Source organism: Mobula birostris, unplaced genomic scaffold, assembly GCF_030028105.1.
Source record: "Mobula birostris isolate sMobBir1 unplaced genomic scaffold, sMobBir1.hap1 scaffold_691, whole genome shotgun sequence".
NCBI lineage: Eukaryota > Metazoa > Chordata > Chondrichthyes > Myliobatiformes > Myliobatidae > Mobula > Mobula birostris.
Window position 1 is genome coordinate 13,034 of NW_027278410.1, and position 72,089 is coordinate 85,122.

The 72,089-nt window shown below is 52.0% G+C and overlaps 2 protein-coding genes across 4 annotated transcripts in view; one reads left to right on the forward strand and one right to left on the reverse strand.

The window, feature by feature from the left end:
• Positions 1–28,290: 28,290 nt before the first annotated feature.
• On the reverse strand, positions 28,291–54,657 carry copz1 (COPI coat complex subunit zeta 1). Its single transcript, XM_072250841.1, has 9 exons — positions 54,549–54,657; positions 48,842–48,910; positions 48,383–48,464; positions 46,451–46,542; positions 44,723–44,778; positions 33,535–33,612; positions 32,037–32,088; positions 29,227–29,265; positions 28,291–28,844 (listed from the first exon to the last, which is right to left on the reverse strand). The coding sequence occupies exons 1-9, from the start codon at positions 54,624–54,626 to the stop codon at positions 28,797–28,799; spliced, it is 594 nt and encodes a 197-aa protein (XP_072106942.1). The 5' UTR covers positions 54,627–54,657; the 3' UTR covers positions 28,291–28,796.
• Positions 54,658–70,936: 16,279 nt separating this feature from the next.
• Positions 70,937–72,089, forward strand: part of LOC140193670 (uncharacterized) — a 16,034-nt gene continuing 14,881 nt past the window's right edge. For 2 of the 3 annotated variants that reach the window (XM_072250835.1, XM_072250834.1), the window contains exon 1: positions 70,939–71,419. The gene's annotated coding sequence lies outside the window, so the exon portion shown is untranslated. Of the gene's footprint in view, positions 71,420–72,089 lie in introns of all 3 variants that reach the window. The other variant, XM_072250832.1, reaches the window with a different exon arrangement.

The following is a 72,089-nucleotide window of genomic DNA, read 5'->3' on the forward strand; positions in this document are numbered from 1 at the left end:
AACGTGCACAGTTCCCATCTCCCTACCCCTGGGTCAGACCCATAGCAGGAGTACTGTGCACAGTTCCCATCTCCCTATACCTGGGTCAGACCTACACCGGGAGAAGCATGCACAGTTCCCATCTCCCTATCCCTGGGTCAGACCCACACTGCGAGCACCGTGCACAGTTCCCATCTCCCTATCCCTGGGTCAGACCCATAGCGGGAGTACTGTGCACAGTTTCCATCTCCCTATCCCTGGGTCAGACCCACACCAGGAACACTGTGCACCGTTGCCGTCTCCCTGTCCCTGGACAGACCCACACTGCAAGCACAGTGCACAGTTCCCAACTCCCTATGCATGGTTCAGACCCACACCGGGAGCACCGGGCACAGTTCCCGTCTCCCTATCCCTGGTTGAGACCCACACTGGGAGCACCGTACACAATTTCCATCTCCTTATCCCTTGGTCAGACCCACAGCGGGAGCACTATGCACAGTTCCCATCTCGCTATTCTGGGTCAGACCCACACCAGGAGCACTGTGCACAGTTCTCGTCTCCTTGTCCCTGGGTCAGACCCACACCGGGACCACCGTGCACAGATCCCATCTCCCTATCCCTGTGTCAGACCCACACCAGGAACACTGTGCACCGTTCCCGTCTCGCTGTCCCTGGGTCAGACCCACACTGGGAGCACTGTGCACAGCTCCCATCTCCCTGAACCTGGTTCAGACCCACACCGGGAGCACCGTGCACAGTTCCCATATCCCTATCCCTGTGTCAGACCCAAACTGGGAGCACAATGCACAGTTTCCATCTCCTTAGCCCTGGTTCAGACTCACACCGGGAGGACCGTGTACAGTTCTGGTCTCCCTGTCCCTGGGTTCAGACCCACACTGGGAGCACCGTGCACAGTTCCCATCTCCCTATCCCTGGGTCAGACCCACACCGGGAGTACTGTGCACATTTCCCGTCTCCATATCCCTGTGTCAGACCCACACTGGGAGCACTGTGCACAGTTCCCATCTCCTTATCCCTTGGTCAGACCCACAACAGGAACACTGTGCACCGTTCCCGTCTCGCTGTCCCTGGGTCAGACCCACAACGGGAGCACCGTGCACAGTTCCCATTTCCCTATCCCTGTGTCAGACCCAAACTGGGAGCACCGTGCACACTTCTCATCTCCCTTTCCCTGGGTCAGACTCAGACCGGGAGCACCGTGTACAGTTCTGATCTTCCTGTCCCTGGGTTCAGACCCACACTGGGAGCACCGTGCACAGTTCCCATCTCCCTATCCCTGGGTCAGACACACACTGGGAACACCGTGCACAGTTCCCATCTCCCTGTCCCTGGGTCAGACCCACACTGGGAGCACTGTGCACAGTTCCGATCTCCCTATCCCTGGGAGAGTCCCACACCGGGAGCACGGTGCACAGTTCCCATCTCCCTATCCCTGGGTCAGACCCATAGCGGGAGTACTGTGCACAGTTCCCATCTCCCTATCCCTGTGTCAGACCCACACCAGGAACACTGTGCACTGTTCCCGTCTCCCTGTGCCTGGGTCAGACCCACACTGGGAGCACCGTTCACAGTTCCCATCTTCCTATCCCTGATTCAGACCCACACTGGGAATACTGTGCACATTTCCCGTCTCCATATCCCTGTGTCAGACCCACACTGGGAGCACTGTGCACAGTTCCCATCTCCCTATTCCTGGTACAGACCCACACTGGGAGCACTGTGCACAGTTCCCATTTCTCTATCCCTGGGTCAGACCCACACCGGGAGCACCGTGCACCGTTCCCATCTCCCTAAACCTGGTTCAGACTCACACTGGGATTACCGTCCCTGGGTCAGACCCATAGCGGGAGTACTCTGCACACTTCCCATCTCCCTATCCCTGGGTCAGACCCACACCGGGAGCACCGTGCACAGTTCCCGTCTCCATATCCCTGTGTCAGACCCACACTGGGAGCACTGTGCACAGTTCCCATCTCCCTATCCCTGGTTCAGACCCACACTGGGAGCACCATACACAATTTCCATCTCCTTATCCCTGGGTCAGACCCACACCGGGAGTAGTGTGCACATTTCCCGTCTCCATATCCCTGGGTCAGACCCATAGCGGGAGTACTGTGCACAGTTCTGGTCTCCCTGTCCCGGGGTCAGACCCACACTGGGAGTACGGTGCACAGTTCCCGTCTCCCTGAACCTGGCTCAGACCCACACTGGGAGCACCGTGCACAGTTCTCGTCTCCTTGTCCCTGGGTCAGACCCACACCGGGACCAGTGTGCACAGATCCCGTCTCCTTATCCCTGGGTCAGACCCACACCGGGAGCACCGTGCACACTTCCCATCTCCCTATCCCTGTGTCAGACCTAAACCGGGAGCACCGTGCACAGTTCCCATCTCGCTATTCTAGGTCAGACCCACCCCGGGAGCACCGTGCACAGTTCCCATCTCCCTATCCCTGTGTCAGACCTAACCCGGGAGCACCGTGTACAGTTCTCATCTCCATTTCCCTGGGTCAGACACACACCAGGAACACTGTGCACCGTTCCCGTCTCCCTGGGTCAGACCCACACTGGGATTACCGTGCACAGTTCCCATTTCCCTATCCCTGGGTCAGACCCACACCGGGAGCACCGTGCACCATTCCCATCTCCCTAAACCTGGTTCAGACTCACACTGGGATTACCGTCCCTGGGTCAGACCCATAGCGGGAGTACTCTGCACACTTCCCATCTCCCTATCCCTGGGTCAGACCCAGACCGGGAGCACCGTGCACAGTTCCCGTCTCCATATCCCTGGGTCAGACCCACACTGGGAACACCGTGCACAGTTTCCATCTCCCTGTCCCTGTGTCAGACCCACACCAGGAACACTGTGCACCGTTCCCGTCTCCCTGTGGCTGGGTCAGTCCCACACTGGGAGCACCGTGCACAGTTCCCATCTCCCTATCCCTGATTCAGACCCACACTGGGAGTACTGTGCACATTTCCCGTCTCCATATCCCTGTGTCAGACCCACACTGGGAGCACTGTGCACAGTTCCCATTTCCCTATCCCTGGGTCAGACCCACACCAGGAGCACCGTGCACCGTTCCCATCTCCCTAAACCTGGTTCAGACTCACACTGGGATTACCGTCCCTGGGTCAGACCCATAGCGGGAGTACTCTGCACACTTCCCATCTCCATATCCCTGGTTCAGACCCACACCGGGAGCACCGTGCACAGTTCCCGTCTCCATATCCCTGGGTCAGACCCACACCGGGAGTAGTGTGCACATTTCCCGTCTCCATATCCCTGGGTCAGACCCATAGCGGGAGTACTGTGCACAGTTCTGGTCTCCCTGTCCGGGGGTCAGACCCACACTGGGAGTACGGTGCACAGTTCCCGTCTCCCTGAACCTGGTTCAGACCCACACTGGGAGCACCGTGCACAGTTCTCGTCTCCTTGTCCCTGGGTCAGACCCACACCGGGAGCACCGTGCACACTTCCCATCTCCCTATCCCTGTGTCAGACCTAAACCGGGAGCACCGTGCACAGTTCCCATCTCGCTATTCTAGGTCAGACCCACCCCGGGAGCACCGTGCACAGTTCCCATCTCCCTATCCCTGTGTCAGACCTAACCCGGGAGCACCGTGTACAGTTCTCATCTCCATTTCCCTGGGTCAGACACACACCGGGAGCACTGTGCAGAGTTCCCATTTCCCTATCCCTGCCTCAGACCCACACCAGGAACACTGTGCACCGTTCCCGTCTCCCTGGGTCAGACCCACGCTGGGAGGAATGTGCACAGTTCCCATCTCCCTGAACCTGGTTCAGACCCACACTGGGATTACCGTGCACAGTTCCCATTTCCCTATCCCTGGGTCAGACCCACACCGGGAGCACCGTGCACCATTCCCATCTCCCTAAACCTGGTTCAGACTCACACTGGGATTACCGTCCCTGGGTCAGACCCATAGCGGGAGTACTCTGCACACTTCCCATCTCCCTATCCCTGGGTCAGACCCACACCGGGGGCACCGTGCACAGTTTCCATCTCCCTATCCCTGTGTCAGACCCAAACCGGGAGCACCGTGCACAGTTCCAATTTCCCTAAACCTGGTTCAGACCCACACTGGGATTACTGTGCACAGTTCCCATCTCCCTTTCCCTGGGTCAGACCCATAGTGGGAGTACTGTGCACAGTTCCCATATCCCTATCCCTGGGTCAGACCCACACTGGGAACTCCATGCACAGTTCCCATCTCCCTATCCCTGGGTCAGACCCACACTGGGAGCACCGTGCACAGTTCCCATCTCCCTATCCCTGGGTCAGACCCATAGCGGGAGTACTGTGCACAGTTTCCATCTCCCTATCCCTGGGTCAGACCCACACCAGGAACACTGTGCACCGTTGCCGTCTCCCTGTCCCTGGGCAGACCCACACTGCGAGCACAGTGCACAGTTCCCAACTCCCTATGCATGGTTCAGACCCACACCGGGAGCACCGGGCACAGTTCCCGTCTCCCTATCCCTGGTTGAGACCCACACTGGGAGCACCGTACACAATTTCCATCTCCTTATCCCTTGGTCAAACCCACAGCGGGAGCACTATGCACAGTTCCCATCTCGCTATTCTGGGTCAGACCCACACCAGGAGCACTGTGCACAGTTCTCGTCTCCTTGTCCCTGGGTCAGACCCACACCGGGACCACCGTGCACAGATCCCATCTCCCTATCCCTGTGTCAGACCCACACCAGGAACACTGTGCACCGTTCCCGTCTCGCTGTCCCTGGGTCAGACCCACACTGGGAGCACTGTGCACAGTTCCCATCTCCCTGAACCTGGTTCAGACCCACACCGGGAGCACCGTGCACAGTTCCCATATCCCTATCCCTGTGTCAGACCCAAACTGGGAGCACCATGCACAGTTTCCATCTCCTTAGCCCTGGTTCAGACTCACACCGGGAGGACCGTGTACAGTTCTGGTCTCCCTGTCCCTGGGTTCAGACCCACACTGGGAGCACCGTGCACAGTTCCCATCTCCCTATCCCTGGGTCAGACCCACACCGGGAGTACTGTGCACATTTCCCGTCTCCATATCCCTGTGTCAGACCCACACTGGGAGCACTGTGCACAGTTCCCATCTCCCTATTCCTAGTACAGACCCACACTGGGAGCACTGTGCACAGTTCCCATCTCCCTATCCCTGGGTCAGACCCACACCGGGAGCACCGTGCACAGTTCCCATCTCCCTATCCCTGGGTCAGACCCACACCGGGAGCACCGTGCACAGTTCCGATTTCCCTAAACCTGGTTCAGAACCACACTGGGATTACTGTGCACAGTTCCCATCTCCCTGTCCCTGGGTCAGACCCACACTGGGAGCACCGTGCACAGTTCCCATCTCCTTATCCCTGGGTCAGACCCATAGCGGGAGTACTGTACACAGTTTCCATCTCCCTATCCCTGGGTCAGACCCACACCAGGAACACTGTGCACCGTTGTCGTCTCCCTGTCCCTGGGCAGACCCACACTGCGAGCACAGTGCACAGTTCCCAACTCCCTATCCATGGTTCAGACCCACACCGGGAGCACAGGGCACAGTTCCCGTCTCCCTATCCCTGGTTGAGACCCACACTGGGAGCACCGTACACAATTTCCATCTCCTTATCCCTTGGTCAGACCCACAGCTGGAGCACTATGCACAGTTCCCATCTCGCTATTCTGGGTCAGACCCACACCAGGAGCACTGTGCACAGTTCTCGTCTCCTTGTCCCTGAGTCAGACCCACACCGGGACCACCGTGTACAGATCCCATCTCCCTATTCCTGTGTCAGACCCACACCAGGAACACTGTGCACCGTTCCCGTCTCGCTGTCCCTGGGTCAGACCCACACTGGGAGCACTGTGCACAGTTCCCATCTCCCTGAACCTGGTTCAGACCCACACCGGGAGCACCGTGCACAGTTCCCATCTCCCTATCCCTGTGTCAGAGCCAAACTGGGAGCACCGTGCACAGTTTCCATCTCCTTAGCCCTGGTTCAGACTCACACCGGGAGCACCGTGTACAGTTCTGGTCTCCCTGTCCCTGGGTCAGATCCACACTGGGATTACCGTGCACAGTTCCCATCTCCCTATCCCTGGGTCAGACCCACACCGGGAGCACCGTGCACAGTTCCCATCTCCCTATCCCTGTGTCAGACCCACACCGGGAGCACTGTGCACAGTTCCCATCTCCCTATCCCTGGTTCAGACCCACACTGGGAGCACCGTACACAATTTCCATCTCCTTATCCCTTGGTCAGACCCACACCAGGAACACTGTGCACCGTTCCCGTCTCGCTGTCCCTGGGTCAGACCCACACTGGGAGCACCGTGCACAGTTCCCATTTCCCTATCCCTGGGTCAGACCCACACCTGGAGCACCGTGCACCATTCCCATCTCCCTAAACCTAGTTCAGACTCACACTGGGATTACCGTCCCTGGGTCAGACCCATAGCGGGAGTACTCTGCACACTTCACATCTCCCTATCCCTGGGTCAGACCCACACCGGGAGCACCGTGCACAGTTCCCGTCTCCATATCCCTGTGTCAGAACCACACTGGGAGCACTGTAGTTCCCATCTCCCTATTCCTGGTACAGACCCACAGTGGGATTACCATGCACAGTTCCCATCTCCTTATCCCTGGTTCAGACTCACACCGGGAGCACCATGTACAGTTCTGGTCTCCCTATCCCTAGGTCTGACCCACACCGGGAGCACTGTGCACAGTTCCCATCTCCCTATCCCTGGGTCAGACCCACACCGGGAGCACCGTGCACCATTCCCATCTCCCTAAACCTGGTTCAGACTCACACTGGGATTACCGTCCCTGGGTCAGACCCATAGCGGGAGTACTCTGCACACTTCCCATCTCCCTATCCCTGGGTCAGACCCACACCGGGAGCACCGTGCACAGTTCCCGTCTCCATATCCCTGTGTCAGACCCACACTGGGAACACTGTAGTTCCCAGCTCCCTATTCCTGGTACAGACCCACACTGGGATTACCATGCACAGTTCCCATCTCCTTATCCCTGGTTCAGACTCACACCGGGAGCACCATATACAGTTCTGGTCTCCCTATCCCTAGGTCTGACCCACACCGGGAGCACTGTGCACAGTTCCCATCTCCCTATCCCTGGGTCAGACCCATAGCGGGAGTACTGTGCATAGTTCCCATCTCCCTATCCCTGGGTCAGACCCACACTGGGAACACCGTGCACAGTTCCCATCTCCCTATCCCTGAGTCAGACTCATAGCGGGAGTACTGTGCACAGTTCCCATCTCCCTATCCCTAGGTCAGACCTACACCGGGAGAAGCATGCACAGTTCCCAGCTCCCTATCCCTGGGTCAGACGCACACTGAGAGCACTGTGCACAGTTCCCATCTCCCTATCCCTGGGTCAGACCCACACTGGGAGCACTGTGCACAGTTTGCATCTCCTTATCCCTGGTTCAGACTCACACCGGGAGCACCGTGTAGAGTTCTGGTCTCCCTGTCGCCGGGTTCAGACCCACACCGGGAGCACCGTGCACAGTTCCCATCTCCCTATCCCTGGGTCAGACCCACACCGGGAGCACCGTGCACAGTTCCGATTTCCCTAAACCTGGTTCAGAACCACACTGGGATTACTGTGCACAGTTCCCATCTCCCTATCCCTGGGTCAGACCCACGCTGGGAGCACCGTGCACAGTTCCCATCTCCTTATCCCTGGGTCAGACCCATAGCGGGAGTACTGTGCACAGTTTCCATCTCCCTATCCCTGGGTCAGACCCACACCAGGAACACTGTGCACCGTTGTCGTCTCCCTGTCCCTGGGCACACCCACACTGCGAGCACAGTGCACAGTTCCCAACTCCCTATCCATGGTTCAGACCCACACCAGGAACACTGTGCACCGTTCCCGTCTCGCTGTCCCTGGGTCAGACCCACACTGGGAGCACTGTGCACAGTTCCCATCTCCCTGAACCTGGTTAAGACCCACACCGGGAGCACCGTACACAGTTCCCATCTCCCTATCCCTGTGTCAGAGCCAAACTGGGAGCACCGTGCACAGTTTCCATCTCCTTAGCCCTGGTTCAGACTCACACCGGGAGCACCGTGTACAGTTCTGGTCTCCCTGTCCCTGGGTCAGATCCACACTGGGATTACCGTGCACAGTTCCCATCTCCCTATCCCTGTGTCAGACCCACACTGGGAGCACTGTGCACAGTTCCCATCTCCCTATCCCTGGGTCAGACCCACACCGGGAGCACTGTGCACAGTTCCCATCTCCCTATCCCTGGTTCAGACCCACACTGGGAGCACCGTACACAATTTCCATCTCCTTATCCCTTGGTCAGACCCACAGCAGGAACACTGTGCACTGTTCCCGTCTCGCTGTCCCTGGGTCAGACCCACACTGGGAGCACTGTGCAGAGTTCCCATCTCCCTGAACCTGGTTCAGACCCACACCGGGAGCACCGTGCACAGTTCCCATTTCCCTATCCCTGTGTCAGACCCAAACTGGGAGCACCGTGCACAGTTCTCATCTCCCTTTCCCTGGGTCAGACTCAGACCGGGAGCACCGTGTACAGTTCTGGTCTTCCTGTCCCTGGGTTCAGACCGACACTGGGAGCACCGTGCACAGTTCCCATCTCCCTATCCCTGGGTCAGACCCATAGCGGGGGTACAATGCACAGTTCCCATTTCCCTAAACCAGGTTCAGACCCACACTGGGATTACCATGCACAGCTCCCATCTCCCTATCCCTGGTTCAGACCCACACTGGGAGCACCGTACACAATTTCCATCGCCTTATCCCTTGCTCATACCCACACCAGGACCACTGTGCACCGTTGCCGTCTCGCTGTCCCTGGGTCAGACCAACACTGGGAGCACTGTGCACAGTTCCCATCTCCCTGAACCTGGTTCAGACCCACACCGGGAGCACCGTGCACAGTTCCCATTTCCCTATCCCTGTGTCAGACCCAAACTGGGAGTACCGTGCACAGTTCTCATCTCCCTTTCCCTGGGTCAGACTCAGACCGGGAGCACCGTGTACAGTTCTGGTCTTCCTGTCCCTGGGTTCAGACCCACACTGGGAGCACCGTACACAATTTCCATCTCCTTATCCCTTGGTCAGACCCACAGCGGGAGCAGCATGCACAGTTCCCATCTCGCTATTCTGGGTCAGACCCACACCAGGAGCACTGTGCACAGTTCTCGTCTCCTTGTCCCTGGGTCAGACCCACACCGGGACCACCGTGCACGGATCCCATCTCCCTATCCCAGTGTCAGACCCACACCAGGAACACTGTGCACCATTCCCGTCTCGCTGTCCCTGTGTCAGACCCATACTGGGAGCACTGTGCACAGTTCCCATCTCCCTATCCCTGGTTCAGACCCACACTGGGATTACCATGCACAGCTCCCATCTCCCTATCCCTGGGTCAGACCCATAGTGTGAGTACTGTGCACAGTTCCCATCAACCTATCCCTGTGTCAGACCCACACCGGGACCACCGTGCACAGATCCCATCTCCCTATCCCTGTGTCAGACCCACACCAGGAACACTGTGCACCGTTCCCGTCTCGCTGTCCCTGGGTCAGACCCACACTGGGAGCACTGTGCACAGTTCCCATCTCCCCATCCCTGGGTCAGACCCACACTGGGAACACCGTGCACAGTTTCCATCTCCTTATCCCTGGTTCAGACTCACACCGGGAACACCGTGTACAGTTCTGGTCTTCCTGTCCTTGGGTTCAGACCCACACTGGGAGCAACGTGCACAGTCCCCATCTCCCTATCCCTGGGTCAGACCCATAGCGGGAGTACTGTGCACAGTTCCCATCTCCCTATACCTGGGTCATACCTACACCGGGAGAAGCATGCACAGTTCCCAGCTCCCTATCCCTGGGTCAGACGCACACTGGGAGCACTGTGCACAGTTCCCATCTCCCTATCCCTGGGTCAGACCCACACTGGGAACACCGTGCACAGGTTCCATCTCCTTATCCCTGGTTCAGACTCACACCGGGAGCAGCGTGTACAGTTCTGGTCTCCCTGTCGCCGGGTTCAGACCCACACTGGGATTGCCGTGCACAGTTCCCATCTCCCTATCCCTGGGTCAGACCCACACTGGGAATACCGTGCACAGTTTCCATCTCCCTATCCCTGTGTCAGACCCAAACCGGGAGCACCGTGCACAGTTCCCATCTCCCTAAACCTGGTTCAGACCCACACTGGGATTACTGTGCACAGTTCCCATCTCCCTATCCCTGGGTCAGACCCACACTGGGAACTCCATGCACAGTTCCCATCTCCCTATCCCTGGGTCAAACCCACACTGGGAGCACCGTGTACAGTTCTGGTCTTCCTGTCCTTGGGTTCAGACCCACACTGGGAGCAACGTGCACAGTTCCCATCTCCCTACCCCTGGGTCAGACCCATAGCAGGAGTACTGTGCACAGTTCCCATCTCCCTATACCTGGGTCAGACCTACACCGGGAGAAGCATGCACAGTTCCCATCTCCCTATCCCTGGGTCAGACCCACACTGCGAGCACCGTGCACAGTTCCCATCTCCCTATCCCTGGGTCAGACCCATAGCGGGAGTACTGTGCACAGTTTCCATCTCCCTATCCCTGGGTCAGACCCACACCAGGAACACTGTGCACCGTTGCCGTCTCCCTGTCCCTGGACAGACCCACACTGCAAGCACAGTGCACAGTTCCCAACTCCCTATGCATGGTTCAGACCCACACCGGGAGCACCGGGCACAGTTCCCGTCTCCCTATCCCTGGTTGAGACCCACACTGGGAGCACCGTACACAATTTCCATCTCCTTATCCCTTGGTCAGACCCACAGCGGGAGCACTATGCACAGTTCCCATCTCGCTATTCTGGGTCAGACCCACACCAGGAGCACTGTGCACAGTTCTCGTCTCCTTGTCCCTGGGTCAGACCCACACCGGGACCACCGTGCACAGATCCCATCTCCCTATCCCTGTGTCAGACCCACACCAGGAACACTGTGCACCGTTCCCGTCTCGCTGTCCCTGGGTCAGACCCACACTGGGAGCACTGTGCACAGTTCCCATCTCCCTGAACCTGGTTCAGACCCACACCGGGAGCACCGTGCACAGTTCCCATATCCCTATCCCTGTGTCAGACCCAAACTGGGAGCACAATGCACAGTTTCCATCTCCTTAGCCCTGGTTCAGACTCACACCGGGAGGACCGTGTACAGTTCTGGTCTCCCTGTCCCTGGGTTCAGACCCACACTGGGAGCACCGTGCACAGTTCCCATCTCCCTATCCCTGGGTCAGACCCACACCGGGAGTACTGTGCACATTTCCCGTCTCCATATCCCTGTGTCAGACCCACACTGGGAGCACTGTGCACAGTTCCCATCTCCTTATCCCTTGGTCAGACCCACAACAGGAACACTGTGCACCGTTCCCGTCTCGCTGTCCCTGGGTCAGACCCACAACGGGAGCACCGTGCACAGTTCCCATTTCCCTATCCCTGTGTCAGACCCAAACTGGGAGCACCGTGCACACTTCTCATCTCCCTTTCCCTGGGTCAGACTCAGACCGGGAGCACCGTGTACAGTTCTGATCTTCCTGTCCCTGGGTTCAGACCCACACTGGGAGCACCGTGCACAGTTCCCATCTCCCTATCCCTGGGTCAGACACACACTGGGAACACCGTGCACAGTTCCCATCTCCCTGTCCCTGGGTCAGACCCACACTGGGAGCACCGTGCACAGTTCCGATCTCCCTATCCCTGGGAGAGTCCCACACCGGGAGCACGGTGCACAGTTCCCATCTCCCTATCCCTGGGTCAGACCCATAGCGGGAGTACTGTGCACAGTTCCCATCTCCCTATCCCTGTGTCAGACCCACACCAGGAACACTGTGCACTGTTCCCGTCTCCCTGTGCCTGGGTCAGACCCACACTGGGAGCACCGTTCACAGTTCCCATCTTCCTATCCCTGATTCAGACCCACACTGGGAATACTGTGCACATTTCCCGTCTCCATATCCCTGTGTCAGACCCACACTGGGAGCACTGTGCACAGTTCCCATCTCCCTATTCCTGGTACAGACCCACACTGGGAGCACTGTGCACAGTTCCCATTTCCCTATCCCTGGGTCAGACCCACACCGGGAGCACCGTGCACCGTTCCCATCTCCCTAAACCTGGTTCAGACTCACACTGGGATTACCGTCCCTGGGTCAGACCCATAGCGGGAGTACTCTGCACACTTCCCATCTCCCTATCCCTGGGTCAGACCCACACCGGGAGCACCGTGCACAGTTCCCGTCTCCATATCCCTGTGTCAGACCCACACTGGGAGCACTGTGCACAGTTCCCATCTCCCTATCCCTGGTTCAGACCCACACTGGGAGCACCATACACAATTTCCATCTCCTTATCCCTGGGTCAGACCCACACCGGGAGTAGTGTGCACATTTCCCGTCTCCATATCCCTGGGTCAGACCCATAGCGGGAGTACTGTGCACAGTTCTGGTCTCCCTGTCCCGGGGTCAGACCCACACTGGGAGTACGGTGCACAGTTCCCGTCTCCCTGAACCTGGCTCAGACCCACACTGGGAGCACCGTGCACAGTTCTCGTCTCCTTGTCCCTGGGTCAGACCCACACCGGGACCAGTGTGCACAGATCCCGTCTCCTTATCCCTGGGTCAGACCCACACCGGGAGCACCGTGCACACTTCCCATCTCCCTATCCCTGTGTCAGACCTAAACCGGGAGCACCGTGCACAGTTCCCATCTCGCTATTCTAGGTCAGACCCACCCCGGGAGCACCGTGCACAGTTCCCATCTCCCTATCCCTGTGTCAGACCTAACCCGGGAGCACCGTGTACAGTTCTCATCTCCATTTCCCTGGGTCAGACACACACCAGGAACACTGTGCACCGTTCCCGTCTCCCTGGGTCAGACCCACACTGGGATTACCGTGCACAGTTCCCATTTCCCTATCCCTGGGTCAGACCCACACCGGGAGCACCGTGCACCATTCCCATCTCCCTAAACCTGGTTCAGACTCACACTGGGATTACCGTCCCTGGGTCAGACCCATAGCGGGAGTACTCTGCACACTTCCCATCTCCCTATCCCTGGGTCAGACCCAGACCGGGAGCACCGTGCACAGTTCCCGTCTCCATATCCCTGGGTCAGACCCACACTGGGAACACCGTGCACAGTTTCCATCTCCCTGTCCCTGTGTCAGACCCACACCAGGAACACTGTGCACCGTTCCCGTCTCCCTGTGGCTGGGTCAGTCCCACACTGGGAGCACCGTGCACAGTTCCCATCTCCCTATCCCTGATTCAGACCCACACTGGGAGTACTGTGCACATTTCCCGTCTCCATATCCCTGTGTCAGACCCACACTGGGAGCACTGTGCACAGTTCCCATTTCCCTATCCCTGGGTCAGACCCACACCAGGAGCACCGTGCACCGTTCCCATCTCCCTAAACCTGGTTCAGACTCACACTGGGATTACCGTCCCTGGGTCAGACCCATAGCGGGAGTACTCTGCACACTTCCCATCTCCATATCCCTGGTTCAGACCCACACCGGGAGCACCGTGCACAGTTCCCGTCTCCATATCCCTGGGTCAGACCCACACCGGGAGTAGTGTGCACATTTCCCGTCTCCATATCCCTGGGTCAGACCCATAGCGGGAGTACTGTGCACAGTTCTGGTCTCCCTGTCCGGGGGTCAGACCCACACTGGGAGTACGGTGCACAGTTCCCGTCTCCCTGAACCTGGTTCAGACCCACACTGGGAGCACCGTGCACAGTTCTCGTCTCCTTGTCCCTGGGTCAGACCCACACCGGGAGCACCGTGCACACTTCCCATCTCCCTATCCCTGTGTCAGACCTAAACCGGGAGCACCGTGCACAGTTCCCATCTCGCTATTCTAGGTCAGACCCACCCCGGGAGCACCGTGCACAGTTCCCATCTCCCTATCCCTGTGTCAGACCTAACCCGGGAGCACCGTGTACAGTTCTCATCTCCATTTCCCTGGGTCAGACACACACCGGGAGCACTGTGCAGAGTTCCCATTTCCCTATCCCTGCCTCAGACCCACACCAGGAACACTGTGCACCGTTCCCGTCTCCCTGGGTCAGACCCACGCTGGGAGGAATGTGCACAGTTCCCATCTCCCTGAACCTGGTTCAGACCCACACTGGGATTACCGTGCACAGTTCCCATTTCCCTATCCCTGGGTCAGACCCACACCGGGAGCACCGTGCACCATTCCCATCTCCCTAAACCTGGTTCAGACTCACACTGGGATTACCGTCCCTGGGTCAGACCCATAGCGGGAGTACTCTGCACACTTCCCATCTCCCTATCCCTGGGTCAGACCCACACCGGGAGCACCGTGCACAGTTCCCGTCTCCATATCCCTGTGTCAGACCCACACTGGGAATACCGTGCACAGTTTCCATCTCCCTATCCCTGTGTCAGACCCAAACCGGGAGCACCGTGCACAGTTCCAATTTCCCTAAACCTGGTTCAGACCCACACTGGGATTACTGTGCACAGTTCCCATCTCCCTTTCCCTGGGTCAGACCCATAGTGGGAGTACTGTGCACAGTTCCCATATCCCTATCCCTGGGTCAGACCCACACTGGGAACTCCATGCACAGTTCCCATCTCCCTATCCCTGGGTCAGACCCACACTGGGAGCACCGTGCACAGTTCCCATCTCCCTATCCCTGGGTCAGACCCATAGCGGGAGTACTGTGCACAGTTTCCATCTCCCTATCCCTGGGTCAGACCCACACCAGGAACACTGTGCACCGTTGCCGTCTCCCTGTCCCTGGGCAGACCCACACTGCGAGCACAGTGCACAGTTCCCAACTCCCTATGCATGGTTCAGACCCACACCGGGAGCACCGGGCACAGTTCCCGTCTCCCTATCCCTGGTTGAGACCCACACTGGGAGCACCGTACACAATTTCCATCTCCTTATCCCTTGGTCAGACCCACAGCGGGAGCACTATGCACAGTTCCCATCTCGCTATTCTGGGTCAGACCCACACCAGGAGCACTGTGCACAGTTCTCGTCTCCTTGTCCCTGGGTCAGACCCACACCGGGACCACCGTGCACAGATCCCATCTCCCTATCCCTGTGTCAGACCCACACCAGGAACACTGTGCACCGTTCCCGTCTCGCTGTCCCTGGGTCAGACCCACACTGGGAGCACTGTGCACAGTTCCCATCTCCCTGAACCTGGTTCAGACCCACACCGGGAGCACCGTGCACAGTTCCCATATCCCTATCCCTGTGTCAGACCCAAACTGGGAGCACCATGCACAGTTTCCATCTCCTTAGCCCTGGTTCAGACTCACACCGGGAGGACCGTGTACAGTTCTGGTCTCCCTGTCCCTGGGTTCAGACCCACACTGGGAGCACCGTGCACAGTTCCCATCTCCCTATCCCTGGGTCAGACCCACACCGGGAGTACTGTGCACATTTCCCGTCTCCATATCCCTGTGTCAGACCCACACTGGGAGCACTGTGCACAGTTCCCATCTCCCTATTCCTGGTACAGACCCACACTGGGAGCACTGTGCACAGTTCCCATCTCCCTATCCCTGGGTCAGACCCACACCGGGAGCACTGTGCACAGTTCCCATCTCCCTATCCCTGGTTCAGACCCACACTGGGAGCACCGTACACAATTTCCATCTCCTTATCCCTTGGTCAGACCCACACCAGGAACACTGTGCACCGTTCCCGTCTCGCTGTCCCTGGGTCAGACCCACAACGGGAGCACCGTGCACAGTTCCCATTTCCCTATCCCTGTGTCAGACCCAAACTGGGAGCACCGTGCACACTTCTCATCTCCCTTTCCCTGGGTCAGATTCAGACCGGGAGCACCGTGTACAGTTCTGATCTTCCTGTCCCTGGGTTCAGACCCACACTGGGAGCACCGTGCACAGTTCCCATCTCCCTATCCCTGGGTCAGACACACACTGGGAACACCGTGCACAGTTCCCATCTCCCTGTCCCTGGGTCAGATCCACACTGGGAGCACCGTGCACAGTTCCGATCTCCCTGTCCCTGGGAGAGTCCCACACCGGGAGCACGGTGCACAGTTCCCATCTCCCTATCCCTGGGTCAGACCCATAGCGGGAGTACTGTGCACAGTTCCCATCTCTCTATCCCTGTGTCAGACCCACACCAGGAACACTGTGCACTGTTCCCGTCTCCCTGTGCCTGGGTCAGACCCACACTGGGAGCACCGTTCACAGTTCCCATCTTCCTATCCCTGATTCAGACCCACACTGGGAGTACTGTGCACATTTCCCGTCTCCATATCCCTGTGTCAGACCCACACTGGGAGCACTGTGCACAGTTCCCATCTCCCTATTCCTGGTACAGACCCACACTGGGAGCACTGTGCACAGTTCCCATTTCCCTATCCCTGGGTCAGACCCACACCGGGAGCACCGTGCACCGTTCCCATCTCCCTAAACCTGGTTCAGACTCACACTGGGATTACCGTCCCTGGGTCAGACCCATAGCGGGAGTACTCTGCACACTTCCCATCTCCCTATCCCTGGGTCAGACCCACACCGGGAGCACCGTGCACAGTTCCCGTCTCCATATCCCTGTGTCAGACCCACACTGGGAGCACTGTGCACAGTTCCCATCTCCCTATCCCTGGTTCAGACCCACACTGGGAGCACCGTACACAATTTCCATCTCCTTATCCCTGGGTCAGACCCACACCGGGAGTAGTGTGCACATTTCCCGTCTCCATATCCCTGGGTCAGACCCATAGCGGGAGTACTGTGCACAGTTCCCGTCTCCCTGAACCTGGTTCAGACCCACACTGGGAGCACCGTGCACAGTTCTCGTCTCCTTGTCCCTGGGTCAGACCCACACCGGGACCAGTGTGCACAGATCCCGTCTCCTTATCCCTGGGTCAGACCCACACCGAGAGCACCGTGCACACTTCCCATCTCCCTATCCCTGTGTCAGACCTAAACCGGGAGCACCGTGCACAGTTCCCATCTCGCTATTCTAGGTCAGACCCACCCCGGGAGCACCGTGCACAGTTCCCATCTCCCTATCCCTGTGTCAGACCTAACCCGGGAGCACCGTGTACAGTTCTCATCTCCATTTCCCTGGGTCAGACACACACCGGGAGCACTGTGCAGAGTTCCCATCTCCCTATCCCTGTCTCAGACCCACACCAGGAACACTGTGCACCGTTCCCGTCTCCCTGGGTCAGACCCACACTGGGAACACCGTGCACAGTTTCCATCTCCCTGTCCCTGGGTCAGACCCACACTGGGAGCACCGTGCACAGTTCCGATCTCCCTATCCCTGGGTCAGTCCCACACCGGGAGCACGGTGCACAGTTCCCATCTCCTTATCCCTGGGTCAGACCCATAGCGGGAGTACTGTGCAGAGTTCCCATCCTCCTATCCCTTTGTCAGACCCACACCAGGAACACTGTGCACCGTTCCCGTCTCCCTGTGGCTGGGTCAGTCCCACACTGGGAGCACCGTGCACAGTTCCCAACTCCCTATCCCTGATTCAGACCCACACTGGGAGTACTGTGCACATTTCCCGTCTCCATATCCCTGTGTCAGACCCACACTGGGAGCACTGTGCACAGTTCCCATCTCCCTATTCCTGGTACAGACCCACACTGGGAGCACTGTGCACAGTTCCCATTTCCCTATCCCTGGGTCAGACCCACACCAGGAGCACCGTGCACCGTTCCCATCTCCCTAAACCTGGTTCAGACTCACACTGGGATTACCGTCCCTGGGTCAGACCCATAGCGGGAGTACTCTGCACACTTCCCATCTCCATATCCCTGGTTCAGACCCACACCGGGAGCACCGTGCACAGTTCCCGTCTCCATATCCCTGGGTCAGACCCACACCGGGAGTAGTGTGCACATTTCCCGTCTCCATATCCCTGGGTCAGACCCATAGCGGGAGTACTGTGCACAGTTCTGGTCTCCCTGTCCCGGGGTCAGACCCACACTGGGAGTACGGTGCACAGTTGCCGTCTCCCTGAACCTGGTTCAGACCCACACTGGGAGCACCGTGCACAGTTCTCGTCTCCTTGTCCCTGGGTCAGACCCACACCGGGACCAGTGTGCACAGATCCCGTCTCCTTATCCCTGGGTCAGACCCACACCGGGAGCACCGTGCACACTTCCCATCTCCCTATCCCTGTGTCAGACCTAACCCGGGAGCACCGTGCACCATTCCCATCTCCCTAAACCTGGTTCAGACTCACACTGGGATTACCGTCCCTGGGTCAGACCCATAGCGGGAGTACTCTACACACTTCCCATCTCCCTATCCCTGGGTCAGACCCACACCGGGAGCACCGTGCACAGTTCCCGTCTCCATATCCCTGTGTCAGACCCACACTGGGAGCACTGTAGTTCCCATCTCCCTATCCCTGGGTCAGACCCACACTGGGAACACCGTGCACAGTTTCCATCTCCCTGTCCCTGGGTCAGACCCACACTGGGAGCACCGTGCACAGTTCCGATCTCCCTATCCCTGGGTCAGTCCCACACCGGGAGCACGGTGCACAGTTCCCATCTCCTTATCCCTGGGTCAGACCCATAGCGGGAGTACTGTGCAGAGTTCCCATCTCCCTATCCCTGTGTCAGACCCACACCAGGAACACTGTGCACCGTTCCCGTCTCCCGGTGGCTGGGTCAGTCCCACACTGGGAGCACCGTGCACAGTTCCCATCTCCCTATCCCTGATTCAGACCCACACTGGGAGTACTGTGCACATTTCCCGTCTCCATATCCCTGTGTCAGACCCACACTGGGAGCACTGTGCACAGTTCCCATCTCCCTATTCCTGGTACAGACCCACACTGGGAGCACTGTGCACAGTTCCCATTTCCCTATCCCTGGGTCAGACCCACACCAGGAGCACCGTGCACCGTTCCCATCTCCCTAAACCTGGTTCAGACTCACACTGGGATTACCGTCCCTGGGTCAGACCCATAGCGGGAGTACTCTGCACACTTCCCATCTCCATATCCCTGGTTCAGACCCACACCGGGAGCACCGTGCACAGTTCCCGTCTCCATATCCCTGGGTCAGACCCACACCGGGAGTAGTGTGCACATTTCCCGTCTCCATATCCCTGGGTCAGACCAACACCGGGAGTAGTGTGCACATTTCCCGTCTCCATATCCCTGGGTCAGACCCATAGCGGGAGTACTGTGCACAGTTCCCATTTCCCTAAACCTGGTTCAGACCCACACTGGGATTACCATGCACAGCTCCCATCTCCCTATCCCTGGGTCAGACCCATAGTGTGAGTACTGTGCACAGTTCCCATCAACCTATCTCTGTGTCAGACCCACACCGGGAGCACAGTGCACAGTTCCCATCTCCTTTTCCTGGGTCAGACCCACACCGGGAGCACTGTGCACAGTTCCCGTCTCTCTATCCCTGGGTCAGACCCACACTGAGAGCACCGTGCACAGTTCCCATCTCCCTATCCCTGAGTCAGACTCATAGCGGGAGTACTGTGCACAGTTCCCATCTCCCTATCCCTGGGTCAGACCTACACCGGGAGAAGCATGCACAGTTCCCAGCTCCCTATCCCTGGGTCAGACGCACACTGGGAACACCGTGCACAGTTTCCATCTCCTTATCCCTGGCTGAGATTCACACCGGGAGCACCGTGCACAGTTCCGATCTCCCTATCCCTGGGACAGTCCCACACCGGGAGCACGGTGCACAGTTCCCATCTCCCTATCCCTGGGTCAGACCCATAGCGGGAGTACTGTGCACAGTTCCCATCTCCCTATCCCTGTGTCAGACCCACACCAGGAACACTGTGCACCGTTCCCGTCTCCCTGTGCCTGGGTCAGACCCACACTGGGAGCACCGTTCACAGTTCCCATCTCCCTATCCCTGGGTCAGACCCATAGCGGGAGTACTGTGCACAGTTCCCATCTCCCTATCCCTGTGTCAGACCCACACCAGGAACACTGTGCACCGTTCCCGTCTCCCTGTGCCTGGGTCAGACCCACACTGGGAGCACCGTTCACAGTTCCCATCTTCCTATCCCTGATTCAGACCCACACTGGGAGTACTGTGCACATTTCCCGTCTCCATATCCCTGTGTCAGACCCACACTGGGAGCACTGTGCACAGTTCCCATCTCCCTATTCCTGGTACAGACCCACACTGGGAGCACTGTGCACAGTTCCCATTTCCCTATCCCTGGGTCAGACCCACACCGGGAGCACCGTGCACCGTTCCCATCTCCCTAAACCTGGTTCAGACTCACACTGGGAGCACCGTGCACAGTTTGCATCTCCTTATCCCTGGTTCAGACTCACACCGGGAGCACCGTGTACAGTTCTGGTCTCCCTGTCGCCGGGTTCAGACCCACACTGGGAGCACCGTGCACAGTTCCCATCTCCCTATGTCTGGGTCAGACTCACACCGGGAGCACTGTGCACAGTTCCCATCTCCCTATCCCTGGGTCAGACCCACACCGGGAGCACCATGTACAGTTGCCGTCTTCCTCTCCCTGGGTCAGACCCACACCGGGAGCACTGTGCACAGTTCCCATCTCCCTATCCCTGTGTCAGACCCAAACCGGGAGCACCGTGCACAGTTCCGATTTCCCTAAACCTGGTTCAGACCCACACTGGGATTACTGTGCACAGTTCCCATCTCCCTATCCCTGGGTCAGACCCATAGTGGGAGTACTGTGCACAGTTCCCATATCCCTATCCCTGGGTCAGACCCACACTGGGAGCACCGTGCACAGTTCCCATCTCCCTATCCCTGGGTCAGACCCATAGCGGGAGTACTGTGCACAGTTTCCATCTCCCTATCCCTGGGTCAGACCCACACCAGGAACACTGTGCACCGTTGCCGTCTCCCTGTCCCTGGGCAGACCCACACTGCGAGCACAGTGCACAGTTCCCAACTCCCTATCCCTGGTTGAGACCCACACTGGGAGCACCGTACACAATTTCCATCTCCTTATCCCTTGGTCAGACCCACTGCGGGAGCACCATGCAGTTCCCATCTCACTATTCTGGGTCAGACCCACACCAGGAGCACTGTGCACCGTTCCCGTCTCGCTGTCCCTGGGTCAGACCCACACTGGGAGCACTGTACACAGTTCTCATCTCCCTGAACCTGGTTCAGACCCACACCGGGAGCACCGTGCACAGTTCCCATCTCCCTATCCCTGTGTCAGACCCAAACTGGGAGCACCGTGCACAGTTTCCATCTCCTTAGCCCTGGTTCAGACTCACACCGGGAGCACCGTGTACAGTTCTGGTCTCCCTGTCCCTGGGTTCAGACCCACACTGGGAGCACCGTGCACAGTTCCCATCTCCCTATCCCTGGGTCAGACCCACACCGGGAGTACTGTGCACATTTCCCGTCTCCATATCCCTGTGTCAGACCCACACTGGGAGCACTGTGCACAGTTCCCATCTCCCTATTCCTGGTACAGACCCACACTGGGAGCACTGTGCACAGTTCCCATCTCTCTATCCCTGTGTCAGACCCACACCAGGAACACTGTGCACTGTTCCCGTCTCCCTGTGCCTGGGTCAGACCCACACTGGGAGCACCGTTCACAGTTCCCATCTTCCTATCCCTGATTCAGACCCACACTGGGAGTACTGTGCACATTTCCCGTCTCCATATCCCTGTGTCAGACCCACACTGGGAGCACTGTGCACAGTTCCCATCTCCCTATTCCTGGTACAGACCCACACTGGGAGCACTGTGCACAGTTCCCATTTCCCTATCCCTGGGTCAGACCCACACCGGGAGCACCGTGCACCGTTCCCATCTCCCTAAACCTGGTTCAGACTCACACTGGGATTACCGTCCCTGGGTCAGACCCATAGCGGGAGTACTCTGCACACTTCCCATCTCCCTATCCCTGGGTCAGACCCACACCGGGAGCACCGTGCACAGTTCCCGTCTCCATATCCCTGTGTCAGACCCACACTGGGAGCACTGTGCACAGTTCCCATCTCCCTATCCCTGGTTCAGACCCACACTGGGAGCACCGTACACAATTTCCATCTCCTTATCCCTGGGTCAGACCCACACCGGGAGTAGTGTGCACATTTCCCGTCTCCATATCCCTGGGTCAGACCCATAGCGGGAGTACTGTGCACAGTTCCCGTCTCCCTGAACCTGGTTCAGACCCACACTGGGAGCACCGTGCACAGTTCTCGTCTCCTTGTCCCTGGGTCAGACCCACACCGGGACCAGTGTGCACATATCCCGTCTCCTTATCCCTGGGTCAGACCCACACCGGGAGCACCGTGCACACTTCCCATCTCCCTATCCCTGTGTCAGACCCACACTGGGAGCACTGTGCACAGTTCCCATCTCCCTATTCCTGGTACAGACCCACACTGGGAGCACTGTGCACAGTTCCCATCTCTCTATCCCTGTGTCAGACCCACACCAGGAACACTGTGCACTGTTCCCGTCTCCCTGTGCCTGGGTCAGACCCACACTGGGAGCACCGTTCACAGTTCCCATCTTCCTATCCCTGATTCAGACCCACACTGGGAGTACTGTGCACATTTCCCGTCTCCATATCCCTGTGTCAGACCCACACTGGGAGCACTGTGCACAGTTCCCATCTCCCTATTCCTGGTACAGACCCACACTGGGAGCACTGTGCACAGTTCCCATTTCCCTATCCCTGGGTCAGACCCACACCGGGAGCACCGTGCACCGTTCCCATCTCCCTAAACCTGGTTCAGACTCACACTGGGATTACCGTCCCTGGGTCAGACCCATAGCGGGAGTACTCTGCACACTTCCCATCTCCCTATCCCTGGGTCAGACCCACACCGGGAGCACCGTGCACAGTTCCCGTCTCCATATCCCTGTGTCAGACCCACACTGGGAGCACTGTGCACAGTTCCCATCTCCCTATCCCTGGTTCAGACCCACACTGGGAGCACCGTACACAATTTCCATCTCCTTATCCCTGGGTCAGACCCACACCGGGAGTAGTGTGCACATTTCCCGTCTCCATATCCCTGGGTCAGACCCATAGCGGGAGTACTGTGCACAGTTCCCGTCTCCCTGAACCTGGTTCAGACCCACACTGGGAGCACCGTGCACAGTTCTCGTCTCCTTGTCCCTGGGTCAGACCCACACCGGGACCAGTGTGCACAGATCCCGTCTCCTTATCCCTGGGTCAGACCCACACCGGGAGCACCGTGCACACTTCCCATCTCCCTATCCCTGTGTCAGACCTAAACCGGGAGCACCGTGCACAGTTCCCATCTCGCTATTCTAGGTCAGACCCACCCCGGGAGCACCGTGCACAGTTCCCATCTCCCTATCCCTGTGTCAGACCTAACCCGGGAGCACCGTGTACAGTTCTCATCTCCATTTCCCTGGGTCAGACACACACCGGGAGCACTGTGCAGAGTTCCCATCTCCCTATCCCTGTCTCAGACCCACACCAGGAACACTGTGCACCGTTCCCGTCTCCCTGGGTCAGACCCACACTGGGAACACCGTGCACAGTTTCCATCTCCCTGTCCCTGGGTCAGACCCACACTGGGAGCACCGTGCACAGTTCCGATCTCCCTATCCCTGGGTCAGTCCCACACCGGGAGCACGGTGCACAGTTCCCATCTCCTTATCCCTGGGTCAGACCCATAGCGGGAGTACTGTGCAGAGTTCCCATCCTCCTATCCCTTTGTCAGACCCACACCAGGAACACTGTGCACCGTTCCCGTCTCCCTGTGGCTGGGTCAGTCCCACACTGGGAGCACCGTGCACAGTTCCCATCTCCCTATCCCTGATTCAGACCCACACTGGGAGTACTGTGCACATTTCCCGTCTCCATATCCCTGTGTCAGACCCACACTGGGAGCACTGTGCACAGTTCCCATCTCCCTATTCCTGGTACAGACCCACACTGGGAGCACTGTGCACAGTTCCCATTTCCCTATCCCTGGGTCAGACCCACACCAGGAGCACCGTGCACCGTTCCCATCTCCCTAAACCTGGTTCAGACTCACACTGGGATTACCGTCCCTGGGTCAGACCCATAGCGGGAGTACTCTGCACACTTCCCATCTCCATATCCCTGGTTCAGACCCACACCGGGAGCACCGTGCACAGTTCCCGTCTCCATATCCCTGGGTCAGACCCACACCGGGAGTAGTGTGCACATTTCCCGTCTCCATATCCCTGGGTCAGACCCATAGCGGGAGTACTGTGCACAGTTCTGGTCTCCCTGTCCCGGGGTCAGACCCACACTGGGAGTACGGTGCACAGTTGCCGTCTCCTTGTCCCTGGGTCAGACCCACACCGGGACCAGTGTGCACAGATCCCGTCTCCTTATCCCTGGGTCAGACCCACACCGGGAGCACCGTGCACACTTCCCATCTCCCTATCCCTGTGTCAGACCTAAACCGGGAGCACCGTGCACAGTTCCCATCTCGCTATTCTAGGTCAGACCCACCCCGGGAGCACCGTGCACAGTTCCCATCTCCCTATCCCTGTGTCAGACCTAACCCGGGAGCACCGTGTACAGTTCTCATCTCCATTTCCCTGGGTCAGACACACACCGGGAGCACTGTGCAGAGTTCCCATCTCCCTATCCCTGTCTCAGACCCACACCAGGAACACTGTGCACCGTTCCCGTCACCCTGGGTCAGACCCACGCTGGGAGGAATGTGCACAGTTCCCATCTCCCTGAACCTGGTTCAGACCCACACTGGGATTACCGTGCACAGTTCCCATTTCCCTATCCCTGGGTCAGACCCACACCGGGAGCACCGTGCACCATTCCCATCTCCCTAAACCTGGTTCAGACTCACACTGGGATTACCGTCCCTGGGTCAGACCCATAGCGGGAGTACTCTACACACTTCCCATCTCCCTATCCCTGGGTCAGACCCACACCGGGAGCACCGTGCACAGTTCCCGTCTCCATATCCCTGTGTCAGACCCACACTGGGAGCACTGTAGTTCCCATCTCCCTATCCCTGGGTCAGACCCACACTGGGAACACCGTGCACAGTTTCCATCTCCCTGTCCCTGGGTCAGACCCACACTGGGAGCACCGTGCACAGTTCCGATCTCCCTATCCCTGGGTCAGTCCCACACCGGGAGCACGGTGCACAGTTCCCATCTCCTTATCCCTGGGTCAGACCCATAGCGGGAGTACTGTGCAGAGTTCCCATCTCCCTATCCCTGTGTCAGACCCACACCAGGAACACTGTGCACCGTTCCCGTCTCCCGGTGGCTGGGTCAGTCCCACACTGGGAGCACCGTGCACAGTTCCCATCTCCCTATCCCTGATTCAGACCCACACTGGGAGTACTGTGCACATTTCCCGTCTCCATATCCCTGTGTCAGACCCACACTGGGAGCACTGTGCACAGTTCCCATCTCCCTATTCCTGGTACAGACCCACACTGGGAGCACTGTGCACAGTTCCCATTTCCCTATCCCTGGGTCAGACCCACACCAGGAGCACCGTGCACCGTTCCCATCTCCCTAAACCTGGTTCAGACTCACACTGGGATTACCGTCCCTGGGTCAGACCCATAGCGGGAGTACTCTGCACACTTCCCATCTCCATATCCCTGGTTCAGACCCACACCGGGAGCACAGTGCACAGTTCCCATCTCCTTTTCCTGGGTCAGACCCACACCGGGAGCACTGTGCACAGTTCCCGTCTCTCTATCCCTGGGTCAGACCCACACTGAGAGCACCGTGCACAGTTCCCATCTCCCTATCCCTGAGTCAGACTCATAGCGGGAGTACTGTGCACAGTTCCCATCTCCCTATCCCTGGGTCAGACCTACACCGGGAGAAGCATGCACAGTTCCCAGCTCCCTATCCCTGGGTCAGACGCACACTGGGAACACCGTGCACAGTTTCCATCTCCTTATCCCTGGCTGAGATTCACACCGGGAGCACCGTGCACAGTTCCGATCTCCCTATCCCTGGGACAGTCCCACACCGGGAGCACGGTGCACAGTTCCCATCTCCCTATCCCTGGGTCAGACCCATAGCGGGAGTACTGTGCACAGTTCCCATCTCCCTATCCCTGTGTCAGACCCACACCAGGAACACTGTGCACCGTTCCCGTCTCCCTGTGCCTGGGTCAGACCCACACTGGGAGCACCGTTCACAGTTCCCATCTCCCTATCCCTGGGTCAGACCCATAGCGGGAGTACTGTGCACAGTTCCCATCTCCCTATCCCTGTGTCAGACCCACACCAGGAACACTGTGCACCGTTCCCGTCTCCCTGTGCCTGGGTCAGACCCACACTGGGAGCACCGTTCACAGTTCCCATCTTCCTATCCCTGATTCAGACCCACACTGGGAGTACTGTGCACATTTCCCGTCTCCATATCCCTGTGTCAGACCCACACTGGGAGCACTGTGCACAGTTCCCATCTCCCTATTCCTGGTACAGACCCACACTGGGAGCACTGTGCACAGTTCCCATTTCCCTATCCCTGGATCAGACCCACACCGGGAGCACCGTGCACCGTTCCCATCTCCCTAAACCTGGTTCAGACTCACACTGGGAGCACCGTGCACAGTTTGCATCTCCTTATCCCTGGTTCAGACTCACACCGGGAGCACCGTGTACAGTTCTGGTCTCCCTGTCGCCGGGTTCAGACCCACACTGGGAGCACCGTGCACAGTTCCCATCTCCCTATGTCTGGGTCAGACTCACACCGGGAGCACTGTGCACAGTTCCCATCTCCCTATCCCTGGGTCAGACCCACACCGGGAGCACCATGTACAGTTGCCGTCTTCCTCTCCCTGGGTCAGACCCACACCGGGAGCACTGTGCACAGTTCCCATCTCCCTATCCCTGTGTCAGACCCAAACCGGGAGCACCGTGCACAGTTCCGATTTCCCTAAACCTGGTTCAGACCCACACTGGGATTACTGTGCACAGTTCCCATCTCCCTATCCCTGGGTCAGACCCATAGTGGGAGTACTGTGCACAGTTCCCATATCCCTATCCCTGGGTCAGACCCACACTGGGAGCACCGTGCACAGTTCCCATCTCCCTATCCCTGGGTCAGACCCATAGCGGGAGTACTGTGCACAGTTTCCATCTCCCTATCCCTGGGTCAGACCCACACCAGGAACACTGTGCACCGTTGCCGTCTCCCTGTCCCTGGGCAGACCCACACTGCGAGCACAGTGCACAGTTCCCAACTCCCTATCCCTGGTTGAGACCCACACTGGGAGCACCGTACACAATTTCCATCTCCTTATCCCTTGGTCAGACCCACAGCGGGAGCACCATGCAGTTCCCATCTCACTATTCTGGGTCAGACCCACACCAGGAGCACTGTGCACCGTTCCCGTCTCGCTGTCCCTGGGTCAGACCCACACTGGGAGCACTGTACACAGTTCTCATCTCCCTGAACCTGGTTCAGACCCACACCGGGAGCACCGTGCACAGTTCCCATCTCCCTATCCCTGTGTCAGACCCAAACTGGGAGCACCGTGCACAGTTTCCATCTCCTTAGCCCTGGTTCAGACTCACACCGGGAGCACCGTGTACAGTTCTGGTCTCCCTGTCCCTGGGTTCAGACCCACACTGGGAGCACCGTGCACAGTTCCCATCTCCCTATCCCTGGGTCAGACCCACACCGGGAGTACTGTGCACATTTCCCGTCTCCATATCCCTGTGTCAGACCCACACTGGGAGCACTGTGCACAGTTCCCATCTCCCTATTCCTGGTACAGACCCACACTGGGAGCACTGTGCACAGTTCCCATCTCCCTATCCCTGGGTCAGACCCACACCGGGAGCACCGTGCACAGTTCCCGTCTCCCTATCCCTGGGTCAGACCCGCACCGGGAGCACCGTGCACAGTTCCTGTCTCCCTATCCCTGGGTCAGACCCACACCGGGAGCACCGTGCACCGTTCCCATCTCCCTAAACCTGGTTCAGACTCACACTGGGATTACCGTGCACAGTTCCCATCTCCCTATCCCTGTGTCAGACCCACACCGGGAGCACCGTGCACAGTTCCCATCTCCCTATCCCTGGGTCAGACCCACACCGGGAGCACTGTGCACAGTTCCCATCTCCTTTTCCCTCGGTCAGACCCACACCATGCATAGTTTCATGATCCCTATCCTTGAATCGGACCCACACTAGGAACAGACAGCAGTATCCGTGCGGTTGAATCTTGAGTCCGAATCTTGAATCAGTATTGCAGACAAGAGACCAGTTCAACAGGAGTTTATTGAAGACCACAGTTAAGTGGGGATCCACTGGAGAGAGGACTGATGGAGCAGCAGGGTTCGGTACAAGAGATGGGATCGATTCAGAGGGAGCAGGACTGGTATGAGAGAGCGGCATAAATGGGTTTGAGAGAATAACCAGCTCTCTGTATGCGCATGAGGGCAAGAGAGGGGGAGGGAGAGTTGGAGGGGAGGGCGAGAGTGGGTTCATTCAAGGGGAGCCCTCAGCATCCTTTCCTCCTGAACTCTGTCTGCATGAGGAATCCACTGTCCCTGTCACCTTTTGTCCCATGTGTCTGCATCGCTCTGCAACCCACAAATCATTGCACTTGAGAACGAAAGTGCGTCCCTGGGGATGGGGGGCCCCACACCTCCTCCATAAGTGGAGATTCTGTGGGGGTGGGGGGGAAGAATAGATTTGCAGTCCAGTATCAGTGCTGAGACCCCGGGAATGTCAGCGGAGAGAAGGAATGTGTCCGGTATTGTGTCTATCGCAGTAAAGACCACTTGATCTGCTCCTTGGCCGACTGAAGGACCTGTGGTGGGTGTGGGGGGGGTGGAAAGATGGGGAGAGGTTAGTTGGCTCATACTGGGGAGTGGCAGGAGGGTAGAGGGCAAGGGAATATCAGGCGGGCGTCTGGGTCAGCGGAGTGGTGGCCCGGTGGGTCAATGGTCAGGGCGGGTGGGGGAGGGGGAAGGAAGGGCAGGGGTTCAAGGAGGCTCAGGAGAGCCAATGGGGTCAAGGTGAGGTTGGGAAGGTTAGGGGAGGAGTCTTTAGCTGAAGCGGGAAGCGGGGGGGACAGTGCAGGGACTCGAGGGGACATGTGGGATTGTTGCTTGGAGCTTATTATCCCTACCACCACTGCATCAGCAAACAACCCTGGGGAGAAGTGGGACACAGTGGTCGGTGAGTCTTACCTGTGCAACAGTCTGCTCCGTCAAGGGTACATCATCAGCCTGTGAAGACAGAGAGAGAGTGAGTGAGACAGAATCCTGAGTGAGAGTCACAGCATATAAACAAGCCCTGTGGTCCAAATTCACATCTCAGCCGGTCCCATTTGCTCACATCCCTCTAAACCAAGGGTCCCAACATTTTTTATGCCATGAACCCCCACCATTAAACGAGGGGTCTATGGACTTCAGGTTTGGAAATCCCTGCTCTAAAAATTCCCCATCCAGGTACCTAACCAGATGACTTTTAAATGATAATGTACCTGTCTCAACCACTTCTTCTGGCAGCACACCCTCTAGGTGAAGATGTTGCCCGTCAGGTTTCTATTAAATCTCTTTCCCCCCTCACCTTAAGCCTGTGCCCTCTAATTCTTGAATCTCCAACCCTGGGGAAAATGAATATGCCTTTCATGATTTTACACACTTCCATAAGGTCACCCCCAAGTCTCCTACACTCCAAGGAGTAAAGAACTGGCCAACCTCTCTCTGTAACTCAGTTGCTTGAATTCCAGCAACATCCTCATAAATCTCCTCTGCACTCTTTCCAGCTTAATACATATTTCCTATAATAGGGTGACCAAAACTGTAGACAGTACTCCAAGTGTAACCTCACCAACATCTTGTTCAACTGTAGCATAACATCATCTCAACTCTTGTACTCAGTGCACTGACTGATGAAGGCCACATGCCAAACACCTTCTTCACCACCCTGTCAACTTTCAGGGAAACATGCATCTGTACTCCATCATCGTCCTGTGTTGTCTACAATAGACAACACACACAGTATTATCCTGACACTGAGACATGCACACAGACAGAGCAGGAAGTCAGACAGGCCAAAATAAGTCTGCTTTTGCAAAACACTATTCCATCCTCACTAACCCTCCCACACAACCCCCTCATCGCCATCCCTCATATTTTTTTTTCTGCATGCCTTCCAGTTTAATTGTATCTTTCCAATAGCAGGGTGATCTAAAGTGTACAGAGTACTCCAAGTGCAGCCTTACAAATGTCTTGTACAACCTTTGATACTCACCAATTTTTATCAGTGTACTGCAGAAACCATCCTATCTGAATGCATCATGTCAACTGCTCTGCCTGTGACCGCAAGAAACCGCAGAGAGTTGTGGACACAGCTCAGCACATCACAGAAACCTCCATGGACTCTGCCTACACTTCTCACTGCCTCAGTAAAGCAGCCAGCATAATCAGATCCCACCCACCCCGGACATTCTCCCTTCTCCCCCCTCCCATCAGGCAGAAGATACAAAAGCCTGAAAGCACGATCCACCAGGCTCAAGGACAGATTCTACTCCACTGTTATCAGATCATTAAACGGTCCCTGGTTTGATGAGGTGGACTCTTAACCTCACAATCTACCCTGTCATTACCTTTTCATCATATTGTTTACCTGTACTTTCCCTGTAGCTGTTACACTTAATTCTGCATACCGTTATTGTTTTACTTTGCTCTACCTCAAAGCACTGTGAAATTACCTGATCTGAATGAACAGTGTACAAGACAAGCTTTCATTCTATCTCAGTACAACTGACAATAATAAACCAATTTCAAGTCCCTCTACGGCGCTCCCTCGCCACCCCTGCCCACACTGCACTGTCCTGTTCGTCTCTACCACATTGCCCCCTCCTCACTGCCCCTCCCACATCGAGTCATCAATGTAAGTAAAACTGAAGACCTGCTCATTGACTTCAGAAAGGGGAAGGAGGGCAAACAAGTGTGTCCATTGGGGGATCCGCAGTGGAAAAAGTGAGCAGCTTTAAATTCCTGGGTGTTAACATTTCAGATGACCCCTCACAGGCCAAGCACACAGACACAATTACAGTGTCTTTACTTTCATAGGAGATTAAGAAGTTTCAGCTTGTCACCAGACACCCAAACAAGCTTCTACAGATGTACTGATGAAGGTATCCTGAATGGCTGCATCACAGGCTAATAAGACAATTCAAGTGCTTCAGAAGCTGCAGAGAGCAGTGGACTCGGCCCAATACATCACGGACACATCCCTCCCTCCCCACCATCGGTAGTGTCTACAGGAGGTGCTGCCTCAGGAAGGCAACGTCCATCATCAGAGATCCCCACCATCCGGGCCATCCCATCTTCTCACAGCTCCCATCCGGCAGGAGGTACAGAAGCTGCACCAAGTTCAGGAACAGCTACCATTCAGTTCTTGAACCAACCGGTGCAATGCTAATCACCACCTCAGTACAGCAACTCTTGACACTAAAGTGGACTTTGTTTTTGTTCTAAACATGTTCTTTCTTGTAAAAATTGTTTGTGTTTTTCCTGTGGATGCTGTGTCTCTGATGTTCTGTGCCTGTGATGCTGTTGCAAGCAAGTTTTTCACTGCACCCGCGCACCTTTGTGTGTGACAATAAGCTCCACTTTGACCCTCAGCAAATCAGGCAGCATTGATGGAGACGAATAAACAGTTGACTCTTCAGGCTGCGACCCTTCATCACAACCCAAAACATCAACTGTTCATTTATCTCCACTAATGCTACCTGACCTGCTGAGTTCCTCCAGCTTTTTGTGCGTTTCCTCAAGATTTAATAAAATAAAATCAAATTTCTAGCACCTGCAGAATATCTCGTACCTTTTCAGATTCCCTGAAATTGGCAGCGCTGCCCAGCAGATGGAGCCGATGAGCTGGACTATGGAGTCGGGGAAAGCTTGGCGAGGGCTGAGCTCGCAAGTCTCCGAGTGCTGGAAGTGGGGAGTTGGGGGACAGCGCTTGCAGGAAAGAAAAGTCATCTTACCCTTAGTGCCACCCTCTGCACCACTTGCTGTGAATCACTCTCGAGGATCACTCTGCAACACAAGAGAACGTTCAGTCAGCTGGTATAACCAGGGAAGAAAAACAAATTGAGACAAGGAGAGGTGCAGGTGCTGGAGGTTCACACAGAACAGGGAGGAGCACAGGGGAGGGAGGGGGTGACAGGGATTGGGAGGAGTGTGGGGGAGGGAAGGGATCACAGGAACGGGAAAGATATAGGGGAGAGAAAGGGACACTGGTGGAGAGGGAGAGCAAGAGTGGGGGAGCAAATGGAACAGAGAGGGTATGGGGGCAAGTGAGGGGAGAGATGGGAGGTGGGGTGGACAGACAGGGTGGGGTAGGGGATGGGGGGAATGAGGGCAGAGAGTCTTTGGACTGTGGAAGGAAACCCACGCGATCATGGGGAGAATGTACAAAATCCTGACAGGCAACAGCAGTAATCTCCTGTAGTGTAAAGCGTTGTGTTAACCTCTACGCTACCGTGCCACCCCATGGCCAGCATGGCTTCACGTGGGGCAAGTCGTATCTTACCAACTTGACTGAGTTTTTTGACGAGGTGACAAGAGAGATAGATGAGGGTAGGGTAGTGGATGTTGCCTACGTGGATTTCTGTAAGGCATTTGACAAAGACCCTCATGGGAGACTAATCCAGAAGATAAATATGCATAGGATCTGTGGTGAATTAGCTGTTTGGATTCAGAACTGGTTTCCACATAGAATACAGAGGACAGTGATCAAAGGGGCTTATTTGAACTGGAGGTCTGCAATTAGTGGTGTTCCGTAGGGATTTGTAGTGGGACCTCTGCTGTTTGTGACCTAGATGAAAATGTAGATGGGTTGGTTAGTAAGTTTGCAGATGATACCAAGATTGGTGGAGTTGTGGACAGTGTAGAAGGCTGGGAAAGAATACAATGGGATATATTAGCAGATATAGGAGAGAAATGGCAGATGGAGTTTAACCCATATGACGGTGAGGTATTGCACCTCGCTAGGGCAAATACAAGGAGTCAGCACACTGTTAAGGGCAGTGTTGCTGAGCAGACAGATCTTGGGCTCCAAGTTCATAGCTCCTTGAAAGCGGCTACATAGGTCACAGGGTGGTTAAAAAGGCTTATGGAGCGCTTGCTTTTATTGGTCAAAGCACTGAGTTCAAAAGTCATGAGGTTATGTTCAACTTCATAGAACTTTGGTTAGGCCAAATTTGGAGAATTGCATACAGGTCTGGGCGCTCCACTATAGGAAAGATGTTGAGGCTTTGCAGAGGGTGCAGAAGAGGTTCACTAGGATGCTGTCTGTTTTAGAGGGTATGGGCAAGGGAGATGTAAGACAGTGAGATGGAGGGGGAGACAGAGAGAGGGAGGGAGGGAAATGGGTGTGAGGAGTTGGGAGAGAAACTGTTCCTTCCGATGAGGAAAGGATCTGAGGGGTGTGAACAGCACTTCCCCTGGTGAATGGGCTGAGGGGGAATATCTGGGGCATACCCTCCATCCACAATCTCATCGATGGCCAGGAATACACCGTCCATGTTGTCCAAGAGAGCCCGCTTCTCCACATTCTTCCTGAAGAACGAACAAAAAACAGAAAGGTTTGGAAGGGTTAAGGGTGTGTCTCTACCTTCTTCCTACCACACATAGGAATGGAGCTACATCAATGAAGGGGAGGCTGTGGCATCCCCCTCCCATCTCACCCTTACCATTTGCTCCCCTAACCTCCCATCTGCCCCAGACCCCACCTCCTCTTCCCCTCCAGTTTCCCAGAGCCCTTTATGCCTCAATACTCATCAACCCTCCTCTTTAGGACGGTGACCTCCTCCTCACCCCTTCAAGAATTTCACAAGTTCCCACACATCTCAGTTTTAAATGACCGTACCTCCTCTCTAGCCTTATCAATGCACCACAGAAAACATCCTATCCAGATGCAAACCCAGCTTGGTACGACAATTGCTCTGCCTGTGACCACAGGAAACTGCACAGCTCAGAACGTCACAGAAACCAGCTTCCCTTCCATGGACTCTGTCTACTCTTCTCACTGCCTCAGTAAATCAGCCAGCATTATCAAAGACCCCACCCACCCCGGACATCCTCTCTTCTCTCCCCCCCTCCCATCAGGCAAAAGCCTGAAGTACAAAGAACTAGGCTCAAGAATAGCTTCTACACTGCAGTTATAAGACAATTAATCCCCTACTACGATAGGATGGACTTCTGACCTGCACCTTACTGTCTGTCTACACTGCAGTTTCTCTGTAACTGTGACACTTCATTCTGCATTCTGTTATTGTTTTACATTGTTCTACCTCGAAGTACGGATGTGGTGAAATGATCTGTTTAGATGGCATGTAAAACAATGTTTCTCACTGTACCTCAGTACATGTCACAATGACACACTAATTTACCTATTTAATTTACATCCCCTTTCGAAGATTCCATCAGACCCAGACCCTGGTATATTAACTAAATGCATTTCGTCCCTCTCCCTCTTCCCTCATCTCTTCCTCTCCCTCTCCCACAAAACATCATGGGCACATTCCTCTCCTTTCCCAGTGCAGCCTCCTCCGGACCTGACTGTGGCTACAAGAGAAGGTGGAGAGAGTCAGAACCTTTAGATCCTGGGAGGTTAACATCTCAGATGACCTGTGCTGGGCCTAGCACAGTGACACAATCAGAAGGAAGGTGCAGCAACATTTTTATTTTCTTCGAAGGTTAAGGAGGTTTGGTTTGTCACCGAACAGTCTACCAAACTTCAAAGGATGTCCTGTTGAAAATATCCTGACTGGAGCTTAATCTGGGCAGGTGTGAGGTGGTACGCTTTGGGAGGTCAGGTGTAAAGGGACAGGAGACTGTTCAGCAGTGTTGATGTGCAGAGGGATCTTGGAGCACAAGTTCATAGCTCCCTGAAAATGGTTACACAGGGCAGTAAAGAAGGCATGTTGCATGCTCACCTTTATTAGTTGGACAATGAGTTCATGAATCGGTAAATTATGTTGCAGCTTTATAAAACTTTAATTGGGCCACATCTGGAATATTGCATTCAGTTCTGGTCACCCCATTACAGGAAGGGTGTGGGGGCTTTGGAGAGGGTGCAGAAGAAGTTCACCAGGATGCTGTCTGTATTAGAGAGCATGGGCTATAAGGAGAGCCTGGACAAACCTGGGTTGTATTTTCTGGAGCGGTGGAGGCTGAGGGGAGACCTGATAGATGTTTCTGAGAGACATAGATAGAGTAGACAGCAATATCTTTTTCCCCCAGGGTTAAAAAGTACAAAGTCTTTGATAGTAGAATAAAATAAATAAAATTTTAAAATAAAATAGCATAGTAGAATAAGAATGTATAAGGAAGGCTTTAAAAATAAGCAGGGAAATTATAGGCTGGTGAGCATAATATCAATATTGGGTAAACTATAAGAAGGCACTCTCAGTGAAAGGTATGTAAGTATTTGGATAGACAGGACCTTATTAGGGAAATTAAACATAGCTTTGTATGTAGTAGGTCATGTCTCACCAATTTGAGAGATTTTTAAAGTTACTGGGGAAATTGATGTAGGAAAGGCAGTGGACATTGCCTGCATGGACTTTAGCAATGCTTTGGCAAACTCTAGCATGGGAGACTTGTCCAGAAGGTTCAGTTGTTTTGCATTCAGGATATTGGCTTAGTGAGTGTAAACAGAGAGTGGTAGTAGATGGTTGCCTCGCTGACTGGAGACCTGTGACTAGTGATGTGCTGCAGGGATCAGTGCTGAGTCCGTTGCTTTTCATCTCTATCAGTGATCTGGATGATAATGTGGTTAACTGGATCAGCAAATTTGTGGATGACACCAAGATTGGGGGTGTAGTGGATAGCAAGGAAGGCTATCAAAGATTGCAGTGGGACCAGGATCAGCTGGAAAAATGGCTGAAAAATGGCAGATTTAATGCAGAAGTGTGAGGTGTTGCACTTTAGGAGGACAAACCAGGGCAAGTCTTATACGGTGAGAAGCAGGGCACTGAGGAGTGCAGTAGAACAGAGGGATCTGGGAATACAGATACAAAATTCCTTGAAAATGGTGTCACATGTAGATAGGGTCATAAAGAGCTTTTAGCACATTGGCCTTCATGGATCAAAGTATTGAGTATAGGAACTTCCGCCCGTAGCTCAATGGAGTAACGCATAAATTTTGTGGCTGCCTTTAATTCCTCCTTTTCCCCAGTCTAAACCTTGAATTATTCAACTTTTATTTTTTGGATCTTGGAGGGAAATAGCAGTCATTATGTCGCATCCTTTAAGAAGTGGAAAACAGCCTTTTGAACCCAGCAATGGAAAGGGAAAAACTTCAAAAGAAAAATCAGAAGATATGCCTGTCTGGGCTGAGCGTTTGGAACGTGCATTGATGGGTCTCGATAACAAAATGGATAATAGCACTTCTGAGTTGAAGTCGTTCCTACAGAGTTCACAGATTATTGAGGAAAATATTCTTTCCTTGAATACTGAGTTTAAAGAATCGAAATGTCAGATTGCGGATATTTCAACCTGACTGGAACAGGCTCAACGCAAAATTGTCAATTTAGAGGCAAAGTCTCGTCGAAATAACATTCGTATTCTGGGTCTTCAGGAAGGCTCCGAACATGGGAATTTATTGGATTATTTTGCCAATCTGTTTCAATCTCTGTTCCCGGATATTCTATCTCAGCCTCTTGAGATTGAAAGAGCTCACAGAATTTTCACTTCGTCAGGTAAAGCTCGACCAATTTCAGTCAACTTTCTTCGCTTTAAAATTAAAGACCAAATCATAAAATATGCAAGAAAACAAAGTTTTAAAATTTAACGGTTCTGAGATCCGTTTTTATGAAGATTATCCATGGGAAGTTATGGAACAACGGATCAAATTCATACCAGCCATGAAGATCGCTTATGAAAAAAGTCTTTTTCCATCCTTGAGATATCCAGCGAGACTAAGGTTATTTCCTAAAGACTCTACCCCTCGTGTCTTCTTGGATCCCCAAGCGGCATCGGATTTTGTCAATTCTATTGTGGAGTCGGCTGAAGTATGAAGGATATTAGAGTCTCTGAATAACTCTCCGAAAGAAAACAGGTTTTGAAGACTTCGGTAATGCTGAAGATATCTTTTGATCAATGGATTACTTAAAGAAGAGGTGGTCTTCTTGGTTTGACAAAAGAATGACCTTTTTTTTGAGGACTGTTTAGTACACGGAGTGAATTAATACAGCGGATAGATTGTGAACTGGTTTGATTATGTTTTTATTTTTCTTTATTAAGTGATAGTTTGCTTGCAGTTTATATAGATTTTTTTCTTATATTATGGAGTGTTTAGTAATAGATAATTAGCTTTAATTTTTTTGTTAAATAAGGTAGTAAATTAAAGAATAATGGCGCTGCTTTTCTCTCTTTAGAGATTAAACTGGGTTAATAGTATTGTTTTGGCGTCTTTGGAGACTGTCTTCGCATTCCTTTAGCTTATTTTCAATGATTAAGTATAAACATTTTTTTCTTTGCTGGGTTTTCTTATCTTAAGGTTACGTATTTTCTTTGTAAGGGGGAGGGAGGAATTGGGAGAAAAAACTTTTAATCATTATTTAAATTGAGCGGCACGCGGAACCCCGTTCTTATGTTTCTTTTCTTGGGGATGCATTCCGGCTTTTTCTCTCTTTTGCCGGATTTCCTTCTTTGGGGATAGTGGGAGGTTTGGGGGTATTTTTGTATTTTGGTGTTTATTGTGGGATTTTTGTTTCACACACTTTTTGTATTTTTTCCCCCATTATGGAGTTCTGGAGCATGCGCGTTTTCTATTTGGTTATATTCATCACCGCCATCTTTGATTAGCCCGCAATAGTATGCGTGTATTGTCGTGTTTAAGAATAATATCCAATGGTACTTAAACAGATAAACGTTATTAGTTGGAACATACGTGGCTGGAATCACCCTATTAAGCGAAGGAAGACATTTAAAGTTATTAATCGATTCCAGCCCGATATAATTTTTGCTCAAGAAACGCATATCAGAACAGGCGATCAAAATAGATTTTTTAAAACATGTAAGGGCCTTCAATACCATGCTACTTGTCAAAATAAAACAAAGGGAGTATCTATTTTTATTAAATCTAATATTTTATTTATTCAAGAAGACATTGTTTCAGATAATAATGGTAGATTTTTAATTATTAAAGGAACCATTTGTAATAGAAAAATTGTCCTGGTTAATCTAGACGGACCTAATGTAAATGATCCTTCTTTTTCTAAAAACGTATTTGGTTTATTACCAGACTTAAATGAATATATGCTGCTGATGGGAGGTGACTTCAACTGTTGCTTAAATCCTTTGATTGACAAAAGTTCAACCAATCAGCAGCTTCCAAGTCGTTTGACAACACTTATTAATTCCCTTTTAATTGATTATGGTTTGATAGAAATCCTGGAGACATTTACATCCTAATGACAGAGATTATTCTTTTTATTCACATGTTCATAATAAATATTCGAGAATTGATTATTTTATAGCTGATTTCCGATTTTTGTCCGGAAATGTGAATGTGATGCTATTGCAGTCTCGGATCATGGGCCTTTAAGCTTAACTTTTGAGTTAAATGATGTTAGCAATGTAAACTTGCCTTGGTGCTTTCCAGAAAATTTATTACAAAGTTTGGACTTTGTTAAATTTATAGAGATTCAGATAAAAGATTTCTTTCTTTTTAATAATGAGATGTCTCGAAATTGATTATATGGGATACACTCAAAGCATATTTGCGAGGTCAGATAATATCCTATTTGGCTAAACTCAAGAAACAGACAAAAATAGAGTTAGATAGAATTTCCAAACTAATTAAAGATCTGGATAATACTTACGCAGCTTCTCCTAATGTTGATTTATTTAAACAAAGGGTTGAACTTCAATCACAATATAATTTACTATTAACTTATCCTATTGAAAGAAATTTGCTTAAATTAAAAAGTCAATTTTATGTGTTTGGAGATAAAAGTAACAAGCTATTAGCATCTCAACTTAAAGCAGTTAGAGCTAAAAGACAAATTTTAAAAATTCGTAAGGGAGATGGTAGTTTAGCTTGTAATTATGAAGATATTAATAAAATTTTTCAAGACTATTACAGTGAACTCTATAAATCTGTTTCCAGCTGACCCTTCTAATACATATGCCTTTTTACAAAAGATTGATTTTCCTAGAATATCTGTTGAAGATCAGCAAATTCTTGATGCTCCTTTTACTGAAAGAGAAATTCAGAAAGCTATTCTTTCAATGCAATCTGGTAAGGCTCCTGGATTGGATGGTTTTACTGTAGGATTTTATAAAAAATTTGAACATTTGCTTACTCCTTATATGTTGGAAATGCTTAAAAATTCTTTTCTGTTAGGAGAGTTACCTTCCACATTTTATGAAGCATCTATTTCTTTAATTCTTAAGAAAGATAAAGATCCTACTGATTGTGCTTCGTATAGACCTATTTCATTATTAAATGTGAATGCCAAAATTCTTTCAAAAATAATGGCTAATCGGCTGGAGAATATACTAGCTAAAATTATTTCTCAGGATCAAATGGGTTTTATAAAAGGTCGTTATTCTTTTTCTAATACTCAGAGATTGTTAAATATTATATACTCATCCCTCTCTAAGATTCCCCAATGTGTTATTTCTCTAGATGCTGAAAAGGCATTTGATAGAGTTGAATGGAAATATCTATTTAAAGTTTCAGAGAAATTTAGCTTTGGTACTAGTTTTAATAAATGGATTCGATTGATATATAAAAGCCCTATTGCCACTGTTATCACTAGTAACTGTAGATCCCCCTTTTTCCAACTTTCCCGGGGTATGAGACGAGGATGTCCGTTAAGTCCTCTGTTATTTAACTTGATGTTGGAACCCTTGGCTATTGCACTTCGTGAAGCTAAAAATATTCAAGGAATTTCTATAAATGGGACTATTCATAAGATCTCCCTTTATGCAGATGATCTTTTAGTTTATGTTTCGAATCCCGAAGAATCTATTCCTAGCTTATTGAAATTATTAAATGAATTTGGATTGTTTTCAGGATATAAATTAAACCTGCATAAAAGTGAATTATTTCCTCTAAATGATTCCGCTTCTATATATGATGACATTCCTCTAAAAGTTACAGATTCTTTTAAAAAATTTAGGTATTATCATCGCTAAAATTTATGAAGACCTTTATAGAGCTAATTTAGCTCCCTTAGTGGATTTTATGAAGCAATTTTTTTCTAGATGGAATCCACTTACACTTTCGTTAGTAGGTCGAATTGATGCAATTAAAATGATGATTTTACCAAAATTTTTATATGTATTTCAAAGCATTCCTATTTTTCTAACTAAGAAGTTTTTTGATCAGGTTGACTCTATTATTTCATCTTTTGTTTGGAATAATAAAAGACCAAGAATTGGAAAATGTCATTTACAAAAATTAAAAAAGGATGGAGGTCTTACTTTGCCTAATTTAAGAATGTATTATTGGGCGGTTAATATACGTTATGCGTGTTCTTGGTTATATTGGACCGATAAAAAGGAACGACCATCTTGGGTTGATTTGGAATTGAAAATTGTGAAACAATTTCACTTAACTTCGTTATTAGGAGCTCCTTTACCTGTACAATTAGCCAAAATTTCTATTCTAAATATAAATTCTATGATTAATCAATCATTACGAATTTGGTACCAGTTTCGTAAGCTTTTTAATCTTAAATAATTTAACCTTTTTAGTTTAATTTATCAAAACTATTTATTTAAACCTTCACTTAGTGATCCCACCTTTTCTCTTTGGAGGAATAAAGAAATTTTTTCCTTTATGGACTTATTTCAAGAAGGTCGATTGATGTCCTTTGAGAAATTAGTAACTAAATATTCTCATATTCACATTTTTTGCAATATCTTCAGGTCAGACATTTCTTACAAGAATATTTAAGTAATTTTCCATATATACAAGATTCTGACCCGTTAGACATTATTTTAAAAATGAACCCTTTAGTGAAAGGTTTTACTGGGAAAATATATAACTTACTATTACAACAGGATAATTATCCTTTACTTAAGATTAAGCAATATTGGGAAAGAGAGCTTAATACGACCTTGATAACAGAGGATTGGTTGCGAATTTTGGAGCTGGTTAACTCTTCGATTTGTGCCAGTCATTCTCTAATTCAATTTAAAATTGTACATGATTATTATTTGACAAAGGAGAGATTGTCTAAAATATTTCCTAATGTAAATAGTCAGTGTGATAGATGCAAAACTGAGATAGTTACATTGACACATATGTTTTGGTCGTGTTCTGTACTGAAACAATTTTGGAAATCTATTTTTTCTACAATTTCTAAAGCTTTGAAAATCAATTTACAACCTAATAAATTGACAGCTTTGTTTGGTATAATTCCTCAACACGGTATTTCTATATCTGACCAATATATAATTGAATTTGTCATATTATTGGCTAGAAGGGCTATTTTATTAAAATGGAAAGATGCCTCTGCTCCCACTTTGATACAATGGTTCTCTCAGGTGATGGTATATCTTAGCTTGGAAAAAATTAGAAGTCGAACTTTTGATCCTAAATTTGACTTTGAGAAAAGGTGGGGTTCTTTTACCCGTTATTACCATTTGACTTGAGTTAATAAAGATGGTCCTTTTCTGATGCTTGGGTATATGGATTTGGTTGGCGGAATGATGTCTTTTTTTTTTATGGAAGCTTGTATGGCGCACAACTCCGGGTTCGTGCTCCAAATGAGGTTTTTTTTTTCCCCTTTTTTTTTTAAGTTATTAGGGGTTTTCTCTTTTTAGTTAGTAGGGGTTCTTTTTTTCTTTCTTTCCTTTTTCCCCCCCAAAAAAACCTTTAATACTTTGTTTTTTGATTATTATTGATATACTGTTTAGCCTGGTTGATAGTTTAACTCTTACTCTACATATGGATATGTGATCTTGATTATTTTGATGTATTTTTTCTCTGTTGTTGATTTTCAATAATAATTAATAAGATTTAAAAAGGAAAGAAATAAAGAGTATAGGAGTTGGGAGTTGTAAAAAGAAATTGGTGAGGCTATTTCAATTATTGTGTGCAGTTCTGATAATCTACCTATAGGAAAGGTATTAATAACATTGAAAAAGTGCAGAGAAAATTGTACAAGATGTTGCTGGGACTTGAAGACCTGAGTCATCAAGATAGGTTGAGTAGGCTGGGACTTTATTTCCTAGAGCGCACGAGAATGAGGGGCTAGAAGTATACAAAATTATGAGGGGTATCCCACTTGCTCGTTATGTGCAAGTCGTACAATGTGGGCGACCATGGTATTTCCAGGACCATGATTGTTCTTGGCAAATTTTTCCACAGAAGTGGTTTGCCATTGCCTTCTTCTGGGCAGTGTCTTTACAGGATGGGTGACCCCAGCCATTATCAGTACTCTGCCCGTTGTCAGTGGTTGCATAACCAGGACTTGCGATATGCATCCACCACCTGCTTCCATAGCTTCACATGACCCCGATCAGGGGGCTATGCAGGTGCTACACAGTGGAATGGGTGACCTACAGAATATCAGACAGAAGGAGCACCTTACACCTTCTTTGGTGTAGATGTATCTTCACCCCACCACCCTCATGAGAAATATAGATAGGGTAAGTGCAGGCAGGCTTTTTTCACTGTAGTTAAGTGAGATTAGAACTAGAGGTCATAGTTTGATGACGAAAGGTGAAATATTTGAGGAAAACCTGGGTGGGAACTTCTCCACTCAGAGTGTGGTGCGAGTGTGGAACGAGCTGTCAGAGGAAGTGGTTGATGCGGGTTCAGTTGCAACACTTAAGAGAAGTTTCTGTAACTCCATATGGATAGAAGGACTTTTGGCCCAGGTGCAGATCAATGAGGCTAGGCAGAATAACAGTTTAGATGGACTACATCAGCTGAAGGTCCTTTTTCTGAGCTGTAGTGCTTTAAGACTCTGACTATGTAACAACAAGATTATGGGCATTGTCAGAGGGAAGAGTAAGATTGATCTTAGAGTGGGTTAAAAGGTTAGCGCAACATCGTGGGCTGAAGGGTCTGTACTGTGCGTAATGTTCTATGTTTTAACTCATTCAAACCCTTCCCACTGCTGAAAACATATCCCCCATCCTGTCCCCTCTGGGGCTGAAACGTTTCAATATATTCACTTCTTCCAAATTCCACACTTCTAAAGTTTCTTCTAACTTGCACAGGATAAAGAATCAAATGGTTTTGCCTCTATAAACATGGTTCCCTGAAAGTGGTGGGGAATGACAGGGGTGAGTGGGGTTGCTGAAAACAGGGAGGGGTCAGAGAGATGGGAAGGTGTGATGAGGAGGGAGGGTGGTCACAGAGACGGGGAGGGGTGTAGGGGTGGGAGGGGGTCAGAGACGGAGAGGGGTGTAGGAGAGAGTGGAGGTCACAGAAACAGTGAGGGACATCACAAAGATAGGGAGGGGTCTAGGGACCAGAAAAGGGGTCACACTGATGGAGACAGGTATAGGGAAGGGATGGGCATCACAAATATGGGAAGGGTGAGGGGGTAACAAAGATGGGAAGAGTGCAGTGGAGGGAGGGGGTCACAGAGACAGAGAAGGGTGTAGTGGAGGGAGGGGGTCACAGAGACATGGAGGGGTGTAGAGAAGGGGGGTCACTGAGATGGGGAGGGAGGGGAGTTACAGAGAAAGGGAAGGAAGTAGGGGTGGGAGGGGAGGGAAAGGACAAAGAGATAGGACGGGGTCCATTGAAGGGAGGGGATCACAGAAACGGAGAGGGGTGTAGAGGTGAAAGGGCATCAGGGAGAAGGGGCGGGTTGTAGGGGAGGGAGGGAGAGGTCACAGAGATGGGAGAGAGTGTAGGGGAGGGTGTAGGAGAGGGGGGGTCACAGAGACAGGGTGGAGATAGGGGAGGGAGGGGACACAGAAATAGGGAGGGGTCCATTGGAGGGAGGGGATCACATAGGGAGAGGTGTAGGGGAAGGTGGGGATCAGAGAGAAGGGAAGGGATGTAAGGGGGGGGGTCATAAAGATAGGGAGGGGTGTAGAAACCAAAGGGGGTCACAGTGACGGGGATGGGCATCACAAAGACATGGAGTAAGGTGTCACAGAGATGGGAAAACGTGTAGGGGAGAGAGGGGGGTCACCGAAACAGAGAAGATGCTGCAGAATGCCATTCGAAGGAGAGTCCCTGTTGCAAGAAGTGCTTTGTGCAGATGAATGGCTCCAAGAAAGAAGGGTCAATACTCCTGAGAGAGATCCAGTTTGTTCGGGATGGTCTTCGAAGGATGTTCAGAATGTGGTGTGTGCAGATCATATGCAGCATAAAATCATAGAGAAATATACTTCCCACATTTTCAACATTAACAACACTTCCAGAAAAAGAAAAGAGAATGGCATAGGGGTGAGAGGGTTTGCTGAAAACAGGGAACAGTCAGAAAGACAGGAATACGTGTTGAGGAAGAAGGGGGTTAGAGAGACAGGGAGGAATGGGGGGGTGGTTCACGGAGACGGGGAAGGAGGTGAGGCAGAGCAGGGGTCACAGAGTTTGGCGGAGGGAAGGGGTCACAGAGTTTGGCGGGGGGAGGGATGTAAGGGAAGCCGCAAGTAACAGAGACAGGGAGGGATGTAGCGGAGAGAGAGGGAGGGTCACAGAGACAAGGAGGGATATAGTGGAGAGAGACTGTACCCTTACCGGAACATCTGACTCAAGGAGTCAAACAAACAGTGTAACACGGCCACCAGCATCAACTGTGGGAAAGCAGGAGAGATTGAGAAGATGATTAAAACACTGCAGTCCTACTCCAGTGGAGCAGCACTCCCTGCTCGCCGCTCAAGACGCAGCAAGACACTCCCGTCCTGCACTCCTCCCATGGTGCAACAGACCCTCCCACACTGGTGCCTCCTCACAGCTCCTCCCACAGCGGTGCGCTCCCTCCTCGCCGACCCCCCAGCAGTGGGTCACTCCCTCCTCGCCGACCCCCCAGCAGTGGGGCGCTCCCTCCTCACCGACCCCCCAGCAGTGGGGTGCTCCCTCCTCACCAACCCCCCAGCAGCGGGGCGCTCTCTCCTCACGACACTCACACAGCAGTTGCACTCTCCCTCCTCACCGACCCCCCAGCAGTGGGGCGCTCCCTCCTCACCGACCCCCCAGCAGTGGGTCGCTCCCTCTTCACCGACCCCCCAGCAGCGGGGCGCTCCCTCCTCACCGACGCCCCAGCAGAGGGGCGCTCCCTTCCCGCCGAACCCCCAGAAGTGGGTCGCTCCCTCCTCACCGAACCGCCAGCAGTGGGGCGCTCCCTCCCCGCCGAACCGCCAGCAGTGGGGTGCTCCCTCCCCGCCGAACTGCCAGCAGTGGGGCGCTCCCTCACCACCGAACCGCCAGCAGTGGGGCGCTCCCTCCTCACCGACCCCCCTGCAGTTGGGCGCTCCCTCCTCACCGACCCCCCAGCAGTGGGGCGCTCCTTCCTCACCGACCCCCCCAGCAGTGGGGTGCTCCCTCCTTGCTGACCCCCCAGCAGTGGGTCACTCCCTCCTCACCGAACCGCCAGCAGTGGGGCGCTTCCTCCTCACCGAGCCGCCAGAAGTGGGGCGCTTCCTCCTCACCGAGCCGCCAGAAGTGGGGTGCTCCCTCCTCACCAACCCTCCCAGTGGGGTGCTCCCTCCTCACCGACCCCCCAACACTGGGGTGCTCCCTCCTCACCGACCCCCCAACACTGGGGTGCTCCCTCCTCACCAACCCTCCCACAGCAGGGCGTTCCCTCCTCGCTGACCCCCCAGCAGTGGGGTGCTCCCTCCTCACTGACCCCCCAGCAGTGGGGCGCTCCCTCCTTGCCGACCCTCCCACAGCAGGGCACTCCCTCCTCACTGACCCCCCAGCAGTGGGGCGCTCCCTCCTCACTGACCCCCCAGCAGTGGGGCACTCCCTCCTCGCCTATCCTCCCACAGCAAGGCGCTCTCTCCTCACCGACCCCTCAGCAGTGGGGCGCTCCCTCCTCGCCGACCCCCCAGCAGTTGGGCGCTCCCTCCTTGCCGACCGTCTCACAGCAGGGTGCTCCCTCCTCACCGACCGTCCCACAGTGGGGTGCTTCCTCCTCACCAACCGTCCCACAGCGGGGGGGGCGCTCCCTCCTCACTGACCACCCTGCAGTTGTGCGCTTCCTCCTCACCGACCCCCCAGCAATGGGGCGCTCTCTCCTCACCAGTGGGGTGCCCCCTCCTCGCCGACCCTCCCACAGCAGGGCGCTCCCTCCTCACCGACCGAACAGTGGGGCACTCCCTCTTCGCCGACCCTCCCACAGCAGGGCGCTCCCTCCTCACCGACCGAACAGTGGGGCACTCCCTCTTCGCCGACCCTCCCACAGCAGGGCACTCCCTCCTCGCCAACCCCCCCCCCCCCAGCAGCGGGGAGCTCTCTCCTAACCTCATTCTCATGCGAGCTGCCGATCACGTAGAAATACAAATCGATATTACTCTTGTAGACAACTGTTAGTCCCTCCAACAGCGCTATCTCACCTGCGGATACAAATATCATTGAGCTCAGGGAGAATAAAGTGGTGAACAAGCGACAACAACAAGGCACAGAGGTGGAGTGAGACAGGTTGGCTGGTTGGAGCGAAGGAGGCTGAAGGGTGACATGATGGAGGTTTATAAAACCACGAGGGGCACAGATAAGGTGGTCGTCACAGCCATTTTCCCCAGGGTGGGGGAAGTCTGACACTAAAAGGCACAGGTTTAAGGGGAGGGGGAAAATGATCTAGAGGGGAACCCATTGGCAAGTTTTCCACACACAGAGGAAGGAGCTGTCAGAGGAGCTGTAGCGGAGTGACAGATTGGCTGGTTTAGTTCAAAGTTTTAAAGTTCAAAGTACATTTATTATTAAAATACGTGTACTGTATACAACCTTGAGATTCGTCTCTTTACAGGCAGCCACAAAACAAAGAAACCCAATAGAACCCATTAAAAAGACTGTGAAACACCCAATGTGTAGGAACAAATACAAATTGTACAAACAATAACACTGAGAACTGAAATTCACAAAATAGAGTCCACAGCCAAAAAGCCAGTTCATCACTGCAGCTGATCCAGGAGCCCATTAGTTGCAGGTCACAGCCTCAGTTCAGTGCAGAGATGAGTAAACCTTATTCAACAAAATGAACAGTGGCCTTTGGCCCTGACACCCTGACCTTTTCAATCTGGCCCAGCATTTAAATCAGCCAAACCTTGGGTTGTTCCTTCCTCTCAGACCCACGCCCCGCTGCCTTGACTCTGCCTCGCCTCAGTTCTGCCTCCAAGACTATTCCAGCGACCAAACATTGGCACATTCCCCGCTCTCGGGCCTAGACTGCAGCACCTCAATTTGGCTCGTACATGCCACACCACAACCGACCTGCACCTTCAAAACTTCAGTTCCCACCACAAAAATGCTGGATTGCATAGGCAGTTCAAAAGTTCAGCTCCAAAAGGGAAGTTACAGGCTTTTGATGGCAGCAATTATTTTTGAGAGAGGTGTGATTAATAAAGTAATTAACAGTTCTTTTTGCTGTCAGCAAGTTGTCACTGTGCTTCACCAGCACCATCTTAAACCGGAGTGGTGTCACAACCACAACCTTGTACACAATGTCAGTAAGACCAAGGAATCAATTTTAGACTTCAGGAATTCAGGAAGGAAAAGTCGGGAGAACACAGACCAGTCCCCATCGAGGGGTCAGCAGTGGAATGGGTGAGCAGCTTCAATTTCCTGGTGTCAACATTTCAGACAATCTATCCTGGGCCCAACACATTGATGCAATCACAAAGAAGGTACACCAGCAGCTCTACTTCGTTAGGAGTTTGAGGAGATTTGGTGTGTCACCAAAGACTCAAACAATTTTCTGGAGATGTACAGTGGAGAGTATTTAGACTGGTTGCATCACCACCTGGTGTGGAGGCTCCAATGCCGAGGATCACAAGACACTACAGATGGTTGTAAACTCAGCCACATCCATCACAGGGACAAACCTCCCCAACATCGAGAACATCAGCAAGAGGCAGGACCTCAAGGCAGCATCCAATATTAAGGATCCCTCACCACCTACGACATACCCTCTTCTCATTACGACCTTCAGAGAGGAACTACAGGAAGCTGAAGACTTGCACTCAACGATTCAGGAACAGCTTCTTCCCCTCTGCCATCAGATTTCTGTACAATCCATGAACCCATAAACACTACCTCTTTACACCTATTTATTTGCACTATTTATTTTGTAACGTAGAGTAATTTTATGTGTGTGCTACATTGTACTGTTGCCTCTTCAAATCATCAAGTCTTCAAATCAGCAATAATTAACCTGATTCTCTTCACTTGGACACTTACTATCGGTTCTGTGTGTCTTGTTGAAGATGTTTTTCTCAAAGGCTTTCTGTTCTTTCACCGTTGGGTAGGTACTGTCGTAGTACTGCAGGGGTGAGAGAAAAAAGTTGTGTCACTATCAAGGCAATCCAGAGGAAGTTGGGAGAGAGGGAGCAAGAGACAGCCAGACACACAAATGCAGAGCGAGGTTGCCATTGACAAAGGAATCAGAGATAAAGAAGAAGAGAGGGAGGGAGAGGATGGTGTAAATGGGGAGATGGTGGAGTGGGGAAAAGGTGGTGGGGAGGAGCAAGAGGGGGTGAGAAAGAGAGAAAGGGGAGAACAGTGACAAAGCTAAGTGAAGGGTGGCACAAGAGATGAGGCGTCGAATGCAGTACCAAAGTGGGGGAGTATGGGGGATGGGAAGAGCACCTGATGAGGTGCCAAGGTTGGGAGGAGACAGAACACATTAACACACTCTACCTTGGCGAGGATGCGTTCACCGTCATTGTCCAAGATAAGAACTGCCTTCACGGTGTAGAGGGTGGGCTCCTGAAAGCACACATTGCACAGTAACAGAAGATCACATTTCGGAAGTGTAATACCAAACAGTAAATACAATTCTCCATGCACTACCCACAGTCCTTGAAACTCCCCACACTAATCCTGCGGCCCATGTTGGTCCCCACACTGACCCGCTCTTCCCACAGCCCTGTGTCATTCCAAACTAAACCCACTGTCCCACTCTCCCCACAGCCCTGTGTTAGTCCCCAAACTAATCCCACTGCCCCACTCTCTCCCCACAGCCCTGTGTCAGTCCCCAAACTAATCCCACTGCCCCACTCTCTCCCCACAGCCCTGTGTCAGTCCCCAAACTAATCCCACTGCCCCACTTTCTCCCCACGGCCCTGCATCAGTCCCCAAACTAAACCCACTGTCCCGTTCTCTCCCCACAGCCCTGTGTCAGTCCCCAAACTAATCTCACTGCCCCACTCTCTCCCAACAGCCACGTCAATCCCCAAACCAATCACACAACTTCTCCCTATTCACTGCCATGTCAGTCCCCAAAGAAATCCCACTGCCCCCCAGCCCTGTATCCCTCCCAGTCTTGCAGGAGGGGGTTTCACCACTCTGTTGCCCTTGCCCAGGGTCCCTCGCCGTCTGCTTGAAGCCAGTGCCTGGGGCCAGCGAGACAAAGTTCTGTGATGCACTGACTCTCACTAGATCGCAGCCTGAGTGTAGGACAGAACTTCGGCTCGAGGGCGTGCATCTCTAGGTCTCTGGTGATGTTCCAGGAATGGGGGTTTGGGGTGGTGGGCCGGATCCACAACTCCAGCCTTGCCAATCTCAACAACCACCACCCTTGTCTTCCAAGGTTACGGTCCATCCGCCAAGCACATAGGGGGGCAATGTGGCATGGCAGGCTGTACCACTATCCCGGTTGGATCCTGACCTCCACCACAGATATCTCTCCCTCCTGCTGCTTCACACTCTCTCTATCTGTCTCTCTCTGCAAACACCAGTACTCTATACAATCTCGGGAAGTGTATGGTCATGCACTTTGGTGGAAGAAAAGAATGCATAGAATGTTTTCTAAGTGGAGAGAAAATTCAAAAATCCAAGAATTTTTGATTTTAGGATTTGGAACAAGGGACTTGGAAGACCTTGGGTAGGATTCCCTAAAGATTAATTTGCAGGTTGAGTCAGCGGTGAGGCAGGCAACTGCAATATTCACATTCATTTCAAGACAACGAGAATATAAAAGCAAGGATGTAATGTTGAGGCTTTATAAAGCACTGGTGAGGGGGGGGAGAGAGGGGGGGGAGAGGGGGGGGGAGAGAGGGGGGGGGAGAGGGGGGGGAGAGGGGGGGAGAGGGGGGGGAGAGGGGGGGGAGAGGGGGGGGAGAGGGGGGGGAGAGGGGGGGGAGAGGGGGGGGGAGAGGAAAAATTGACAGGGGAATGTTGTAGAACAGAGGGAGCTCAGGGTACAGGTACACAGAGAGACCGGTAAATGACAGGGGAGTGTTGTAGAACAGAGGGAGCTTGGGGTACAGGTACACAGAGAGACTGGTAAATGACAGGGGAGTGTTGTGGACCAGAGGGAGCTCAGGGTACAGGTACACAGAGAGACTGGTAAATGACAGGGGAGTGTTGTAGAACAGAGGGAGCTCGGGGTACAGGTACACAGAGAGACCGGTAAATGACAGGGGAGTGTTGTAGAACAGAGGGAGCTCGGGGTACAGGTACACAGAGAGACCGGTAAATGACAGGGGAGTGTTGTAGAACAGAGGGAGCTCGGGGTACAGGTACACAGAGAGACCGGTAAATGACAGGGGAGTGTTGTAGAACAGAGGGAGCTCGGGGTACAGGTACACAGAGAGACCGGTAAATGACAGGGGAGTGTTGTAGAACAGAGGGAGCTCGGGGTACAGGTACACAGAGAGACCGGTAAATGACAGGGGAGTGTTGTAGATCAGAGGGAGCTCGGGGTACAGGTACACAGAGAGACCGGTAAATGTCAGGGGAGTGTTGTAGAACAGAGGGAGCTCAGGGTACAGGTACACAGAGAGACTGGTAAATGACAGGGGAGTGTTGTAGAACAGAGGGAGTTCGGGGTACAGGTACACAGAGAGACTGGTAAATGACAGGGGAATGTTGTAGAACAGAGGGAGCTCGGGGTACAGGTACACAGAGAGACTGGTAAATGACAGGGGAGTGTTGTAGAACAGAGGGAGCTCGGGGTACAGATACACAGAGAGACTGGTAAATGACAGGGGAGTGTTGTAGATCAGAGGGAACTCTCTCAGGGTCACAGGTACCCAGAGAGACCGGGAAATGACAGCGGAGTGTTGTAAAACAGAGGCAGCTCGGGGTATGGGTACACAGAGAGACTGGTAAATGACAGGGTAATGTTGTAGAACAGAGAGAGCTGATGAAATAGTATTTTGGCACTCAGGGTACCGAGTTCAGGAGTTGGGGTAAAATGCAAGAAAATCTTAAAATGCCAGAAATCCAAGCAGCACACACAAAATGCTGGAGGAGCTCAGCAGGCCAGACAGCATTGATGGAAAAGAGTGAACAGAAGACAATTTGGGCAGAGACCCTTCATCAGGAGTTGGGGAGTCATGCTGCAGCTGTACAAGACATTGTTGAAACTGCACCTGGAGTACCGTGTACACTTCTGGTCGCCCAGCGATAGGAGGGATGGGATGCGACGGAGAGGGTACAGAAAAAATTCACTGGGGGTTACGGAGGGCTTGAGCTATAGTGATGCTAGAAGGTCTGCAAACCTAGTAGAATTTTCTCTATTTCTGCATAAATACGACCTAAAATGTGATCAGATCTTCACGCAAGTCCTGAAACTAGATAAAGAGAACCCAATTAAATAATACAAAAAAAATTATACTTCTTCACTTATTTATAAGTGGATGAAGGGAAGGCAGTGGATGTTGTCTACATGGACTTCAGTAAGGCCTTTGACAAGGTCCCGCATGGGAGGTTAGTTAAGAAGATTCAGTTGCTTGGTATACGTGGAGAGGTAGTAAATTGGATTAGATGTTGGCTCAATGGAAGAAGCCAGAGAGAGGTAGTGGAGGATTGCTTCTCTGAGTGGAGGCCTGTGACTAGCGGTGTGCCACAGAGATCATTGCTGGGTCCATTGTTATTTGTCATCTATATCAATGATCTGGATGATAATGTGGTAAATTGAATCAGCAAATTTGCTGATGATACAATGATTGGAGGTGTAGTGGACAGTGAGGAAGGTTTTCAAAGCTTGCAGAGGGATTTGGACCATCTGGAAAAATGGGCTGAAAAATGGCAGATGGAGTTTAATACAGACAAGTGTGAGGTATTGCACGTTGGAAGGACAAACCAAGGTAGAACATACAGGGTTAATGATAAGGCACTGAGGAGTGCAGTGGAACAGAGGGATCTGGGAATACAGATACAAAATTCCCTAAAAGTGGCGTCACAGGTAGATAGGGTCGTAAAGAGTGCTTTTGGTACATTGGCCTTTATTAATCAAAGTATTGAGTATAAGAGCTGGAATGTTATGATGAGGTTGTATAAGGCATTGGTGAGGCCGAATCTGGAGTATTGTGTTCAGTTTTGGTCACCAAATTACAGGAAGGATATAAATAATGTTGAAAGAGTGCAGAGAAGGTTTACAAGGATGTTGCCAGGACTTGAGAAACTCAGTTACAGAGAAAGGTTGAATAGGTTAGGACTTTATTCCCTGGAGCGTAGAAGAATGAGGGGAGATTTGATAGAGGTATATAAAATTATGATGGGTATAGATAGAGTAAATGCAAGCAGGCTTTTTCCACTGAGGCAAGGGGAGAAAAAAACCAGAGGACATAGGTTAAGGGTGAGGGGGGGAAAGTTTAAAGGGAACATTAGGGGGGGCTTCTTCACACAGAGAGTGGTGGGAGTATGGAATGAGCTGCCAGACGAGGTGGTAAATGCGGGTCCTTTTTTAACATTTAAGAATAAATTGGACAGATACATGGATGGGAGGTGTATGGAGGGATATGGTCCATGTGCAGGTCAGTGGGACTAGGCAGAAAATGGTTCGGCACAGCCAAGAAGGGCCAAAAGGCCTGTTTCTGTGCTGTAGTTTTCTATGGTTCTTGTTCTATTTATTGAGAAAAATGATCCAATATTATATATAGTTGTTGAAAAATATGTGAAACCTTTGCTTTCAGTAACTGGTGTGACCCCCCCCCCGCCCACCGAACAGCAATAACTTTAATCACATTTCCAGTAACTGTTGATCAGTCCTGAAAGCAAAGGTTTCACATACTTTTTCCAACGAATACATGTAATATCATTTCTCCCAATAAATAAATGAACAGGTATAATTTTTTTATTGTGTTATTTATTTAATTGGGTTCTTTATCTTGTTTTAGGACTTATGTGAAGATCTCATCACATTTTAGGTCCTATTTATGCAGAAATAGAAAACATTTTACAGGGTTCTCAAACTTTCTAACACCACTGTAGGAGGAGTGACTGGATAGACTGGGATGGGTTTCCCTGGAGCAAAGGAGGCTGAGAGGTGACCAGACTTTGGTTTATCAAACCAAGAGGTGTGTAGATAGGTTAGAGAAGTCTAAAACTTGTGAACGTGGTTTAAAAGTGAGAGGGCCATGATTAAATGCGACATGTTCACCCACCAAGAGTGATGGGTGTGTGGAACAAGCTGATAAAGGTAGGTACAATTACAACTTCTTAAGAAACCAGGACAGTTACATAGATAGGAACGGTTAGATATGGGCCAAATGTAGGCAGATGGGACTGGCTCACTAGGATACCAGCAGAATCATTATTGTCAAGTCAGTAGAGTCCAACAGCACAGAATGTCGGCCCACGACATTCATGCTAACCTTAATAGATAAGTCGACGCATTTCTTATTTACTAGCACTGAAATAACTCATGCCGTTTATCGAGAATCGGAAATCTTGAACTTTTTTGGAACAGAGAGAAAGGACCCCAATGGATTTAAGAGAAGCGGGAAACATTCCAGTTTTCACAACTTTCCTACAAACTCATCCGAGATTCTACCCTTCATGCACACCCTGAGGGTCCACATATTGTTGTGAGGTGGCAGAGAACTGGAAGATCTGGGGAAAACCAACAGAATCACAGGGAGAATGTGCAAACTCCACACACACAGGAGGGGATCGAACCCAGGTGTCTGGAGCGAAAAGTCAGGGGGTCTACCCACTGTGCCATCCTGCCACACTAATTCTCTAGAACCAAAGAGTTCCTACACGTTTACACATCGAGCGACAGAGTGGTTTTTCGATTCCGATTTTCAAAGGGCCCTGTTACACCTGGGGTGCTTGTAATGTTAACTGTGCTGAAGGCAAAATTTCCCTTTGCTGTCTCTGTCAATTGAATGTTCACCATATCACTCATTAACCAGTGTGGGGCAAAAACGAGCAGGAATAATAGGAAGAAAGGGGGAGTACGATAAGGAAATTCGGAATACCAGGGGGTATGAGGGTAGACTTGCTCACTGCCCTCTCCTCTCTTCCCCACTTCTCCTCCCCCTCCCTCTCCGCCCACTATCAAACCCCAGGTTCCGGCCCGACCATAGAACCTACCCCCGCCCACTCCAGGACCCGCGCCGCCACCCCCGCAAGGGACCTCCGCTTTCCTCCGTCCCGCCCGCTGCCCGCTCACCAGAGCCAGCGCCTCCATCTTGATATTCCCTGTCGACGTGGAGCCGCCGCGCCCGTCAATCATCCGTGGTTCCGCCATCCTGTAGCCCACCCGCTTCGCCAATCACCCGAGTAGCTCCTTCTGTCGTGCTCATCAAACCGCAGTTCTACCCAATCAGAGGCCTGAACTACCCATCCATATGAGAAGGCCCGCCCCAGCAAGGCTGTTCACTCTTTCGCCAGCTGACCAATCGACATCTCCGCCCTCGTACGTCCATCATTGAAGCTGCCATCCCTTCGTCGGATCGAATCCAACATGTCACGTGGCGTCAGCGCAGCCTATCAGAACGGGGAAACGGCCTGTGAACCGCCCACTTCTCCAAGGCATCAGCCATTCAGAAAGGGGGAAGCCACCGTCAATCTCGCCTCCTATTATGTCGTCATAGCTTGTACATCGTATCGTCACGCACTCCCTGCAAATCTTCAACCACATCCTCACCGTCAATCATGCAGGAACCCGCCCACTCTCCGCAATTTCACCACCTACCGCCCCCCCTTCTATGCAGATAAGCGCCGAGCGAGCGTTCCCAGCTTGTGTCCATCAAGGGTTCTGCCCTTGGCTGACATGCGGGTAGCCCAATAGATCATTGGTTCACCCGCCCTGTCCTCCGAACAACACCAGTTAATCAATTCGCAGGTCTCAGAAGGGTTTCGGCCCGAAACGTTGATTGTTCATTTTTTTTTCCATAGATGCTGCCTGGCCTGACGAGTTCTTGCATTGTCTGTGTGTATTGCGCAGGTTTTCAATGATTGTTTGTAACTAAGAAAGCTGGCTCACTCACAGCTGAGGAACCAGGAGGGTTGTAGTTGATGCAATTGATGTAGGGAAATGTAAAGTTTAAACAAAAATCGAGCTTATTGTCACCTGCATAAGTACACAGAGTTATAGAGAACTACAGCACAGAAATAGGCCCTTCAGCCCTTCTGGTCTATGCCAAACCATTAGTCCCATTGATCTGCATCTGGACCATAGACCTCCCGTCCATGTACCTGTCCAAACTGCTCTTCAATATTGAAATTGAAGTCACACGCACCACTTGTGCTGGCAGCTCATTCCACACTCTCACCACCCTCTGAGTGGAAACGTTGCTTCTCATGTTCCACTTAAACAGTTTACCTTTCACCTTTAATCCATGACCCCCAGTTGAAGTCTCACCCAACCTCAGTGGAGAAAGCCTGCTTGCATTTACCCTGTTTATACCCTTCACAATTTTGTATACCTCTCTCAAATCTCCCCTTATTCTTCTGTGCTCCAGGGAATAAAGTCCGAACCGATTCAACCTTTCCCTGTGACTCAAGTCCAAAAAGCCCAGCAACATCCTTGTAAATTTTCTCTGCACTCTTTCAATCTTATTGATAATTTTCCTGTAGCTAGGTGACCAGAACTGCACACAATACTCCTAATTAGGCCTAACCAACATGTTATGTAACTTCAACTCCTGTACTCAATACTTTGATTTATGAAGGCCAGTGAAAAACTTATTTGCAGCAGCAACACAGACACAGAGCATCAGAGACACAACATTCACAAGGAAACATAAATTATACATAATTGTTACAAGAAAGAATACAGTTAGGACACAAAAAGTGTTTTAATGAAATGTTATCAAAACTGGTCACAATGTTGCTGTACTGAGTTGATCAGGGTTGTGCTGGTTGGTTCAGGAACTGAATGATTGAAGGGAAGTAGCTGTTCCTGAACCTGGTGATGTGGGACTTCAGGCTTCTGTATCTCCTGCCCGATGGGAGCTGTGAGAAGATGGGATGGCCCGGATGGTGGGGATCTCTGATGATGGACGTTGCCTTCCTGAGACAACACCTCCTGTAGACACTACCGATGGTGGGGAGGGAGGGATGTGTCCATGATGTATTAGGCAGAGTCCACGACTCTCTGCAGATTCTTACATTCCTGGCTTTTGAATTGCCATGCCAAATCATCCTCCATTCCCTACACAATCACGTGTCTATCCAACAGCCTCTTAAATCCTTCTATTGTACCCCTCCACCACCACTCCTGGCAACACATTCCAGGCACCCACCTACTCTCCATGTAAGTAAAAACTTCTCCTGCACACCTCCTTTGAACTTACTCCCTCTCACCTTAAATGCATTTCCTCTGGTTTTAGGCATTTCAACCCTGGTCACTCTATGCCTCTCATCATCTCATAAACCTCTCAACTAACCAGTTTTATAAAGCTGCAACATGACTTCTGAGCCTTATAAGTAACTCTACCAGCCCCTCCCATCTCCCTTGACCTGCTCCCGATATAAGATGGTGTAACTGTCTACCCATTACACCTCTCATAATCTTATAAACCGCTCTCAGGTCTCCCCTCAGTCTTTGCCACTCCAGAGAAAACAACCCAAGTTTGCCAGCCTCTCCTTATAGCTCATGCCCTCCAATCCAGACAGCATCCTGGTGAACCTCTTCTGCTCCCTCTCCAAAGCCACCACACCCTTCCTGCAACACACATAAAAATTGCTGGTGAACGCAGCAGGCCAGGCAGCATCTATAGGAAGAGGTACAGTCGACGTTTCGGGCCGAGATCCCTCAGTCCTGACGAAAGGTCTTGGCCTGAAACGTCGACTGTACCTGTTCCTATAGATGCTGCCTGGCCTGCTGTGTTCACCAGCAATCTTTATGTGTGTTGCTTGAAATTCCAGCATCTACAGATTTCCTCGTGTTGTGTTTTTAAACACCCTTCCTGTAATGGGGCAACCAGAAATGTGTACAATACTCTAGATTTGGCCTGACCAGACTTTTATAAAACTGCAATATGGAGGAATTTAAGGTGGGGCTTATATGGGAGGCAGGGTTTGAGGGTCGGCACAACATTGTGGGCCGAAGGGCCTGTACTGTGCTGTAAACACGGGGAATTCTGCAGATGCTGGAAGTTCAAGCAACACACATCAAAGTTGCTGGTGAATGCAGCGGGTCAGGCAGCATCTCTAGGAAGAGGTACAGTCGATGCTTCGGGCCGAGACCCTTCATCAGGACTAACTGAAAGAAGAGCTCGTAAGAGATTGGAAGTGGGAGGGGGAGGGGGAGATCCAAAATGATAGGAGAAGACAGGAGGGGGAGGGATGGAGCCAAGAGCTGGACAGGTGATTGGCAAAAGGGATATGAGAGGATCATGGGACAGGAGGCCCAAGGAGAAGGAAAAGGGGGAGAGGGGGAAAACACAGAGGATGGGCAAGGGGTATAGTCAGAGGGAGAAAAAGGAGAGAGAGAGAAAGAATGTGTGTATATAAATAAGTAACGGATGGGGTACGAGGGGGAGGTGGGGCATTAGGAGAAGGATACTGTGTCTGGTGCTCCCGATGTGGTCTTCTATATATTGGCGAGACCCGACACAGACTGGGAGACCGCTTTGCTGAACACCTACGCTCTGTCCACCAGAGAAAGCAGGATCTCCCAGTGGCCACACATTTTAATTCCACATCCCATTCCCATTCTGATATGTCTATCCGCGGCCTCCTCTACTGTAAAGATGAAGCCACACTCAGGCTGGAGGAACAACACCTTATATTCCGTCTGGGTAGCCTCCAACCTGATGGCATGAACACTGACTTCTCAAACTTCTGTTAATGCCCCACCTCCCCCTCACACCCCATCCGTTATTTATTTATATACACACATTTTTTTCTCACTCTCCTTTTTCTCCTTCTGTCCCTCTGACTATACCCCTTGCCCATCCTCTGGGTTCCCCCCTCCCCCCTTTCCTTCTCCCCAGACCTCCTGTCCCATGATCCTCTCATATCCCTTTTGCCAATCACCTGTCCAGCTCTTGGCTCTATCCCTCCCCCTCCTGTCTTCTCCTATCATTTTGGATCTCCGCCTCCCCCTCCCACTTTCAAATCTCTTACTATCTCATCTTTCAGTTAGTCCTGACGAAGGGTCTCGGCCCGAAACATCGACTGTACCTCTTCCTAGAGATGCTGCCTGGCCTGCTGCGTTCACCAGCAACTTTGCTGTACTGTGCTGTACTATTCTATGTTCTATGTTCTATTAACTCTTGAACTCAATAATAAACCAACTTAACTATCTAAAAATGGCATCATCAAAATGGGCATCCTGAAAGCCTGAGAGATTGCGCAAGGAAAATGTTGTCAAGGTATCTGTGGGAGGTTTCCATGTGGAGTTTGCACATTAACCCCATGAGTTTGCCCTGTGTGTACCGGTTCTCTCCCACGCCCAACGACATGCAAGCTGGGTGTGTTAATTGGCCATGGGTGAATCAGAATCAGAAACAGGTTTATTATTACTGATGTATGACATGAAATTTGTTGTTTTGGCATAGCAGTACAGTGCAACACATAAAATTACCATGAATGAAAATAGTGCAAAAGAGGGATAGTGAGGTAGTGTTCACGGGTTCATGGACTGTTCAGAAATCAGCTGGAAGAGGGGAAGGAACTGTTCCTGAATTGTTGAGTGTGGGTCTTCAAGCTCCTGTACCTCCCCTCTGATGGCAATAAGGAGAAGAGGGCATGTCTCACATGGTGAGGGTTCTTAGTCATGGATGCCACCTCTTGACGATGTCCTTGATGGTGAGGGCGATTGTGACCATGATGGAGCTGGCTGTCTGCAACCCACTACAGCCTTGGGTGATCCTGTGCATTGGAGCCTCCACACCAGACAGTGATGCACCCAGTCAAACGCTCGCCACCGTACGTCTGCAGAAACATGCTGGAGACTTTGGTGTCATACCAATTCTGCTCAAACTTCTGATAAAATAGAGCTGCTGGTGTGACTTCTTTGTAATTGCATCAGTATGTTGGGCCCAGGATAGATCCTCTGAGACATTGCTGGCCAGGAACTTGAAGCTGCTCACCCCCATATGGGGATTGATGTGCAATCTCCCAAAGACTGGATGCTAAATCTGTATGATCCGTTGCCATGGAGGACGGTGGAGGCTAAGTCACCAGTTATGTTTAAAGGGAGAGATCGGTTCTTAATTAGTGATGAGTTGAGGGTTACGGGGAGAATGGGGTTGAGAGAATAAAGATCAGCTATGATTGGAACTGGCAGCAGATAGGATTCCTGACTGGCCGTTTCATGATCCAAGATCTTTATGCAAGGGTTGCAAGAGTCTTTAGTTGAGAGAGAGAGGGAGGACAGGGAGCAATGACAAAGTGACCATCAGTGGTATCTGAGCTTCCTCTGTTGACTATAATTGTGTAATAGTTTGTAGAGAGACTGTTTAACACAGCACCAGTTATGAAATAAATATTCGGTGCCGGAAACCACATTTTATCTTGATAACAGCATTTCAGCATTTAGAGAAACAACATCTCAGTATTCAGGGTCATGTTACATGTGAGAGAGAGAGAGAGAGAGAACAAAATAAAACATTCAGTGTACAGAACTCCCCCTGAGAGAGAGGGACTGAGAGACACCGGTCAGTGTACAGATCTCCCCCTGAGAGAGAGGGACTGAGAGACACCAGTCAGTGTACAGATCTCTCCCCTGAGAGAGAGGGACTGAGAGACACCGGTCAGTGTACAGATCTCTCCCCTGAGAGAGAGGGACTGAGAGACACCAGTCAGTGTAGAGATCTCCCCCTGAGAGAGAGGGACTGAGAGACACCGGTCAGTGTACAGATCTCTCCCCTGAGAGAGAGGGACTGAGAGACACCGGTCAGTGTACAGATCTCCCTCTGACAGAGAGGGACTGAGAGACACCGGTCAGTGTACAGATCTCCCCCCTGAGAGAGAGGGACTGAGAGGCATCAGTCAGTGTAGAGATCTCCCCCTGAGAGAGAGGGACTGAGAGGCATCAGTCAGTGTAGAGATCTCCCCCTGAGAGAGAGGGACTGAGAGACACCGGTCAGTGTACAGATCTCCCCCTGAGAGACACCGGTCACTGTACAGATCTCCCCCTGAGAGAGAGGGACTGAGAGACACCAACCTGTGTACAGATCCCCCCCTGAGAGAGAGAGACTGAGAGACACCAGTCAGTGTACAGATCTCCCCCTGAGAGAGAGGGACTGAGAGACACCGGTCAGTGTACAGGTCTCCCCCTGAGAGAGAGGGACTGAGAGACACCAGTCAGTGTAGAGATCTCCCCCTGAGAGAGAGGGACTGAGAGACACCAGTCAGTGTAGAGATCTCCCCCTGAGAGAGAGGGACTGAGAGACACCGGTCAGTGTACAGATCTCTCCCCTGAGAGAGAGGGACTGAGAGACACCAGTCAGTGTACAGATCTCCCTCTGAGAGACACTGATTCGTGTACAGATCTTCCCCTGAGAGTGAAGGTCTGAGAGACACTGGACACTGTACAGAATTGGCTTTAGTGGGAGGGACTGAGAGACACCAGTCAGTGTAAGATTCCACATTGAGAGATGGGGACTGAGAGACACAGGATAGTGTACAGTCCTCACTCTGAGCGACACCAGTCAGTGTACAGATCCCCCTGAGAGAGAGGGACTGAGAGACACCGGTCAGTGTACAGATTCCACATTGAGAGATGGGGACTGAGAGACACAGGATAGTGTACAGTCCTCACTCTGAGAGACACCAGTCAGTGTACAGATCTCCCTCTGAGAGAGAGGGACTGAGAGGCATCAGTCGGTGTAGAGATCTCCCCCTGAGAGAGAGGGACTGAGAGACACCAGTCAGTGTACAGATCTCCCTCTGAGAGACACTGATTAGTGTACAGATCTTCCCCTGAGAGTGAAGGTCTGAGAGACACTGGACACTGTACAGAATTTGCTTTAGTGGGAGGGACTGAGAGACACCGGTCAGTGTACAGATCCCCCTGAGAGAGAGGGACTGAGAGACACCAGTCAGTGTACAGATCTCGCCCTGAGACAGAGGGACTGAGAGACACTGGTCAGTGTACAGATCTTCTCCTGAGAGAGAGAGAGAGAGAGGCACTGAGAGACTCTGGTCAGTGTACAGAACTCCCCCTGAGAGAGAGGGACTGAGACATCGGTCAGGGTTCAGATTCCACTGTGAGAGAGGGACTGAGAGACACCAGTCAGTGTACAGATCTCCCTCTGAGAGACACTGATTAGTGTACAGATCTTCCCCTGAGAGTGAAGGTCTGAGAGACACTGGACACTGTACAGAATTTGCTTTAGTGGGAGGGACTGAGAGACACCGGTCAGTGTACAGATCCCCCTGAGAGAGAGGGACTGAGAGACACCAGTCAGTGTACAGATCTCGCCCTGAGACAGAGGGACTGAGAGACACTGGTCAGTGTACAGATCTTCTCCTGAGAGAGAGAGAGAGGCACTGAGAGACTCTGGTCAGTGTACAGAACTCCCCCTGAGAGAGAGGGACTGAGACATCGGTCAGGGTTCAGATTCCACTGTGAGAGAGGGACTGAGAGACACCGGTCAGTGTACAGATCTCCCCCTGAGAGAGAGAAACACTGGTCAGAGTACAGATTCCAATCTGAAAGAGAGAGACTGAGAGACAAAGGTCAGTGTACAGCTTTCCCCTTGAGAGAAGGGACTGGGATACATCGGACAGTGTACGGATCTCACTCTGAGAGTGGGGGAACTGAGAAACACAGGTCAGTGCACAGATCTCACTCTGAGAGAGAGAGACTGAGAGACACCAGTCAGTGTACAGATCTCCTCTGAGAGAGAGGGACTGAGAGACACCGGTCAGTGTACAGATCTCCTCTGAGAGAGAGGGACTGAGAGACACTGGTCAGTGTACAGATCTCTCCCCTGAGAGAGAGGGACTGAGAGACACCGGTCAGTGTACAGATCTCCCCCTGAGAGAGAGGGACTGAGAGACACCGGTCAGTGTACAGATATCCCCCTGAGAGAGAGGGACTGAGAGACACCGGTCAGTGTACAGATCTCACTCTGAGAGAGAGGGACTGAGAGACACCAGTCAGTGTACAGATCTCCTCTGAGAGAGAGGGACTGAGAGACACCGGTCAGTGTACAGATCTCCTCTGAGAGGGAGGAACTGAGAGACACCGGTCAGTGTACAGTCCTCACTCTGAGAGACACCAGTCAGTGTACAGATCCCCCTGAGAGAGAGGGACTGAGAGACACCGGTCAGTGTACAGATCTCCCCCTGAGAGAGAGGGACTGAGAGACACCAGTCAGTGTACAGATCTCTCCCCTGAGAGAGAGGGACTGAGAGACACCAGTCAGTGTACAGATCTCTCCCCTGAGAGAGAGGGACTGAGCAACACTGGTCAGTGTACTGATCCCACTCTGAGAGATGGAGACTGAGAGACAACAGTCAGTGCACAGATCTCTCAATGCAAGAGAGGGTCTAAGTGGCACCAGTCAATGTACAAATATCCCCCTGAGGGAGAGGGCCTGAGCGAAACTGATCAGTGTACAGATCCCCCTGAGAGAGAAGCAATGAGAGACACCGGTCAGTGTGCAGATCTCCCCCTGAGAGAGAGGGTCTGAGAGACACCGGTCAGTGTATGGAATTCGTTTGAGAGGGAGGGACTGAGAGACACCAGTTGGTGTACAGATTCCACTCTGAGAGATGGGGACTGAGAGACACAGGATAGTGTACAGTCCTCACTCTGAGAGACACCAGTCAGTGTACAGATCCCCCTGAGAGAGAGGGACTGAGAGACACCGGTCAGTGTATGGAATTCGTTTGAGAGAGAGGGACTGAGAGACACCAGTCAGTGTACAGATTCCACTCTGAGAGACACAGGATAGTGTACAGTCCTCACTCTGAGAGACACCAGTCAGTGTACAGATCCCCCTGAGAGAGAGGGACTGAGAGACACCGGTCAGTGTACAGATCTCCATCTGAGAGAGAGGGACTGAGAGACACCAGTCAGTGTACAGATCTCGCCCGGAGACAGAGGGACTGAGAGACACCGGTCAGTGTACAGACATCCCCCTGAGAGAGAGGTGCTGAGGGACACTGGTCAGTGTGCAGATATCCCCCTGAGAGAGAGGGGAATGAGCAACACTGGTCAGTGTATGGAATTCATTTGAGAGGGAGGGACTGAGAGACACCAGTTGGTGTACAGATTCCACTCTGAGAGATGGGGACTGAGAGACACCAGTCAGTGTACGGATCTCCCTCTGAGAGAGAGGGACTGAGAGATACTGGTCAGTATACAGATCTCAGTTTGAGGGAGAGACGGTCTGAAAGACACTGGTCAGTGTACTGTTCTCCCCATGAGAGAGAGGGACTGAGAGACACCAGTCAGTGTACAGATCTCACTGTGAAACAGAGGGATTGAGAGATATTGGTTAATGTGCAGATCTCCCCATGAGAGAGAGGGACTGAGAGACACCCATCAGTGCAGATATCCCCTGAGAGAGAGGGACTGAGCAACACTGGTCAGTGTACTGATCCCACTCTGAGAGATAGAGACTGAGAGACAACAGTCAGTGCACAGATCTCTCAATGCAAGAGAAGGTCTAAGTGGCACCAGTCAATGTACAAATATCCCCCTGAGGGAGAGGGCCTGAGCGAAACTGATCAGTGTACAGATCCCCCTGAGAGAGAGGGACTGAGAGACACCGGTCAGTGTGCAGATCTCCCCCTGAGAGAGAGGGTCTGAGAGACACCGGTCAGTGTATGGAATTCGTTTGAGAGGGAGGGACTGAGAGACACCAGTTGGTGTACAGATTCCACTCTGAGAGATGGGGACTGAGAGACACAGGATAGTGTACAGTCCTCACTCTGAGAGACACCAGTCAGTGTACAGAACCCCCTGAGAGAGAGGGACTGAGAGACACCGGTCAGTGTATGGAATTCGTTTGAGAGAGAGGGACTGAGAGACACCAGTCAGTGTACAGATTCCACTCTGAGAGACACAGGATAGTGTACAGTCCTCACTCTGAGAGACACCAGTCAGTGTACAGATCCCCCTGAGAGAGAGGGACTGAGAGACACAGGTCAGTGTACAGATCTCCCTCTGAGAGAGAGGGACTGAGAGACACCAGTCAGTGTACAGATCTCGCCCGGAGACAGAGGGACTGAGAGACACCGGTCAGTGTACAGATCCCCCCCCTGAGAGACACCGGTCAGTGTACAGATCCCCCTGAGAGAGAGGGACTGAGAGACACCGGTCAGTGTACAGATCCCCCCCTGAGAGAGAGGGACTGAGAGACACCGGTCAGTGTACAGATCCCCCTGAGAGAGAGGGACTGAGAGACACCGGTCAGTGTACAGATCCCCCCCTGAGAGAGAAGGACTGAGAGACACCGGTCAGTGAACAGAACTCCCCCTGAGAGAGAGGTGCTGAGGGACACTGGTCAGTGTGCAGATATCCCCCTGAGAGAGAGGGGAATGAGCAACACTGGTCAGTGTATGGAATTCGTTTGAGAGGGAGGGACTGAGAGACACCAGTCGGTGTACAGATTCCACTCTGAGAGATGGGGACTGAGAGACACCGGTCAGTGTACAGATCTCCCTCTGAGAGAGAGGGACTGAGAGATACTGGTCAGTATACAGATCTCAGTTTGAGGGAGAGACGGTCTGAAAGACACTGGTCAGTGTGCTGTTCTCCCCATGAGAGAGAGGGACTGAGAGACACCAGTCAGTGTACAGATCTCACCGTGAAACAGAGGGATTGAGAGATATTGGTTAATGTGCAGATCTCCCCATGAGAGAGAGGGACTGAGAGACACCCATCAGTGCAGATATCCCCTGAGAGAGAGGGACTGAGAGACACCAGTCAGTGTACAGATCTCCCCCTGAGAGAGAGGGACTGAGAGACACCAGTCAGTGTACAGATCTCCCCCTGAGAGAGAGGGACTGAGAGTTACTGGTCGGTGTACAGATCTCACTCTGAGAGAGAGGGACTGAGAAACACCTGTCAGTGTGCTGGTATCTCCTGAGAGAGAGGCCCCTTTGTTTTGGGGCCATCCCACTAATAGAGATGTCCTCTCTACATGTGCTCTCTCCAGGCCTCTCCCCCTCCTTTTCCCATCCCCTCCACCTCTCATACCTCCCATCCCTCAGTGCTCCATCCCCTCCCCTGCCCTCTTTTCTTCCCTCCCCTCCCCTCCTCTCCCATCCCTCTCCCTACCCCACCCCACTCCTTCCTTGTCTCTGCTGTCCCAGACTGGTATTCTGGTTTGGGCTGGGAGTCTCCCAGTGCTGGGAAGCAGTGTGATTTCCGTTCCCAGATTCCCGGTTTCCCAGCCATGGACGGTCCCCACATCTGGTGCCAGTGCTGACCCACACCCTGGCGTAGTGGCTGGGTTTCCGGTAACTGGTGGGGCGGGGTGGGGGTGAGGGTTGCCCGCCCCGTGTACACTCACCGCAGCCCAATTGTTGGCAGATGTACCCACACACAGAGCCAGGGGCTGAAGCAAGGTCAGAACACATCTGGAAAAGTGCAGTCAAGGGACGGAGGGGGTGGGGGAGGCCTGGGATTGATAGACAGAAACAAAGAGAGACAGACAGAGGGAGAGAAAGAGTGAGGGAATGACGGTCGGGGGAGAGAGAGAGAGAAAATAGGAAGATACACAGAGAAAGAGAGAGAAACAGAGTGAGATAGAGAGAGACACACATTAATACAGAGAGAAGCAGAGACAGAGAGGGAGTCACAGAGAAATGTACAGTCTCATTCACACACAAACACACACACACTCCTGTCAAATCCCTGCAACACTTAATATCCACACCTCACCTCAATGACCAGGCTCCCTGCTGTGTCCCTCTAATCCCTTCCTCTCTATAATAACCACACCCACCTTCCTTAAACCTCTTCTCTTTCTCCATCCCTCATCGCCCCTCCCGCAGTGCTCCCTCCTTTCCTCCCTCACAACCCCTTCTGTGGTGCTCCCTCCCACATCAATGGTTCCAGGGAGTGTCCCTTTACAGTGGCAGAGTGGAACAGTTCAAAGAAACTCATGATCATTTGAAAGTGAGTCCATAGGTCGTGGAACCTGTTCGTTGTTGAGGTGAGTGAAATTATCCACACTTGTTCAAGAGCCTGATGGTTAAGGGGTAATGGCTGTTCCTGAACCTGGCGATGTGGGACCAGAGGCTCCTGTACCCCCTTCTTGATGGCAGCAGCAAGAAGAGAGAATGGCCTGGACGGTGGGGGTCTCTGATGATGGATGCTGCTTTCCTGTGACAGTGCTCCTTGTAAATGTTTTCATTGGGGGGAGGGCCTTACCTGTGATGGACAGGGCTACATCCACCTCTTCCTGTAGACATTTCTGTTCCTGGGCATTGACGTTTCCATACCAGGCTGTGATACAACCAGTTAGGCTACATTCCAATGAGATCTCCTCTCATTTTCCCAGAGAGTTCAGGACCTAGTCCGCTCGATCAGTATGACACTCCTTCATTCTGAGGCTATGCCCTCTCATCCTGAACTGCTGTGATGCCACGTTGAAGGAACTATGGACCTGTTTTCCCAGAGCTCTCTGTGCTACCCCACTACTGAATGTCCTACCCATTCACTATGTAAGAGTCCTACCCTGGTTTGTCAAAGCAAGGATGCACTTCTGAGGATCTGTAGGGTGTTGGTCAGGCCACATCTGAGCCCATATCCAAGGAAAGATGTGCTGTCTCTAGAGAAGGTCCAGAGGAGGTTGACCAGAGCTATGTTGGGAATGAAAGGGTTAAAGTACGAGGAGTGCTTGATGTCTCTGGGCCTGTACTCGATGGAGTTCAGACGGATGAAGGAGGGAATCTCATTGAAACCTCCTGGATACTGAAAGGCCTGGAGAGAGCGGATGTGGAGAGGACATCTCCATCACGGTCTGAGGGCACAGCCGCTGAATGAAGGAACTGGAACGAGGAGGGATTGCTTCAAACAGTGGGTGGTGAATCTGTGGGATTTGTTGCCATGGGGGTGGGGGTGGTACAGGTCAAGTCATTGGGTGAGTTGAAGGCAGAAATGGATGAGTCCCTGATCAGTGAGGGGAGGATGTTAAGTGTGACAGGGAGAAACGGGCAAACAGGTTTGGGGAAAAATATTGGGTGCAATAGTCTTGATGGGCTGAAGGGACGATTATGCTCCTGAATCTTAATGAAACCAGAGCACCTGGGACAAACACGCACGGAATGCATAAAGACCTCTCCCCAACACACACACACACACACACACACACACACACACACACACACTCTCACAGTGGGAGAGGTTTTGGTGGTCTCTGGGACCGGGATAAGAGAGGCAGGGGAAAAGCGAGCCGCCACAGTTATGGAACAGGTCGAGCGGGGTGGGGCGAAGGGGAAGTGAGAGAACTATTTATGGCTGCGGTTTGAAGAATTGGCTAATGAAGGAGCAAGAGCAAGATCAACGGCCTCACATCCCGCTGCTCCGGGAACAGTAGGCATTGAGGGAGGGAGGGAGTGAAGAGAGAGAGAGAGAGAGAGAATGAGAGAGAGAGTGAGGATGGGCACTGTGGAAGGAAAGGGAGAGAGGGAGGGTGTGAGAGTTAGGCAGAGAGAGAGAAGGAGGAAGAGATGGAGTGAGAGAGGGAGGGAATGAGAGCGAGAGAGAGAGAGGGAGGGAGTGAGAGAATGAGGGAGCAAATGATGGAGCAGGGAAGGAGTAAGTGAATGAATGAGGGCCAGTGAGAGAGAGGAGGGGGTGAGGAGAGGGTTGGGAGGGAGCGATAGAGGGAGGAATGGAGGGCCAGGTGAAATGAAGTCAGGAGGCAGGGAAGGAGCAAAAAGCTTCAGGTAGTGAGGGAATGGTGGGGGGGTGAGCGGTGAAGGAGGAAGGGGCAGTGAGAGAGAGTGCCACGCTGTGCCAATGTGTGCAGGGCTTGCTGGGGAGGGGAGTGCATGGGAAGGAGTGGGAGGGGGTTACAGAGACAGGGAGGAGTGTGGGAGAGGGGGGATCACAGAGGCTAGGAGAGGTGCAGGGGTGGAAAGGGGTCATAGAGACGGGGATGGAGGAGGTCACATACGGGGGTGTAGGGGAGGGAGGCAGTCACAGAGACAGTGAGGAGGGTAGGGGAGAAGAGGGCCACAGAGATGGGGATATCTGTAGCAGAGGGAGGGGTTCACAGAGATGAGGAGCGGTGTGGGGGCCAGGGAGAGACCTGCTCCCCACCCACCACCCATAACACCAGACAAAAGCTGATGAGTCCCAACCACAGACGCAGCCTGTCAGGCTGGCTGAGGTTGCTGTGGGCAGTAGAAGAAGGGATGGTTTGGTGATTCTCAGCTGTGTGTCATCCCGATTGGCTCTTTATCTGCCCAGCCTTGGGCGCTGGTGGGTGAGGGGAGACACATAGTCATCTCCCCCTTCGACCCTGACAGTTCCTGACCCAGACCTCCTCCTCCTCCTTAGAGAGAGAGAGAGAATAACCATCTTCATGTCCTGTCTGCTTTGGAGAGAGTGCAGAGGAGATTCACCAGGATGCTGCCTGGTTCAGAGGGCATGAGCTACTGTATATAAAGAGGTTGGACAAATTTGGATTGTTTTCTCTGGAGCATCAGAGGCTGAGGGGAGATCTGATAGAGATTATTGAGGTTACACTTGGGATAGATAGACAGCTAATATCTTTTTCCCAGATTTGAAAGAAATGACTAATACCAGTGGCCATGCATTTAAGGTGGGGTGACCGGTTGGGGGGGAGGGTAAGATCAAGGATCAAGGGAGATATACAGGATGTTTTTTTACACAGAGAGAGGTCCACGTACTCCACATCCACCACATTACCTCTCCACTGTCTACGGGTCAGGAGTGTGATGGAACACTTTCCCACTTGCCCCGGTGGAGTTAGTCCATGCAGTCCATGTCTACCAACATGCCCCACTTGCCCATGTGAGTCAACATTTACATGTGATCCCAGGGAGTGTGTCTGTGTTTATAGGGGGTCATAAGGAGCGTGTCAATATTTACTGAAGATGTGAGAAAGGTTGCAGATATTTCATGTGGGCATATTTGACTTTCTTCGAAATCGCTGCTTGCGACACCTTCTCTGTGGAGTAACCCTGCTTCCTGAAGTTTCTGGTGAAGTGTTACCACACCCCACAGGCACTCCTGTTGACAGCTTAATCCTCGAGCTTCCACTGAACGGCTGGATTATTCTGGACAGGCAGTGAGGAGAGAGGGAGTGTACATTATTTCTGCAGAAGGGATTAGTTTAGTTTGGTGTTTAATTAATTAATGCATGATTCAGTGAACAAGTGAATTGTTCAGGATAACATGGTAGCTGAAGGACCCATTCCTGTGTTGTGTGTTCTATGCTCTATATTGCCAGAGGACTCCTGGACTGTCTTATTACAATTATATCCACTTCTGAGGCAATTCCTTGCGATTGAGGGTGATTACCAAGTATGTGGAAAATGTACAGCACAAAAACAGGCCCTTTGGCCCACAATGTCTGCATTGACCACAATGCTAATGTAAATTGTGTATCTTCTGCCAAAACTCTTCATTCCCTGCACATCCATGAGCCTGTCTAAGAGCCTCTTAAACACCCTTTTCATATCACCACCACCACATCCCCAGGCAGCACATTCCAGACACCCACCACTCTCTGTATAAAAACTTGCCCCTCTCACCTCCTTTGAACTTCCTCCCTCTCACCTTAACTGCATGACCTCTGGTAAGGGGTAAAGATACTGGCTGTCTATCTGTGCCCCTCACACTCTTACAAACCTCTCTCAGGTCTCCCCTCAGCCTCGCCGCTCCAGAGAAAACAACCCAAGTTTGTCCAGCCCTCGACTCCAGGCAGCATCCTGGTGAGGGTCTTCTGCACCCTCTGCAAAGCCCCCACACCCTTCTTGTAATGGGCTGGCCAGAGCTGAATGCAATAATTAGGAAGTGAGTGTGTGAGGTTGTAGAAAGGGAGGAGAAAAGGTCGAGAGAGAAAAAAGTGTGATAATGAAAGGGGGAGAGAGTAAAAAGGTTTGACTGGGAAATGCAGATAGAATATGTAACAGGGAAAGAGGGGGAAATAGAGGAAGTGTGCGACAGGGAGAGAGAGAAAGAGTGTGACAGAGAGAGAGCGTGACAAGGTGTGAGAGAGCTAGTGGTATGACAGTGTGAGGGAGAGAAAGAGAGGATGAAAGGGAAAGGGTACGCATGATGTGGAGTGATAGAGGATTGTGGGACAAGGGAGACGGAGAGAGTGGATGAGAGGGAGGGGAGATAGAGAGAGTGCAACAGGGAGAGGGGTAAATTTAGATAGTGAGTGTCACAGGGAGAGATAGAGGGAATGTGTGACAGGGAGATAGAGAGAGAGAGAGAGAGAGAGAGAGAGAGAGAGAGAGAGAGAGAGAGAGAGAAAGGAGAAAGGTCGGGTTTCCCGGTCAGGATGTGGGATTGGTTCCTGCCCAGGATCCAGGAACCACAGACCCTCTGTCATCTTCCTTCTGTCCTCTCTGTGGTTTACCAGTGAGGGGGGTGGGACCAAGGGAAGGGGAGGAGTGGGGAGGAGGAGCGGAGGGGGTGCTGAGCAGCCACTGGCAGCTTATGCACGGCAGATAAAGACGTGGTTACAGAGGGACTTGGATCACAGGCTGTGATACAGGCACAGAGAAACAGGGAGACAGGAGACAGAGTGAAAGAAAAAGAGGAGAGAGGCAGAAAGAGAGGGAAAGTGAAAGATAAAGGAGAGAGGGAGAAAGAGAAAGAGAGAGAGAAAGACAGAGGGGGCGAGAAGAAGAGAGACAAGGGAATGAGAGGGAGAGAGACGTGAAGAGAGAAAGAGAGAGAGAGAAGGAGACTGAGAAAGAGAGAGGGAGAGATAGAGAGAAAGTGTGTGTGAGAGAGAGAGAGAGATAGAGGAACACAGAGCCTAGGGTCAAAAAGCTCCACGCAACACCACAGTCTTACCCCAAGGCTTGGAGAGACAGAAGGAGAGAACGCACACAGGACAGGCAGTGAGCGGCGGCCTCTCTCCCACCTCAACCCCTTCCTCTCCATCTGGAATCCCATGAGTTTACAATGAGGCAGTAAGTATCTGGGTGTTGAGGTGGTGGGGGGAGGGCTGGCGGGAGAGGGGTGTCCGCGAGACGAGGGGAGTGGAGGCAAGAGGAGAGATCCGGCTTTTGTTTTCCTTTTGGAAGTCTGCATGCTACGGTCAACTCATCTGCATCGGCGGGGGGTATTGGGGAGGAGTGTCTCTTGGACGAGAGGGGAGAGGGATGGGAAGTGGGCTGGACAGGGGTTGTGACTGTGGGAGGAGAGAGAGGGAGGGAGTGAGTGGGAAAAGGGAAGAGAGAGCAGGGAGAGATGGAGAGAGAGAAAGTACGAGAGAGGGGGAGGGGAAGAGGGAGCAAGGGGAAAGGAAAGAGAAGGACAGATAGAGAAGAGGAGAGGCAGAGAGAGGGGAGGAGTGAGGGAAAGTAGGAGGGGAAGAGATGGGGAGCAAGAGGTAAAGGAAGAGAGGAAAAGAGAAGGGAACAGAGAATGAGAGAAGGAGGGAAGAAAGAGAAGAAGGAAAGAGAAACAGAAAAGAGAGGAGGGGACAGAGAGTGAGAGAGGCAGAGAGAAGAATAGGGGGGAGAGAGGTGGTTCAGAGAAAGAGGGAGAGAGAGAAATGAAGGAAGCAGGAGACAATAGGGGAAGAGAGGTTGCAAAGGAGGAACATAATGGCAGAACAGGGAGGGGAGAGAGACTGGG

Coding starts and splice junctions, on each gene's coding strand:
- copz1 (XM_072250841.1), bottom strand. CDS start 54,626: ATGGCGGAACCACGGATGATTGACGGGCGCGGCGGCTCCACGTCGACA. Junction 33,613..44,722: donor TCCTTGAGTCAGATGTTCCG/GTAAGGGTACAG, acceptor TTCGTTCTTCAG/GAAGAATGTGGAGAAGCGGG. Junction 32,089..33,534: donor GATGAGATTGTGGATGGAGG/GTATGCCCCAGA, acceptor CTTGTGTTGCAG/AGTGATCCTCGAGAGTGATT.